Here is a 72,089-nt window from a genome sequence, read left to right as displayed (position 1 = left end):
ATGAGAGCTTCTTAGAACTGGTGTGGGAACAATCTTCGGGTCAGCGTTCACAGCACTCTGATCGACGGGACCTCATCCAACTTACGTGAGTGCCTGTATTTCAGTCCTCATTCTAACCTGCTCTTTAGCTGATGGTCTGCCCCAGTGATTGTCCTCCTTGTTGTAAGAGAGACGGCTTATTGTCATCACACAATCCATTCTTCCCTTCTTCTGCGGTTTGGAAGTGAGGGAAGTTGAGAATCCAGGGACCCAGCTGAGGATCACATTTCACAGCCTCCTTTGCAGCAGTGTGTGGCCACGTGACTGGACCATCGTCAGTTGGAGGTGAGCCAAAGCCATGACCTTACAAAGAGTGGAACACGCCCTCCTCCCACCTTGTTCTACCCATTACTGCCTGGAACGTTGATGTGGCATTGAGAGCTGCGGCAGTCATCTTGTCCACAGGAGGGAACTCAGGGAAGGAAATGCAGAGCAACTGCGGTAGGAACCTGGTCCTCTGAAGATGGGAGGGCTACCATATATGTTCCTCGCGGTTTCTTCTCCCGCCCCGTATCCTACCGTTGCTCGACCCTCGTCCAGTGCCAGAGGGAATCTCAGCATGCAAACGCTACACAAACAGGGCAGACTCTCCACACTTTACTTGGCAAAGATGAACTTCTGTGGGCATGAAAATCACCAAGGGGTAGTCCGTTTCCATAGGTCTGGGCTGGGGCCTGAAATTTAGCGTTTCTAGCAAGCTGTGACGCCGATGGTCCCCTCACACTCAGAAGCGGGGACCCGGAGCCCTGAACGTGGCTTGTAAGAGGTCCCCACCATCACTCCACTTTTAGCGGGCAGGTCCCTCGGGCTCCTCGAACCCAGTGCGTCTTCCCGTCTTTCCCTCCGCCTGACAATGGTCCTTTCGGTGTGGTTCCAGGTCTCCTCAGCTCAGCTTCTGCAGGACCCTGCTGACTTCGTGTCTGTCCTGGTCTAAGGCCAGGCTCTCCGGCAGAGCAAAAGGTGTGTCCAGATGTGTGGCCCCGGACAGTCCGAGAACTGAGCAGGTGGTATTGGATAAGTTACCCCCGGGCTACAGTCTTTATCCACACCCTCCCCCCCCACCCTTCTCAGAGAAACCCTTCCAGGCCATTTTCTCTAAATGCTAATCCCTGTTGTGCTATTTCCCTGCTTTATTCTCTCACCCCCTGCCCGTTAAAGAACTTAGTACCGTTTGACATATGCATTTTATGGGTTTACTTAATTTATTGTCTGTCTTCTCCCACTACAGTGCAAGCTACCATTTGTATTTATTGAGAGGAGGCCTGACAGGCAACTGATGCTCAGCAAACACAGATATGGGGGCTCTAAGAGGATGCCCCCAGGGACAGGACAAGGAAACGCTGTCTTTGCAGGGTACAAGCCAGCTTACCAAAGCAGGTGCTCAGACCCCTCAGGTAACTCCGTGATCTTGTACGTGAGACCAGATCTCAAAAAAAAAAAAAAAAAAAAAAAAAAAAAAAAAAAAATCCTGTCATTATCCTCTTAACCCTGTCCCTAACCCTCACTTGTGGAAATCTTACTCGTGACCCTCCCCCAAAGTCTGGAGGGTAGGTATTACGACCCTTGTTTGATAGATGAAGATACTGAGGCTTAGAGAATGTAAATAGCTATCCAAGAAGCAGAGTTGGGATCTAAATCCTATTCTATTTAACTGCAAAGATACAAGGGTTTTTGCGGGGTGGGGTATGGATTACTTATTTATTTGATGTTTATTTATTTTTGAGAGAGAGAGACAGAGGGCGAGCAGGGGAGAGGCAGAGAGAGAGGGAGACACAGAATCTGAAGCAGATTCCAGGCTCCAAGCTGTTAGCACAGAGCCCGATGCAGGGCTCGAACCCATGAACCTTGACATCATGACCTGGGCTGAAGTCAGACACTCAGGTGCCTCTATTTATTTCTTTTTTTCAAGAGAGAGCGTCAGCGGGGCAGGGGCAGAGAGAGAGGGAGAGAGAGGATCCAAAGCAGGCTCTGTGCTGACAGCAGCAGGAGCCCCATGTGGAGCCCGAACTTATCAACTGTGAGATCATGACCTGAGCCAGTGTCTGCGGCTCAACAGACTGAGCCCCCCAGGCGCCCAAGACACAGGGTTTTGATGCGAGAGTCTCAGAGCGGAACCGGGTCTGCAGGTGGAGGCCTCCCGGCCCCAGTTTTTAGGAAACAAGGCCAAGGGCTTGCAGACCAGGCAATGAGTATCTCTTCCTGGGTTCTGCACCTCGGGGATCCTTTTCTTCTCACCTTTTCTCTGACCGCTGGCCTTAGGCCTCTCTCTGCCAAGCAATGCCTCCAGCACAGGGCTGGCTGCTCTCTTCCTTGTGGGAACCAGATTTCTAATGACGCTGCCCCCCCATCCCCCCCCACCCTGGAGCTCTACACAGCTGTCTCCTGGCAACGTGAGGCCGCTGGGCCCACCTTGGACAGCCTGGCCCCGGGGGGGGGGGGCATCCAAGAAGGGAAGGCTGAGGGGGCTCACACCCCACCGCCCCTCACACTTCCCAGTGCAGTAGGAGACGCCCCTCAATCCTTCACCGCTTCGAGTGCCAGGCCACCTTCGACACAGGCAAAAGCTACTGCTTTTCTGAGGAAGATCATTTCATTACTAGTCCCTTCCATTCAATGCCTGCAGGGGAGCCCTTGAGGATGCCCACCTCCTGGGGGTGGGCAGATTGGGGGAGGGGAGTCTTTAAAGCCCAGAGAGAAGGATTGCTGGCTTCCGCTTTGCTCCCTGCCCCCAGGCTGTTATGAAAGCTCTGAACGGTCCTCAAACAGAGCTCGCACCTGTGACCCACACCTTCTGACCGGGGAGAGCTCTGCCTCCATTATGAAAGCGTCTCTGCAATTACAGTGACAGGGAAGAGTGCCTGGGAGATGTGCCCTGGGCTCCTGGACAACCTCGCTCTGGCTTCCTATGAGTGACACATAATCATGCCCTGGAGTTAGAGAGCACCCTTCTCTGAGGAACTCAAGTGGCCTTCTAGACATAATCTCATCCACTCTCCCAACGGCTTCATGCGGCCCACCAGAAGCAGGTGTCCTTTGTCGGCCCCGCCTGCCACCCACCCCCGCACCGCCCCATTTCCAGAGTTTCCAGAGGAGAGAACTGAGCCCCTCCCTCCTCTCCCCACTCCTCCCCTCCTCCACCAATTAAGGCCAACGCGAGTCCACGAGGGGCTGGTAACCAAACCCGCCTGCCGACCCCCATCCGCTGAGCTGCCCGTTCTTTCCTTCCTGACGGGCCTGCGCGCGGGAGAGTTACCCGGCTTACCCACAAGGACTTCGGAAAAGGTTAGTTTCGCGAATCTGCGCTCCTTCTCAGAGTGGAACCCCTGAGCCAGCCTAAAGAAAACGACAGAAAGCGAACCCGGGGCTTACGCTCAACGAGGAGCAGGGAGAAGGGTGAGTGTGAGCCGCTGGTGGCGGAGGCTGGGCCCCAGAGCTCTGAGCTGTTGAGACGGTCACACCCGAAAGAGGCGCGTTCTCTCCGACGGGCGTGAGGCGCAAGGAGCGAGGGTCCCCGACGACTTGGATGCAAGGATCGCTGCCTTGTTTACTTCTCAGGGTTCATTGGGTTTTGTTTTGTTTTTTTAATATTCAAAACACGGGCAGATGGCTGTGGTGCAAGGCTCTGCTTCCTCAGATATGGCTGCTCAGATGCCCAGGGGGCTGAAAAATGAGGAGGGCGTGGCGGTTCCTGGATGAATGGTAATGACAATGGCCAACGTGTGTTGGTCTCCTACTCCAAGCTTTTTAAGCAGCTGGTCCAAACAGCATTTTAGTTAGTTTGTTTTTTTTAATTGGGTTTTATTTTTGTTTTTGAGAGAGCGAGAGCACGCGTGCGCCGTGAGTTGGGGAGGGACAGAGTGAGGGATTAGGGGACTCTAATTTTTGTACATCCCAGGATAGGCATTCACCTTTCCCTGGCTCTGTACCTGGAAGGGCTTATGACCTTTTGATATAGCAGCAAAGGTCTACCAGGCAGGCAACTTGAGAGAGTAGGCAGACCTTTGGAGTAGGAGCCCAGAGACCTTGGACAAGTCACTTTGCTTCTGTGGGCCTCAGTTTCTTCACCTGTGAAATGGGGATTCTGACTGTTATTCCGTGACTCCAAGAGCCTGCTGTGGTGCTCGGGAAATGATTGCTGCCTTAGCTAAACATCAAGGAAAGGATCAATGCCTTGTTTTTATACCAGCCCTCTTCTATTCCATGCGTGTCGAGGGTCCCTCTGCTGCCTTACTGTCAATAGGGCCAGAGACCAAGAAAACAGATTTGCTCAATGTCACCTTTTTTGATCTAAAGCTTCATGAGGACAGAAATTCTGTTTTGCTCACCAATGCATCTCCAGTGTTTAGCACACAGCAACTATTCAATAAATATTTGTAAAGAAAGAATGAATGAAATAGTTTTGAAAGAAAAAATGAATGCAGGAACATCTATGGGAAGTCAAGAGGCGAGATTGCTTACAAAGAATTCAAGGCTTTTCTTGAAGACAGTCTAGTCTAGAGATCTTAACAACCATTTTTTTTTTTTAAACTTAGAAATAAATGGGGCAATGTAGATGAGATTCTGAAGGAATACAAATGACCAACGGGAATATGAAAAAATTTTAACCTCCAGTAACCAGAGGACTACAAATTAAAATAACAAAAAACCATTTTTGTCTCTATCAAATTAGAAAAAAAAAAGAATTTATTGTTGGAGGAAATGCTATTAACGGATACATAAATTGGTAAAGATTATGGAAGACAGTTTGATGTTTCTCTTAAAATTGAATGTAAAAGTTTTCACTTGGCCATCTGCTACAGTCTGATGTTTGTGTCTCCAGACTTCATATGTGGAAATCGAACCCCCCAAGGTGATGGTTTGGGGAGGTGGGGCTTTTGTGAGGTGATTAGATTATTAGGGTGGAGCCCTTATGAATGGGATTAGTGCTCGTATAAAAGAGACCCTGGAGAGCCAACTAGTCTCTTCCACCGTGTGAGGTTATAGCAAAAAGAGCTTTCTATGAGGAAGTCAGCCTTCATCAGACACCAGATTTGGTGGCACCATGATGGACTTGAAGCCTCCAGAACCACGAGAGAGAAAGAAATGGGTTTTGTTATTATAAGCCATCCAGCTTATGGTATTTTTGTTATAGCTTCCCAAATGGACTAAAACTCTATCAGTTCCTCTTCTGGGTGCCTATTGCATAGAAATTCCCACCCTCTTCTCAGATACGTACATAGAAGATGTTTTCATTGCAGCATTTTATTTAATAGTGAAAAATCAGAAGCAACCTAAGGGCTCAGGAGGGGAGTGCATTCGTCAGAATATTAGGTTATGTTGCAGTTAAAAAAAAAAGGGGGGCTTTCCTAGCAAAGGGTAAGTTCTCACTACAAGGTTTGCTCTGGATCCAGGCAACCCCTAAGGCACCTTTCCTTCTTGTTGAGAATCAGCAATCCAGGCAGGCCTGACCTTGGACTCTACCATCTCATCATCAGGCCTTCCCCCCTGCGGCAGGGCGCAGAGTGTTGGAGGGTCTCACCTCTGCAATTCCACACTTGAGGCCAGAAGTGATGCGGGGCACTTTTGCCCCCCACCCTTTGGCCAGAAGCTAGTCACGTGGCTCCAAAACACTGCAATGGAGCAGAAAGTATGATCCTCTCTCGTGTGTCCAGAAGAGAAAAGAAGTGTATATGGGTAAGCGTCAAAGTCTCAACCCCAAGGAGATGCTAAATGGTGTAGCCACACTGTGGGATATGAAAGCATTAGCTAGGTCTACATTGAATGATAAAAAAAAAGATTGAAGCCTCAAGACTTTAATAAGTAAACGCGTTAAACAATTTGATTTCATTTAGACTTAAAAACGAATTACGTTTCTATTCGTGTTCATGTTTGCAAATGCATCGTACCATGAGGTCTGTCTAGAAGGATACACCCAAGCACTGGTTAATTCTGAGGGAAAGAGCTGCATTGGAAAAACGACCAGATTGAAAATCTTTCAAATTTCACTATGTATTTTTCTGTATTCTTCCACCTCTTTAGAAATTTTTTTTTTTCAACGTTTATTTATTTTTGGGACAGAGAGAGACAGAGCATGAACGGGGGAGGGGCAGAGAGAGAGGGAGACACAGAATCGGAAACAGGCTCCAGGCTCTGAGCCATCAGCCCAGAGCCCAACGCAGGGCTCGAACTCACGGACCGTGAGATCGTGATCTGGCTGAAGTCGGCCGCTTAACCGACTGCACCACCCAGGCGCCCCTCTTCAACCTCTTTAAAAATGAGATTGTATCCGTATATTATTATGGACGAAATTGTTTTTATACCTTAAAAAAGGTAAGTAAACCTATCTGAGAACCTCTCTTCTCTAGGAGCTCTTGAAAAGCCCTCAAGAAAAATGTTTGTTTTTTTTTTTCCAAAAATGCAAATATAGCAGTTTGAGCCAATGAGTTACCCGTAGTTGTTGGCCTAGCCAAAGGTTCTTGGATGTAGAGGGGACTCAAAAAAAAATCATTGTCTTAGGTCTATTTCCTAGGAACGGATTCTGACCCTCTGGGATTTCTTGGCAAGTGTTTGAGGGGGAGTGTGCTCAGCCAGGAACAATATCTGTGAGGGGTGACAGAAGCAAGACTGGCAGAGGGTCACCTGCGGTTCTGTCACCAAGAGGCTATTCCAGCGCTGGCCTCAGTCACTCATAGTGGTAACTCTGGCCCTGCACATTGGCTCTGTGTGGAGGAAAGCGTACCCTTTCCATCGTCCAGACATCAGCTGGGGCTGTCTAGGGTAGGGGTGTGACATTGGCCAAGGACATCCCAGAGAAGGGCTGAGCTGAGGACTCTCGGCCACCAATATTTTCAGCAGCTGGGACGCTGAGGGGCCCTTTACCAGGTATTCCACGACCATCACGTGCCAGATTTCACCCAGGATGACAGTTTAACCAATGGCATAGCAGAAGCTTGATCGGGAGCAGGAATCTGGGTCTGTCTTTCATGGCGCCTAGCACGTAATTGACATTCAGTGACTATTTGTGGAATGAATGAATGGATGAATGAATGAATGGTGTCAGCCTTGGGCCAGCCTCGTGGAATCTAAGGAGCTCATAAAGTGGTTTAGGGTCCAGGATGCCTAAGGCTGAATCTCTACGTAATCAAACCAGGTTGATTCTGGGCTTCAGACTTTGGGTCTTGCCCTCTTGGCTCCCATTAATCTCCTAGGGGTGCAATGAGTACTCAGAAGCTTCAGGAAGGTTGATGGCCAGACTTAGACAAGCTGGGTTTCTAGCTTCCCCTTCTCCCTCCTTTCCGTCTGCCCCACCTGGTCATTTTTCTGCTCCTTAGCACGTTTTTCGAAGGGCATTCAGAGAAAGGGGGAGGGAATAAAACTCTAGAGAGACGCTTTCCTGCTCAAGGATGGCCCTGGAGAAAATGCAGCCATTGAAAGGGGAGTTGAGGTACTGAATGCACCTTGAAATACAAGCTCTCTAACTGACTTAGAAGACATTAGCAGATTATTAGTTACAAAGGGTTGAAGCCCATAGAATTTCTGGACCAATGCTTCTCCAACTTCAATGTGCATACAAATAGCTGGGTGTCTTGTTAAAATGCAAATTTTAGGGGCGCCTGGGTGGCGCAGTCGGTTGGGCGTCCGACTTCAGCCAGGTCACGATCTCGCGGTCCGTGAGTTCGAGCCCCGCATCAGGCTCTGGGCTGATGGCTCAGAGCCTGGGGCCTGTTTCCGATTCTGTGTCTCCCTCTCTCTCTGCCCCTCCCCCGTTCATGCTCTGTCTCTTTCTGTCCCAAAAATAAATAAACGTTGAAAAAAAAATTTTTTTTTAAATGCAAATTTTAGTTCAGAAGGTCTGGAATGAGGCCCAAGATTGTTCTTCTATAAGATTTTATTTTTAAGTGATCTCTACACCCCACATGGGGCTCGAACTCACAATCCCTCACGCTTTACCGATGGAGCCAGAGAGTCACCCCCAAGATTCTGTTTCTAATGAGCTCCCAGATGATATCCGTGTTGGTAGCCCATGGATCACACTTTGAGTAGCTGGGCCTTTAGAGAAAGACATTATAGACGTATGTCACTGATTTTGAGTCAACATTATATAGCGCCATCATCATGTGACCGCTTAGAGGCTGCTGGCACTGTGCTAAAAGCTTTGGACACTTTTTCTCGCTTAATTTTCTTTCTTTCTTTTTAAAATGTTTGTTTATTCATTTTCGAGAGACAGAGAGAGCAGAGGAGGGGCAGAGAGAGAGTGTCAAGCAGGCTCTTCCCTGTCAGTGCAGAGCCCCGCTGGGGGCTTGATCTCCCAAACCATGAGTTCATGAGCTGAGTCGACATCAAGAGTCGGAACCTTAACCGACTGAGCCACCCAGGAGCCCTCACTTGATTTGCAAAGAGCCTTCCACGTAGCTATTACTGAAGACAATTCCCATTTTACAGCAGGAGGGACTGAGGCTCAGAGAGATTAAGTAACCGATTAGCCTGTGGTGAAGCCTGCCCTCCAACCCTGTCCCGAGTTCTTAGCCACTCCGTAGAAAAAGCACAACTTTGGGGCACCCTTTCCTGTGACTATGCTTTCTGGAAGGCCTCTGCCTCAATGCTAGCTAGCCTGTGAGAAGGGAAAGACAGTGGAGTGGAGTCTCGAACAGAAGCACGAAGACTTTGTTGAGCATCCAGGGTGGGAGAAGACATTGGCTCGGTAAGACGCTCCCCTCCCCTCCGGTGCTTAGCTGCCCCCCTCGGGCATCGGGCATCGAGCAGCATCTTGGAGCCCAGGGCAGAGGCCTGCGTGGAGCCACCCCGCTGTCACCTGGCTACTGAGCCGTGTCAACAGTGGCACAGCGCCCCGGCCTAGGGGCACCACCTCCGTGGCGGCCACGCCCCCCCGCTTGGCTGTGCGCTCATTTCACACATGGCCACTGCTCCGGCCTTCCAGGAGCTCAGCTGAAATATCACTTAGTTCAGCCTTGAAATGCAACCTAAATTCACCCCTTGGGCCAGCAGGCGCTTCCTTGGCAGATGCTTTTCCCCAACCAGAGTGAGGGTAATGGGAAGTGACAAGCTGAGCGCAGGGACCTGGGTGAGAGGTTGAGTGGCTACGGGCAGAGCACCCTTTTCCCGGAAAGGTCTGGATCATGAAGGTGTGGAGCTGAGTTCTCGCACTTCTGGAGGGGGGACAGTCGCAGCACGGGGGACCACAGACGCAGCCCTAGGGGGAGCAGGGATTTTACTTAGGTTTAGACCTGCATGCTTCACTCTCTTCAGATTTAAAGCATTTCTTTTGCCGTGGGTAACTCTGACTCCCTGTGGGAGTCCCAGCCTCACTGTCAGAGTCCACTGTGGCAAATCTTGAACAAAGTTATGGGAATTTTCTAGGAGTTCAACAAATTGAGTTGCCAAAAAATACACATTTCCTAGACAACATGTTTTCCTAGTCAGCCCCCAGACTTGGCACCTTGGTGAGAACAAGAAAAACGTCCTCTTCTGGAGCAGGGCAGCAAGTGAGGGCAAGACAAGCAAGTGGAAGGACACAGCGAGACATAGAGGTTTTGCCTGGCGAGCAGAGCATGGCCTGGCTTCCAGCACCCATTTGCCCTATTCAGTTGGTGCTCCTTGTGCAGTGAACAACAGATACAACCATACCAGGTAACCACCCTTTTTCACTCCTTCCTTTTTTTCTTAATCTATTATTTATTGAATAGTTCTTCTATGTTCCTTGCTTCCTGGTCCTTCTGGCTACCCTTCTCACTCTGTAGGTAATGGAAATCTAAAGATAAATAAGATACTGTCCCTGACTGAAGAGGCTTACAATCTAGTAGATGAGACAGCAATATGACAAATAAACCTCAGATTTTGCTACTTAGGACTAGATAGTTTATACATGTTTAAAGTCAGAGAATTAGGTTGATTCATAGCAGGAATAAGAGCCTAGGAACCTACCTCCTCAAAAACAGAAGCACGCATGCATAGTCATGGAAGGTCTTAGAAGTATAACTGAGAAGTATTTGGTGTCTAGATTCCTGACTTCTCTCTAAGAAACATGCACAGTGTTAACAGAGAAGAGACCTTTGCTCCATGAGCACCTTGATGGGTTCACCGCTGTACCTTTGGGAGAAGGCTGAATTGCTCTGCTATTGAGAGAGGGAAGTTTGAAATGGGTTGGGGATGCGAAGGAGTCGGGGAGGAGACAGAATGATAGAACTCTCTGTGGAAGAAAGACCAAATAAAAACCCCCACGGAGAATGAAATTTTAAGTTATATCTGCTGCGAGGGATGCTATTAAAATCTTTATAATGTACTTCCCTCCCCCCAAAAAAAATCATTACAGTCCACTCATAAGCCTGGACTGCCTGGGGTAAGGAGAGGAGACCAAGGAAGAATCTAGATCCTTTTTAAGTTGTCATGAGTCAAAACCATAGATGCTAGAGGCAAAGCAGACCATGAGACTATTAAGCTCTGAGCATTCACACAGTTTCTGGGAAAGTCTTAGATTTCTCAGGCTGGGGCATCGGCGATTCAAGGCAATTTCTGACAGCTCTTGAGCAGGGAGGCCCCAGCTGATATCCGGGTTGGAGCAATAGTGTCTATAAAGTTTGTCATGTGTTCAACTCAGGGTCATGTTCAAATGCATACAGCAGCCCGGCAGGGAAAGGAGTGAAGCAGACTGGATGTGAGACAGCAGGGGGTGGTGGGGACTGTGGCAAGCCACAGAGCACACGTCCCACCGAAGGGGACCACTGCCACCCAGCTCCAGCTGAGCGTTGTCTTGCAAGAATACAAGCCCAGTGTTGTCAGAGAATCCACATTTTAAGAGGAAGATGTTTGAGAAAACCCTCCAGTAAAAAAAAAAAAAAAAAAAAAAAAAGTTAACTAATTGAGAAAATGTTCTTAAACTTCAGGGGTCAGACCACAGATGCCTCATGTTGTATATGGTTTCTAATCTGGAAGACAGAGAAACACAGAGCCAAGATCCATTTTTAGAGCAAGTAATGAAAACAATGGCATTAGTAAAGTGAGAAGTAAAGTGAGAAAGGTTCTGACCCGCAAGTCCGAAATTCAGGGCTCTAGGCTCTGATTTGCTACTAATTGCCCTTGTGGCCCCAGAGAAGTAATTGACAATCTCTTTATCTGTAGTCTCTTTATCTGTAGAATAAAGGCATTAAATCCGACATTCTTTTGGAGCTGGAGTTCCCATTATTGAGAGGCAGAAAGGAAGTTTAAGCAGTGGAAAAAACAAGGCCTGGATATGTTTCAAAAAGTATTGAATTCATTGACATTTATTGTGTGCCTGCAAGGTGCATTGCATTGATCACGGAATTCTTGCTTACTCTGAAAAAGCAAACATGCACTCAGGACGCACCTTAATTATTTTGCCTGCCTGAGAACAATGCTTTCAAAAAAGAGGGAGAAGAGACCCACAACAGGGAGCCGTGTTACTGACACTATCAGCAGGTGAGTTACAGAGTCTGTCAGCGATGATAAGAGTGCTGGCACATTTCCTATTCAGACTGACACTGCGCTGAGACAGAAACCTAACTGATGTTCGTTCAATAATACCAAGATATGTACGGAATCTGGGGTGTGTGTGGGGGGGTGTCCGGTATCTTTTGTCAGCTTAGAGTAAAACCCTGGGGAAAATATGTAGCAGACTGTTGCAGATGTTCTGAGATTAAATGATGTTTCCCTGAAAATGGAGGAAGCATGGTCCGCTAGTCTGCCTGTTGGCAAACGGCCTTTTGCTTCATCAAGACCCCTCCACCCCATCCCCCTCCCTAGGCCACTTGGAATAAGCAGAGTCGTATTCAGGCCGTTGAACTTCACCCGGGACCCCAGGTGTCCAGAGGCATTTGAAGGTGGGAGTAGTCTGGTCTGAGAACCCCAAGACGATGGGATAGGGGAGAGGTGGGGGGGGGGGTGGGGGGGAGGATGAGAAGCAGCAGCAAAGATTAAGGGGCAAGAGAAGATTCAGAGCTCTGAGACTGAGTAATTTTAGGAGGCAGTACTGTTTATGGAACATTTCATTCTTGATAGCTACTGCCACATTCTAGTCATTAGACTGCATTTACTCGTGGCTTGTAGAAATTACTTCCCATGGGAAAAGAAAGCAATTCCTTTTTCAAAGGACGCTTTGTTTTCCAGGAGAAGAAAGTAAAACGTATGGTGGTGCAGCCGACTATCGCCGACGTTCCCTGCTAAGTCAGTCCTGGTTCAAGTTCTCTACTTAGCGTGATCGTGTGAGCAAGTAACCAAGTAGTCACGATGGCGATAATAATAAAGCTACCACGTGTTGAGTACCGTCTACCTGTCAGCCCTTAGCAGAATATTTGCCTATGTGTTTCAATCAATCCCTGAAGATACCTGGGGCGCTCTCATCGGCCCCATTTTACCCATGAGGAAACCGAGGCTCAGAGAAGCTAACTGTATTTACTTAAGGTAACGCAGCTAGGGACTCAGACCGGACGTGTGGGGCTCTGAAGCCCATCCTTTTCATTGCCAACCCCTGGATATACTACATTGGGCTGAGGAGTCCTTTGTCATTCTGAAATTAGAACTCTGCAGCGCATATTGTAAGGATAAGGATGAATGAAACAAACAGGAGGGCCCAAAACAGACAGCGGGGTTTCTAAAACGGGAGCAATCATGTCGATTTCGGCTTTAATCTATTACACCCATTAGAAGGCACCTGCGTCCCTTCTGCTCTCCAGGTGCTGGCATCCGGAGCTTTCCACATCTGCAAATTAAAGTGCTGTCCGAGGAAATGAGCTGCGGCTCCTGGTCTCCTGCCTCGGCCACCAAAATCCCATTCTTGCCTTGTTAGCATTTATATAAGGCCCCTAGCTGCAGCCCCAATGTACTCTACCTCACTGCCCTGCGTATTCTCATTTTGATTAGTTACAGGGAGGCCGGAATAACTGCCTTCGCTTCTCCTCTTCACACCTGATAGAACACCCCCAGCTCCCTGGGCCCTTCCTGCGGTCTGGCATTAAGCCACGATCAATCCCACCTGAGTGATGATGATTAATTAAATCCTTCCGTTCTTCATAACCGTTTTCCAGTTTGTGAAGAGCTTTCAAACCCATGATCCTGTTCGCAGTGACCCCGTTAGTCGATGGGAGAGCCGTAGAAAGTCTGCTGTGCCCCTGCCCATGGTTTACCGAACGGTCCTCTGGTTTCTCTGGAGAGCAGGCCACGTGGGCTGGACTCCAGAAGGCTTTGGATTTGGGTTGTGATGCCAGAAGGAGGGAGGAACCTCCTCCCCCACTCATTTGGTGTTGGGAGAGGTTATCAAAGAACAGAAGGCAAGAGTCACCGTGCCTTCTTGAGCTGGGGTGCCTCTACTCAGGTGGTTAAGGATTTAAGTAGTTGAGGATTAAGTTCATTCTTGGAGGGAGCCAGAATCCTGGCGGTGGGGGGGTCACAGAGCAGGGACCTCCTGGACCGCTAGGTCCTGCCTCTCCCCTCCCTGCACCGGACCCCTCTCTGCTGTCCCAGCAGCTCCAAGAGACACGTTTGCCATTGGCCAGCAGTCCCTCCCTGGGCTCAGCACGTGGGGCTCTCCCCACCCACAGATCCTGACCCAATCCCTAAACTGCATGTTGCTTCCTCCTTCCGTAAAAGAAGAGAAATTTTTTTTTAATTCAACCCCCCCTCCCCACCAAAGAGTGTGATGCACGGTTTATGCAAGCGTATGAATGGGGCTTTGGAGAAATCAGGAGAAGCCAAAGCAGGGTTTGGAAATGGGGACTGCAGGGACTGAATTGCTCTACAGAATGATTCCTGAAAAATTGTCCAGTGCTGCTGAGAGCTGAGAAGAGGGAGGGGGCATGAGGCATGAATTACAGCAAGAGGCGGTTGCCCAAGTTTGCAGAACGGCCGGGTGGTTCCCAGACACGAAAGAAAGTCCGATATTTAACTCTGAGTCCTTTGCCGTGAAAAGGAGCTCTGGTTTCCATTTCCCCCAAGTCGGTGAAGTCTGACTTAGTAACATATGCACGAAGTGAGTGGTTTTGTGCAAAAATTATTTGCAACCATAAGCAGAGGAGGACAACCCCAGGAGGGAGATGTAAGGGGGGCAGAGTTTTTAAATTTTATTTTTTAATGTTTATTTCTGAGACAGAGCACAAGTGGGTTAGGGGCAGAGAGAGAGGGAGACACAGAATCCGAAGCCGGCTCCAGGCTCCGAGCTGTCAGCACAGAGCCCAACGTGGGGCTCGAACCCACGAGCTGTGAGATCATGACCTGAGCCAAGGTCGGACGCTCAACCAACTGAGCCACCCAAGCACCCCGGGGGGCAGAGTTTTAATGAAGCCAAAGTTTTCATGAAAACATAGTCCCAAAGGAGTTGCAGGACTCTCTCCAGTGTGGGGTGGGGGCAGGATGTGAGTTAGCAGAGTGATGGTGACACTTGGGGGCTATTTGTCAGCCCCTCGAGGAAAGCACAGCACATAGCAATATGCCCCCATTTGACAGATGAGAAAAGCAAGATCCAGATAGAATGTTCTTGCCCAATACCACCCACCCAGCAAGGAGGGAAGTGCACTCAGAATGCAAAACCACGTTCTGTTCCTAACCATGATCTGACAGTTACCAACAAGTAGTTGCCAGCTAAGAGGTGACCAGGAAAAAAAAAAAAAAAGATAAATGAGCACCTTCTGTTTACTTCCATAACTCGTTACATCACCAGCCTTCTCACTGTGTCACTCTGGTGTAAACTTTACCATCTGTGAGGCTTGGAGCAGAAGGAAGGGAAGGGGAATTTTTTTTTTTTTTTTTACATTTATTTGTTTTTTGAGAGACGTAGAGAGACAGAGCACAACAAGTTGGGGAGAGGCAGAGAGAGAAGGAGACACAGAATCCGAAGCAGGCTCCAGGCTCCAAGCTGTTAGCACAGAGCCTGACGCGGGGCTCGAACTCACAAACTGTGAGATCATGTCTTGAGCCAAAGTCGGATGCTTAACCGACTGAGCCACCCAGGCGGGGGAGGGGCATTCTGATGCAAGGAACAGAAAAACTAGGTAGGGCATCACAGCAGCAAACACTGGGTAGGTAGGGGAAGGATGGGAAACTTCGTGAAGTCATTGGGTAATCGGCCTCAACCAGGCTTGAGCTAAGCCCGTTGGGATCGGGAGTCCTTACGGAGGATCGTGTGCTGTGAATGTGCTTGGAGGGGGTGGGCAGAGAGGTCTCCACCCTCTGCACTTGCTTCCTCTGTGGAAATCCTACTAGGACTCTCCAAGTTCAGCACAATACTCCATCTGACAACCTGCCTGGGGAATGGAACATTCTTTCTGCCTTGTGACCTCTTCCTCCGTTGACCATTTCCTCCACTGAAGACCCGTGATTGGGGCTTGTTTACATAATTTTTCACCACCAGTATTGTCTCCTAGGCTGAGTTCTTTGTGGGCACGTGCTCACTGGGTAATTGCTGGTTGATTCATTGATGTTTTCACCATGAAGCTTGTGATTCTCATATGATTCTGAGCAGGACCCAGGCAGAACCCCTGCCGTCTGTCATTTGCAGGTGGCCTTGTGCAGTTTTTCTATCTGCGTGCTCCAGTAATTAAGTATGGTGCTGTCTCCTGATGGCTTCTGTCCCTGGAACTTGTTTCTGATGGCCGCTGTCCCCGAGGCTGTCGCCTAATGACTTCATTCTCTGAGGCTGCCCCTGATGGCTTCTGTCCCTTGGGTCATTCCCAGAACTCCGCCTGATGCGGAGAAAGAGAACAGTCAAGCCTAGAATTATAGGATAGAGAAGCAAAGGCCCTCTGAGCTGGAATAGGACTCAGTGGTTGGGTGATCATACATCTCCATTGGTCTGGGATGTCCCCCACTTAAATCTGTTGCCCCAGTATAATTATTACGAACGTCTCCTTTCCAGTCTTGAAATGTCCCGGTGTGGATGATGATAAATTAGGTATGATCATCCAGCTTTAGTGATCAGTTAAGGTAGTTGAGAACTACTTTAGCTTGGAAGACCTTTTCTTCAGATACTTACTCCCTGTTCCTGATGTGTCAAATAGAAAAAAAAAAAAAAAAAAAGGGAAGCTGTTCTGGCTAAAGGAAGCAGAGGACGCTGAACCCCCACCCCCCCAACATCACCGCCTTCACCATTCCTCCTGCTGTGGCAGCCCTCCCCCAAAAGAGCTCCGTGCATCACCTGTGATACCCACACTTACAGATGAGGGAATGGGGGCCTGTGGAGAAGTAAAGGATTATGTAAGGTCATACCACTGGTTAATGGAAGAGCCATTAGTTCTAGAAATCCATAGTGATATCTCTACCACACCAGATTCCCTGCCAGTTTGCCCAACAGTCTTAAAACTAAGTAGCTATATGGCCAGTTTTACGCTAGCCTTGCAGTCTATCTAACTGTCTATCGAGGTATCGCCTATAAAACTTATGTGAAATTTCCATCATGGGGAAAATGGTCATGAGTCAACAATCATCCAGTTCACACTTGGAAAGTCCACAGAACACAACAGGGGAATTGCTCTGGGCTGAGGTAACTTGGTGTGAATTGTGTATGCATTGTTAAAGTCAACAGTGCTTGGGGACAGATGCCCTTTCTGGAGACTGTATCCTTGAAAATATTTGGATGGAGTTCATTAATCCCAACAAGCGGCCCTCAAAAAGTCAAACAGGAAGTGAACCTCATGCTGTTGTGTAAAATAAACACTTGTCCTTCACAGGGACTCCTGAGCACAGAACTCTCCCTTTGTCTTAGCTCTTCGTTGGGAACAACAGTTGGCAAGTCTAAACTGAAACAAAGCCCTAACTTGGAAGCAGACAGCTTCTCTAAGCCCCTTGCCATTTATTTTATTTTTTTTAATTTATTTTTAATGGTTAGTTATTTTTGAGAGAGACAGAGAGAGAGAGAGAGAGAGAGAAAGAAAGGGAGCACAAGCAGGGGAGGGGCAGAGAGGGAGACACAGAATCCAAAGCAGGCTCCAGGCTCTGAACTGTCAACACAGAGCGGGGCTTGAACTCACAAACCTCGAGTGTGTGACCTGAGCCACCCAGGTGCCCCGCCCCTCGCTATTTAAATAGTTGTCCACCTTCCCCTCTACCTCCTGCTTGCACCTGCCCTCACCTGGCACCCAGGCAGTTTGAACTTGAGCGCTGTGTGGGAAAAGCAGACACTACATGCAAATCAGAAAGCGATGCAACCATTTTATGTCCTGAGAAAGGCCAACAGGAGGCAAAGTCATGTGGAAGGCAGCCTACTTCTAGCAGCTTCCAGGGCATGGGGCAGGGTTTGGGGTTTTTTTGTATGTGTTTTTTCTTTTAGCCTTGTTTTCATTTGATCCAAGCACTGTGTTTCTCAGGGGAGTCAGAGCCCACAACTCTGGCCCACGCAAACCAATTTGTCCACAATCAGAAAGCAATTATTCCCCTCTCCTTGTGTAGAAGAGAAACAGCCCGACAAGGCGGGGCTAAGTACAGACTTGCCCTTGCCCTTCTCACCTGTTGACTCAGAGTATTTGCATAGCTGGGATTCTGAGGAAACACCCAAGTCCATCAGTGCAAAAGTTCTGGGTAATCTATGCAAAGTAGCTTCCCCTGTTTTGAGGCAGAGAGAACCAAGGGCCTACATGAGAAACAATACAGTAGAAATAACTCCAGCATTGATGGCGCCCTTACTCCGGGCTTCTCTAATTCCAGCCTGACTAGAAGAACACTTTCGGGTGGAAAGTATGACTATCCCACTTCAGAAATGAGGAAACAGGGCTTGGTAAAGATGACACGACTTCCCCAGGCACTTGGCAAGGAAGTGGTGGAATGAGAATTCGAACCCTTTGTCGTCCAGCTCTAGAACCCGCCCATTAACAAACAAACCCAGGAGACCGCTAGGCCTGGGCTGGGGCTCTCCAAACTTCTGTGTTTGCCAGTCGCCGGGGCTCATGTCAAAATGCATGTTCTGATTCAGGAGCTCTGGGGTGCACCAGAGAGCCTGCATTCCTGAGAAGCTTCCCAGCAATGCCAGTTCTGTGAAGGATCCAGGGCAGGCGTCCCCCAACTTTTTTTGTCAAGGGCCGGAGAGCCAATATTTTAGGCTTTGTGCAGCGGACAGTTTTGGTGACAGATCAGAGGGAGGCTGACCTACCCCGGAAGGGATCCACCGGGATGATGAAGGGCCCCAGGCATGCGACAGAGGGGTGGAGGAATAGAGGTCTGCAGGAGTGGGGAATGGAGGGAGGTGGGATTGCCACACGCGCTGCTGAGCTCTTTGCCTCAAGTGGCTCTAGCGATGGGCGGGAGGGCAACCCCAAGACCCCATTCGACTCTAAGTTTGAGGTCCTGTGATGCTAACGTATAGAGCTGATACTAATTTTGTCATGAGATAATCTGCACACACATGATCTGGTCCTCTTGGGGTTTATGAGCAGCCACATCTCAGAGTGGCTGCTGAGATGGCCCCTTTATCTCTCGGCCCAGCTGGGGTACAGGCGGCTGACGTTCACTCCAGGAAGGTGAGCCCCCACTGTGCTGGGGGACCAGGGAAACAGCGCCAAGCTCCAGGCCAGGAGTGATAGGTGAGGGTGCTCTGCTCACGGGCCTTCTCCAGCCCCTGGGGAACCGTGTTGCTCCCCCGTCTTTCCCATAAGTGAACAATGAATTGAAATCAGCTTACTTCCAGGAGCTCATTCTATACAAATAATCATGAATATGAACAAAGCTTTTCCCCCTCTGGTGCAAAGGCCCGAGCAATTCCTATATCTTTGTGCCTGAGTAGTCCTTCAAGGCTTCTCCCTGGGTTTATTTTTCTTCTGTTCCCTCTCCTTTCTGCCATTCCCCTTCCTTTGACATAGGCCAACACACTAGTGTATCTGAAGTGCACGCTTTTGTGTTTTTTTGCACGGGCTTTTGCCAAATGCCTATTGCCTTGTACGCACATATATTTCAATCTACTTAACCATATTCCGTAAGTACAGAACGTATCCCCTTTCATGCTTTTTGACCCACCGCCATGTTTTTCACATCCAGCCAGTGGCTATGTGTACCAATGTGGGTCTTCTAAGTGCTGCATAGACTCCACAATGCAACACATTTTGCCTTTCCATTCTCCAGTGATGGAAGCTCACCCAGGTTAACCTCCAATTTCTTGTCCTCAAATAGAATGCTGTAATGAAAACCTCACACACGTTCCTTTACGGACATGGGTAAGCAAGTCCTTGTGATATGTCTCCAGGGGCAAAACTGCCGGGCTTTAGAGTATGTGCACATTTAATTTGGCCTGATCTTGCCGGAAGACTCTCGAGGAAAACCGTGTCAGTCCGTGCTCTCAACCGCAGTAAAGCGGGGTCTCACCCCTGCATCTTTCCCAACCCTTGATACTAAGCACCTTCTAATGTCTCTAGTCTTTATTTATTTATTTAAAAAAATTTTTTTTAACATTTGTTTATTTATTTTTGAGACAGAGAACATGAACGGGGGAGGGTCAGAGAGAGGGGGAGACACAGAATCCGAAACAGGCTCCAGGCTCTGAGCTGTCAGCACAGAGCCTGACACGGGGCTCGAACCCACGAACCATGAGATCATGACCTGAGCCGAATCAGTGCTTAACTGACTGAGCCACCCAGGTGCCCCTAATGTCTCTAGTCTAATGCGAGTGAAGAGATACCCTTTTGCTGTTACAGTTTGTGTTTCCCTGATGACTCAGGAGTGTGAGTATTTCTTCATTCGTTTATTAGCCCTTTGGGTTTTCTTTTTTTTGTTGTTAACTGCCTGTTGCTACCCTTTGTCTATTTTCCCAATGGCGTTGCTGATTTCTATCTTGACTTGCAGGAGCTTCCAAAATACTCTGGAATCTAAATATTGGTCACTTGTGAGCTTTAGGCATTGCCAGTATGTTCTCCTTGTTGATTTGTGCCTTGTTCATGGTATCTTTTGTGGAACAGAAATCCTCGAAATAGATCTAATCAAATATATCATTTTTTTACCTCACGGTTTATATTCTTTCCAGTTTTGCACACAAAATCCATCTACAATCTCAAGGGAAAGATATTCTGCTACATTTTATCTTATTGTGTGATTTTATGTGTCATATTTAGGCCATCACATCATCATCTGGAGTTTATCCTTGAGTGTAGTCATATGAGAGGTTCTAGTATTATTTTTTTCCATTTTCTCAGTGCCACCTACCTAACAAGCCTGCCTTTTCTTATTGATTTGTGGTGCCACGTCATGATGTATTAAGTTCCCATACTTGCATAGGTCTGTTGCTGAGCCGGTAGCAAAGATTTAGTGTCAGTGATATTCATTGTCACATAATGACATTCTTAATGAAAATGAAAACAACTCTGACGTGCAATAGTTGAGAGCTGATTAAATCAGCCATAGTCCATTTACACAAGTAGACCGCCATGCGGGGATTAAAACTGATTTAATAGAAGGATGCACAATGTCATGAATAGTTGTGTTTTGTTGCTAAGTGAAAGTAGCAGATTCCAGAATAGCATATAGTGAATGTGAATGATCTCAAGTTTGTAATAAACCGTGCGTGTGTGTGTGTGTGTATCTCAACTGGTAGAGTAAACACTCAGATCATATTGATGGCTCTTTATGGACAATAAGATTCTACTGATGGTCAATCAAGGAGGGGACAGTGAGAGAATGTTAGGAAAACCTGGCTAACATTATGGAAAGAGCCCAAGTGTCCATCAACTGATGAATGGAAAAAGAAGATGTGGTATATATGTATATATGCAATGAAATACTACCCAGCGATGAAAAAGAACAAAATCTTGCTATTGCAAAAACGTGGATGAAACTGGAGGGTCTAATGCTAAGTGAAAGAAGCCAGTCAGAAAAGGACAGATATCGTGTGTTTTCACTCATAGGTGGAATTTGAGAAGCTTCACAGATGACCATAGGAGAAGGGAAGGAAAAATAAGTTTCAAATAGAGAGGGAGGCAAACCATAAGAGACTCTTAAATATGAGAACAAACTGAGGGTTGAGGAGGTGGGAGGTTGGGGGGCAGAGAAAATGGGTGATGGGCACTGAGAAGGGCACTTGTTAGGATGAGCACTGAGTGTTGTATGTAAGTGATGAATCATGGGAATCTACTCCTAAAGCCAAGACTACACTATATACACTATATATTAGCTAATGTAACAATAAGTTATTTTTTTTTAATGTTTATTTATTTTTGACAGAGAGAGAGAGACAGACAGACAGAGCATGAGTGGGGGAGGGGCAGAGAGAGAGGGAGACACAGAATCTGAAGCAGGCTCCAGGCTCTGAGCTGTCAGCATAGAGCCCGACCTGGGGCTCGAACTCACGGACCGCGAGCCTATGACCTGAGCCGAAGTCGGTCGCTCAACCGACTGAGCCACCCAGGCGCCCCAACAATAAGTTATTTTTTTAAAAAAGGAGTGGGGCCAACATGCTCAAGTGCCAAGTCCTACGATGGTCTACATCATCAGTGGTAGAGTCAGCAGGACAGGGAGCCCAGAACTTCTCAAACCTGAAGGTGCCTACCAGCTACCTGGATTGCAGGTGGGAGTCAGTGGGTGGGAGGGGACCTGAGATACTGCGTTTCCAACAAGCTCCCGAGGGATGCTGATGCTCCCGGGCCGGGACCTCACTTTGGGTAGCAAGACCCCATAGATGATTCAGCCCTGCTTCTGCTTACCTCACGGGAGAAGGTGCTGAGGAAAGGAGCCAGCAGCCTTTAAAGTTTACTTCGACCAGATGATCAAATGTGTGTATTATGTTATCTCAAGGCTACAAGGGGCAGAGCATGGAAGTGTGTATGTAAGAACCGCAATATCAGTAGTAAATAAGGACCGGCAGACATCCTCCTGCTTTTCTTCCCCTTCTCCTCCCGACGCTGGATTCGGCCACCCGGTCTCCCCCCAGCAGCGAGGTCTGAGGTTTCAAATAGGAAAGAGGGTAACAGCCATCTGGCCCCGGGCAACACAGCTGGCCTTGTGGACGGGGCTCACCTGGGTAAGGTGAGGGACACCGACAAGCCTCCTCGGGAATCCCTTCCCTGACAGCAAGTTCGACTCACACCAGCTTCAAGGGCAGGGTCCCCGTTGTCACTGAGAAAGATTCAGTGACCTCTCCCCACCCCAGATGACTAGAAAGCTTCTCTCTTTTCTTTGCCCACTGGCACTTGTCAGCCCCAACTCTGCTCTGCTGCCACCCTCCAGCCTTGATGACCTGTTTTAAATAAATGCAAGCACAATTATTACCTCCCTTACCAAACTGCCCAAAAATGCCGGTACAAGCAGATTCTTTTTTTTTTTTTTTTAATTTTTTTTTTTTAATGTTTATTTATTAGCGAGAGACAGAGAGACACAGAGCGTGAGCAGGGGAGGCGTAGAGAGAGGGGGAGACACAGAATCCGAAGCAGGCTCCAGGCCCTGAGCTGTCAGCACAGAGCCCGACGTGGGGCTCGAACCCACGGACCAGGAGATCATGACCTGAGCCGAAGGCGGACACTTAACCGACTGAGCCACCCAGGCACCCCAAGCAGATTCTTCTTAACAGGCCTGGAGGTTTTCTCTGGCATCATGGGCAAAGAGAACTCACACAGTAAGAGTCTGTTGGCTGATTGTCAGCTCACTGTGCAGACTCTCTAAGGCCCCCTACAGCGTTTCCATTGTGTTCTCACACGTGGGCGTTTAAAGCCTGGCCACCAGCATGTACAAACCCTTGTTATCATTACTGTGTAAGCAACATGTATTTCACATTTCATATGTTCCAGATACTAGGCTAGGCATTTTTTACATCTGTTCCATCACTTCATCCCGAAAGCAATCCTGGAAGCTAGATATTGCGTGAAAACATCAAGGTTCAGAGAGGTTAACTAACTTGCCTAAAGTAACACAGGTTGTAAGTGAGAAACCTCCAATAGAAGGGAAGAGAAGAAGGTGACAAGTGGACCGTGAGGATACACCGGAGAGTTTGTTGTGAGTGGAGTTCTTGGCTGAGAGTGAAGGAAAAACCCTAAGAAGTGATGTGTGTTTGTGTTCCTAACCAGAATAGACCTTCAGTAATGTTTCCTAAGCTGTGAGAGACATTGTTGGCTCCCCACGTTATTGCCCGCCTCTTCCTTGCTAACAGAACTCTGGTTCTGTACAAGTGGCAATGCATATAGCTAGCTGATCGTCAGCATTGATCTAAGTGAGTTGTGGCAATCTTCTCCCTTTTTGGTCCCGATTGATTGACTTAATTGTGGGCATCTGACCACACATGAGATGCAAAAGAAGATCTAAGAGGACTTTTGAGAAAGCCTTCCTCCCTGATAAGAAAGAGCTCCATAGGTCCTTTCCCCAAACCAACCTTCCACCCTGCCTGCCTAGGCTGATGCAGTACGGACATGATGCTTTGCACTTAGGCAGCCATCTTCTCACCATGAGGAGAAGCATAGCCTAGCACGCCGAGGATAGCAGAGCCAAAGATGGAAAGAGCCTCGGATCCTTGACAGTCTTTGGAACAACCAAACATCCCTGGAACCTCCACCTCTAGCCTTCTTGAAATGTGAGATAATTAAGCATCTTCATAATTTAGCCTACTGTTGGTTGGACATTTTGTTATTTGCAGGCAAAAGCAAGGAGGATTGAATCAACTGCCCTTTTGGCAAGAGGCTAAGCATTCCCACACAAATCCCTCTATTTTAGATTGATGTCTTGGTCTAGAATTGTTCTTCATCTGGTCTTTCCAGTATTTTCTTCCTTGGGCTCCTTTGCATCCACAATCGGGTCAGTCCACAAGAGGCTCGGTCTGGCTATAAGTCAAGGAAGAGTCCTCTTTATTCTGCAACAGACAGTCTACTCCTCTATATTGTTTTCATCTTTGTAAAACTCAGCTCACCCCCTCATGGAAGCCCTCTCTGATATGACAGGACTTGGCTGTGGTGGGCAGAATAGTAGCTTCCCAAAGATGTCCCTATCCTGATCACTAGGTAAAACGTTACCTTACATGGCAGGAGGGATTTTGCAGGTGTGAGTAAGGTTAAAGACTCGGAAATAGAGCATGCTGGGTTATCTAGGTGGGCCCGGTCAAACCACATGGACCCTTAAAAGTGGAAAACCTTTTCATATGGTGTCATTCAGAGAGAGAGAGAGAGAGATGTGAGAATAGAAGAAGGCCAAAGACATGTGACAACATTGCTGGCTTTGAAGATGGAATGTGGGCCCCTTCTGAAGCCTAGAAAAGGCAAAGAAACAGATTCTCCCCCAGAGCCTTCGGAAAGGAACTAGCAACCGTGTTTCTGGCATATTAAGGCCTATATTAGATTGCTAACGTAAGAAGTGTAAGATAATAAATTTTCAGCGTGGAAGCCATTCAATGTGTGGCAATTCGTCATAGCTGCAATAGAAAACTAATACCTTGGCCATGAAAGCATCTATTTTCCTCCACGTTAACGCTTACCATACTATGATATGTGGTGTAGTAGGGGAAAGTCTGGGTAGTGGGGTCAGAAAGATTTGTGGGAAAACTGTGGCTCTATTTCCAAGTGGTCTTGGGCAGGTCACTTAAATCTCCGAGTCTAGATAATATCATCTAGAAAACAGAGATTAATTAAAGTGTCCCTCTCTTACAGGTTTCTTGTGATTTTTTTTTTTTCAACGTTTTTATTTTATTTTTGGGACAGAGAGAGACAGAGCATGAACGGGGGAGGGGTAGAGAGAGAGGGAGACACAGAATCGGAAACAGGCTCCGGGCTCTGAGCCATCAGCCCAGAGCCCGACGTGGGGCTCCAACTCACAGGCCGCGAGATCGTGACCTGGCTGAAGTCGGACGCTTAACCGACTGCGCCACCCAGGCGCCCCTTGTTGTGATTTTTAAATGAGGCTATGCAGATAACACACTCAATACAAGGCTGAGCAAGAAATGGTAGCCATTAGAATATTTCTCGGAGGCAGATCAGGGCCTGGGACATTCCTCTGTGGCGAGCAATGCTTTTATTTTTTTTCCAGCTTTATGGAGACGTAAGTGACACATAAAATTGTGTTGTTTAAGATGTGCAGTGTGATGATTTGACACACGTATATATCGCAAAATGTTTACCACAATAATATTAGTTACACAGCCTTCACCTCACAGATGACCATTTCATCGTTGTTGTTATTGTTATGGCGAGAACGTTTAAAATCTACTCTCTTAGCAAACTTTCAAGTGTACAATAGAGTATTGTTAACTGTAGTCACCATGATATGCACGACATCCCCAGAACACACCGCTCTTATAACTAGAAGTTTGTACCCTTCTGTCTACAGCTCCACATTTCACCCACCCCCTAGTCCCTGGCAACCATCATTCTACTCTCTGCATCTATGAGTTTGGCTTTTTCAGATTCCACGTTTATGTGAGATCTCACAGCATTTGCTTTCTCTGACTTATTTCACTTAGCTTAACGCCCTCAAGGTCCATCCGTGATGTCCCACAAAATAAGCTGGATTTCCTTTCTTTTTATTGGCTAAATAATCTTCCCTTGTATGTATATACCACATTGTCTTTATCTGGTCATCCCTTGATGGGCACTAAGGTTGTTTCCATATTTGGGTTACTGTGAATATGGGAGCTCATGCAATGAACATGGGAGTACAGATATCTCTTGGAGATAGGGATTTCATTTCCTCTGGACATATGCCTAGAGATGGGGCTGCTGTGTCTAATTTTTTGAGGAACCTCTATACTGTTTTCCACAATGTCTGCACCAGTTTGCATTCCCCCCAACAGTGCACAAGGCTTCCCTTTTCTCCACACCCCTGCCAACATGTTTGCTATCTCTTGTCTTTTTGATAACCGCCTTCTAAACAGATTTGAAGTGACATATCATTGTGGCTCTGATCTGCATTTGCCTTATAACTAGTGATGTTGAACATCTTTTCACGTACTTGTTGACCATTTGTACGTCTCTGGAAAAAAATTCTACTCAGGTCCTTTGTCCGGTTTTAAATTGGATTGTTTTTGGCTATTGAGTTGTGTGAGTTCCTTAACCCTTTATCAGATAAGTGGTTTACAGATATTCTCCCCCATTCCACAGATTGCATTTTCATTTTGTTGATTGTTTCTTTTGCTGTGTAGAAGCTTTTTAGCTTGATACTGATTTTTGCTTTTGTTTCTTATGCTTTTAGCGTCCTATCTAAAAAATCCTTGTTGGGGCGCCTGGGTGGCACAGTCGGTTAAGCGTCCGACTTCAGCCAGGTCACGATCTCGCGGTCTGTGAGTTCGAGCCCCGCGTCAGGCTCTGGGCAGATGGCTCGGAGCCTGGAGCCTGTTTCCGATTCTGTGTCTCCCTCTCTCTCTGCCCCTCCCCCGTTCATGCTCTGTCTCTCTCTGTCCCAAAAATAAATAAGAAACGTTGAAAAAAAAAATTTAAAAAATCCTTGTTGAGACCAATATCAAGGAGCTTTTTAGCTATGTTTTCCTCTTAGGAGTTTTCTGGTTTCAGGTCTTACGTTTAAGTCTTTAATCCATTTGGAGTGAGTTTTTATGAGTAGTGTGAGATAAGGGTCCAATTTTATTCTTTTGCATGTGGAAATCCAGTTTTCCCAGCACCATTTAATTGAAAAGACTATCCTTTCCCCATTGTATAGTCCTGGCATGTCTGTTAAAGATTAGTTGACCATATATGTGTAGGTTTATCTCTGGGCTCTTTATTCCATTCTATTGATCTGTGTCTGTTTTATGCCAAAAATATGGTTTGATTTCTATAGCTTTGTAATGTAGTTTGAAATCAGGAAGTGTGATGCCTCTAGCTCTGTTCTTTCTCAAGATTGCCTTGTCTGTTCAGGATCTTTTCTGGTCTCATAGGAGTTTTAGGATTGTTTTTTCTTTTTTAAAAATTTTTTTAAATGTTTATTTCTTTTTGAGAGAGAAAGAGACAGAGTACGAGCAGGGGAGGGGCATGAGAGAGGGAAACAGAGAATCCGAAGCAGGCTCCAAGCTCTGAGCTGTCAGCACAGAGACCGACATGGGGCTCTAAATCACGAACCCTGGGATCATGACCTGAGCTGAAGTCAGACATTTAACTGACTGAGCCACCCAGACGCCCCTAGGATTGTTTTTTCTATTTCTTTGAAAGATGCCATTGGAATTTTGATAGGGATTGCGTTGAATCACTACATGGCTTTGGGTGGTGTGGAAATTTTATCAATATTAACTTTTCCAATCCATGAACACAGGGTATCTTTCCATTTATTCATTCTTCTTTAATTTTTTTCATCAGTGTTTTATAGCTTTTGGTGTCTAGATCTTTCATTTCCTTGGTTAACATTTATTCTTGTTGATGGCTTTGTAAAGAAGATTTTTTTTTATTCTTATTTTCAGATAGTTCGTTGTTAGTGTATAGAAATGCAAGTGATTTTTGTATGTTGATTTTGTGTCCTGCAACCTTGCTGAATTTGTTTATTAGTTCTAACCATTTTTGTTTTTGTTTTTGTTTTTGTGGAGTCCTCAGGGTTTTCTCTAAGATCATGCCATCTGCAGAGACACTTTTATGTCTTCCTTTCCAATTTGGATGACTTCCTTCTTTCTGTTGTTTTTCCTCCCTCCCTCCCTCCCTCCCTCCCTCCCTCCCTCCCTTCCTCCCTCCCTCCCTTCCTTCCTTCTCTTCTTCCCTTCTTTCTCAACTACTCTGGCTAGCACTCCCAGTACTGTGTTGAATAAGAGTGGTAAGAGTGGGAATCCTTGTCTTGTTCCGGACTTTAGAGGCAAAGCTTTAAGCTTTTCACCACTTGAGTATGATGTTAGTGGTAGGCTTGTCATAACTGACCTTTATTATGTTGAGGTATGTTCCTTCTATACCCACGTTGTTGAGTGTTTTTATCATGGAAGAATGTTGGATTTTGTCAAATGCTTTTGCTGCATCATTCTGTTAATGTGATGTATCCATTTACTGATTTATGTATATTGAAACATCCTTGCATCCCAGGGACAAATCCTTGTTTATGGTTTATGATCCTTTTAATGTGCTATTGAATTCAGTTTGCTAGTCTTTTTTTGAGAATTTTGACAACTATATTCATGAGGGATATTGGCCTGTAGTTTTCTTTTTTATAGTGTCCTTAGCTAGCTTTGGCCTCCCTCCTCTTCAATTTTTGGAAATGTGTGACAAGGACTGGCATTAAGTCTTCTTTTAATGTTTGGTAGAATTCACCCACTAAGCTATCTTGTCCTGGACTTTTCTTTGTTGGAGGTTTTTGATTACCAATTCAATATCCTTACTCATTATTGGTTTTTTTTCAGATTTTTTATTTCTTCGTGATTTAGTCTTGTTAGCTTGTTTCTAGTAATTTATTAATTTCTTCAAGGTTGTTTAATTTGTTGGTGTATGATTGTTCATAGTAGTCTTTTATAATCCTTTGTATTTCTGTGGTGTCAATTATAATGACTTTCATTTACAATTTTATTTATTTGACTCTTCTCTTTTTTTTCCCCCCTTGGTAAGTTGAGCTAAAGGTTTATCAATTTTGTTTATCTTTTCAAAAAACTAAAAACCTCCTTTATCTTTTCCTGTGTGTGTGTGTGTGTGTGTGTGTGTGTGTGTGTGTTTTAATTCTCTCTTTCATTTACTTTTGCCCTGATCTTTACTGTTTCCTTCCTTTGGGCAACCTTGGGCTTAGCTTGTTTTTCTTTTTCTAGGTGTTTTTTTTTTTTTTTTAATGTAGATGTTTATTATCATAAACTTCCCTCTTAGAATTGCTTTTTGCAACATCCCATAAGTTGGTATGTGTGTTTCAATTTTCATTTGTTTCAAGATCTTTTTTTTTTTTAATTTCCCTTGTGTTTTCTTTTTTGACCAACCCAATGGCTCCTCAAAAGTGATGTTGTTTAATTACCAGTTTTCTTCCTGCTATTGACTTCTAGTTTCATACTACTGTGGTCAGAAAAGATAGTTGATTTGACTTCAGTCTTTTAAAATTTGCTAAGACTTGTTTGTGACCTTGCATATAATCTATCCTGGAGAACGTTCTGTATGCTTAAGAAGAAAGTGTATTCTTGCTGCTGTCGGGTGGAATGTTCTGTATAGGTTAGGTCCATTTGGTCTAAAGTAAAGTCCAATGTGTCCCTCCGATTTTCTCTTTCGATGGTCTGTCTATCCATTGTTAAAAGTGGGGTACTGAAGTGCCCGGCACAGCTAAAGGGACTGGCCCTGAAAGTGCACACAATAGTGGGGGGCCAGCTGTAAGGGTCTGGGCTAACGTCTTGCACTCACATAGCCTTAAAGGCCAAGGCTGGCTCCCAGTGTGAATCTTGGGCGCCAGCGGTGAGGAAGAGGAAGAGGTGTTGAGAGACTCAGGGGGCTGGCATCTCAGAGTGTGAAAACCTACAGTGGGCGAACCTCAGTGGTGGCATCTGAGAGGGGTCCACTGTGGCTGTGCTGGCCACTGGGTTCTTCAGTAACAAAAGCTGCAGGGGTCCTCTGCAGAGCAGGCTACCCAGAACTCTGGTCGCTCCCACTGCGTGGCTGATACTCATGAACACTGATCTTCTTCCTTGTTCCCAGGACTCTCTGTACATCTCAACCCTGAGCTTTTGGGTGGGATGAAACTGAACTGGGTCCTTGTGCAGGGTCCCAGAAAGGTGGGAAGCTGGCCACTCACCCTGCTATGCCTTTCCCGATGAGGGGAGCTCTTTCTAGCTGGGAAATTCATTCTTGCTGCTGAGCAGAGCCGGCCTGAGGGATGGGATGATGGAGGCAAGATGCAGCTCTTTCTCTCAGATGTTTTGTTCCGCTGGGTTGCTGACACTTTGTAAGCAGACTCCTGAGCTCTCTCAAAGGTATTTTTGTTCAAAGATATCTGTCTCATCGTTGCTCTTCGTTGGCGGACAGAGGCCGGGGCCTGTTATGCCACCATTTTGGTCAGAAATGGCTCTAAATGGGTGCGCGTTGCCTTCCGTTGGAAGCTGAGAGGCCATGTGATGTAGTGGGACAGATCACAGACTCCAAGGCAGACTCCCTGGGCCTGGATGCAGGCAGTCAGGTGACCTTGGATGCGTGCCCTGGCACCTCAGTTTCGTTCCCCAGACGCCGACCCTAGAACAGCCAGCCATTTGAGTGCAAGTAGTTTATCTGGAGGGGATTCCCAGAACTGTGCATCGGGGAGGGAGAAAGTGAGACAGGGAAGGGAAGGAGGCCAATGTGTGTATGTGGACAGCTGGAGCGTCAGCCCCCAGAGAAATCTGGAGACACACGTAGAACATGTGCTTCTGCGTTATGACACTCAAGGGGTGAGGGGACACTCAGAGGATTACATACCAACTCCCATCAGTCATTGGCTGGGGGCTGCCGTCAGGGGACAGTAATTCCCCGGCGAGTTTGGCCTGCCACATGTGGGCAGAGAAAGCTCTCAGCATAGAGATGGTGACAGTTGGACCTTGGGCTGCATTGGTGAAGGTCCAAGGGATATGGGGAGGATCCCCCAGTGTCTGCTATTTAGTTTCCTTATCTTTAAAATGGGACAAGGGCAGTATCTACCTCATAGGTAGATCATTGGGAAGTCTATGTACATTAACACAGTGAAGTACTCGCATCGGAGCCTGGCACAGAGCAGGTGCCATCTCAGCGCTGGTCGTTATCATTTGAAGTTGCTTTTCTGTCTTATAAAAGCATCTTTTTGCCTGCTATACCCATCAGCAAATGTTCAGCGAAATTGTTTAAGCTCTTGGATGCGTTCCTTGGTGGCACAAGAGGAAGGGGCTGACATTCCTCCCTGATCCACGCTGCGCAGACAGAGGTAGTGCCCGTGCAGGCAGGGGTCACAGGGAGAGGAAGCCGAGGACGTAAACCCTCAGCTGGTGCTTTGAATACGTTCTGGACGGCTTTGGGCTCCTGCGGAACATGGATTTGGGAACGGGAACCCAGCTTTTCTATAATTCACAGGACACGAGGCCTCAACTGCCCTCTGGGCTACGTGCTAGACTGTAAGCTTCCTGAAGGCGGGAACTCTGTGTTCGTTGCTGGGCTCTCCCCGCTTCTTTACTGGCTCTGGGTAGCCTGGTGATAACTGGGTGTCTAAGAGATGACCGTGCAAAAGGAGAAGGGCTTGTTCTCATCCAAAAGCTCAGGCGACTGAGCTCATGTGTGGCCCCCCAGCCAGTAGCTCTCATGTCTCCCCTGCCTCCCGGCCACCAGGACCCAGGAAGTGACCTGGGCCTGAACCCACGCTGGTATTGGCAGCCCCAGGGAGCTCTCCGCCCCCAACAGTGTCATTGAAAGTACAGAGGACAGGCTGTAAGTATTTATACCAACACATGCGTTTTCAATGGGCCCTCGCTTCTTCCTGAAAGGAATCCAAAGGCTCTGTTGGAACTGAAAACATTGTCTATTTATGTCTGGCCAGTTATTGAGGGAAGGCAAGGTGCTCCTCAAATATGATCTCGGTCCTCATGACAGCCCCAAGGGAAGCTGTTGGAAGGAATTCTTGTCCTCCTTGGGCAGGTAATAGTTTGGAGGCTCAGGAGGCCAGGTGACATTTGCCAGCCGTCCTAAGGGGTTTCCCAGGGAGCCAGGATAATGGCGACAGAATGGGAGGTTCAAGGGAGAAAATACAAGGCCTCCTGCCTGTCACCGTGGACCAACAGGTATCCTAAAGTTGTGGCCTCCGTGTTCACTGTAGCGTTGTAGGGACAAGCAAAAACCCAAAAATAGCCTGAATGCTCTTCAGCTGTTTCAAAGGATCTGTGCGCTCTGACATGGAAAGACATCCAAGACATTTAAGTGAAAAACGCAAGTTGCAAAAGAATACAAACAATATCATCTCTGCCTATGATAAAATAGATGTATCTCCTATTAAGGAAAATGTCCAAAAGACTGTATACCATGTTGTATGTGAAATATAATTACAAAGACCTTATGTGTCTTTGTGTGTTAGTATTTTCTTTTTTTTTTTTTTTATTTTTGAGACAGAGAGAGACAGAGCATGAACGGGGGAGGGGCAGAGAGAGAGGGAGACACAGAATGGGAAGCAGGCTCCAGGCTCTGAGCCATCAGCCCAGAGCCCGACGCGGGGCTCGAACCCACAGAACGCGAGATCGTGACCTGAGCTGAAGTCGGACGCTTAACCGACTGAGCCACTCAGGCGCCCCTTGTGTTAGTATTTTCAAGGAAGGTCTAGAAGAATGTGAAACGGTGGCTATCACTAGAGGTTGGGTTAAAGTTTCTTTTCTTTTCTTTTTAATGTTTATTTATTTCGAGAGAGAGTGGGGGAGGGGCAGGGAGAGAGAGGGAGACAGAGAATCCCAAGCAGGCTCCACACTGTCAGCACGGAGCCCGACACAGAGCTCACACTCATGAACCGTAAGATCATGACCTGAGTGAAAATCAAGAGTTGGACGCTACGTCGACTGAGCCACCCGGGTGCCCATTACTTTTATTTTCTTAATCATACATTAGTTAAATGTTGAAATTTTTTGCAACATGCATCTTTTTCTCTAGTAATCAGATTGAAATTTTCTAAATACTGGAAAAAGGGAAACCCTATGAAAACCAGAAAATAGAGCTATTAAAATATGCTCACACTGTTTTCTTTCATTTAAAAAAAATACTAGGAGGGGCGCCTGGGTGGCTCAGTTGGTTGAGCGTCCAACTTCGGCTCAGGTCACGATCTCACGGTTTGTGAGTTCGAGCCCCGCATCAGGCTCTGTGCTGACAGCTCAAAGCCTGGAGCCTGCTTCTGCTTCTGTGTCTCCCTCTCTCTCTGCCCCTAACCCACTCGCATTCTGTCTCTGTCTCTGTCAAAAATAAATAAACATTAAAAAAAAAAAAATTAAAAAAAAAATACTAGGAGTGTTTTCCTTAATGAGAAGAATTTGGAAAAATTCCACTGGAGTTTCTATTCAGTTTCCACTGTGCAGTGAAATCTGGATCAGATGTTATATTTTGTAAACATATGGTCCTGGGTCTGCAAAACCAAAATACAGAATCAAATCTTTCTGCTTTTTCCTTGATGTTTTTAAACACAAGACAAACCTGACTGTTTTGCACACTGGGTAATAAACTTGAGTAGAAGAGCAAACGTCACCCCAACAAGTGGTGATCCAAATGTCAACAACTAGACATTTTCATGATTTGTTGGACAATAGACATAAGTTGTTTTATGCCATTAAACTTTAAAAACTCAGATCAGGGATGCCTGGGTGGCTCAGTCAACTAAGCGTCCGACTCTTGATTTTGGCTCAGGTCATGATCTCACAGCTAGTGAGATTGAGCCGCGCGTCGGGCTCTGCACTGACAGCGTGGAGCCTGCTTAGGATTCTCTCTCTCCCTCTCACTCTGCCCCTCGTCTGCTCACAGTCTCTCTCTCTCTCTCTCTCCCCAAAATAAATAAATAAAAGCTTAAAAAATAAAAGCTCAGATCATTGTTTCACAGCGATATGAATGCATTCAACACTACTGAACAGTATGCTTAGAAATGACCAAGAGGGGGACCCTGGGCGGCTCGGTTGGTTAAACGTCCGACTTTGACTCAGGTCATGATCTCACAAGTTTGTGAGATCAAGCCCCGTGTCGGGCTCTGTGCTGACAGCTCAGAGCCTGGAGCCTGCTTCCGATTCTGTGTCTCCCCCCTCTCTCTGTTCTTCCCCCACTCATGCTCTGTCTCTCTCTCTTTCAAAAATAAATAAACACTAAAATTAAAAAAAAAAAAAAAAGAAATGACTAAGAAGGTGAAGTTTATGCTATGTGTTTCTTACTACAATAAGGATGCAACCCCCTCCCTACTTCCCCCACCCCAAAACACCCAACACTCAGATCACTGAAGTCTGAGATACAGTGTAGTGTAAAGAAAGGAGATGGTGGGACCAGATAGAGCTGGGCTCAAGTTTCAAGTCTTAAAATGTGACTCTACTGGGCCTTAGGCAGGTGGTATTCTTCTCCACATCTCTGAGTAGCTATCACATGCCAGGCACAGGGATGGCACTGGGCTACAGTAACGAACAGAACAAGGGGAGTCCCCGCCCTGGTGAAGTGACCTCACCTCTCTTTTTTTTTTTTTTTTTAAGTTTATTTATTTTTGAGACAGAGAGAGACAGAACATGAACGGGGAGGGGCAGAGAGAGAGGGAGACACAGAATCGGAAACAGGCTCCAGGCTCTGAGCCATCAGCCCAGAGCCCGACGCGGGGCTCGAACTCACGGACCGCGAGATCGTGACCTGAGCCGAAGTCGGACGCTTAACCGACTGAGCCACCCAGGCACCCCGACCTCACCTCTCTTAACCACGAATGCCCACCTGAACGTAGAGAAAAAGAAGACATGGGTCCCCTGTGCTTCATGAGAGGGTAGGAATGGAATTCTGAGGCCAGAACTTGTCTGTGGCTCCAGAGACTCTCAACTTCACCCAGACAGACAAATGGGTCAATATCCAGATCATCTATCTCCTCAGGACAGGATCTACCCACCATCAACTGCCCTTTGAGCATCTCAGCCCCTTGTCAGGGAACAAGAACAAGAAAGGAAAGGTTGAGTGTTCTTGTCTTCCCGTAGGAGTGGGGTTGGATGAGGTGCTAGTTTAGAGTGAAAACAATGAAGGTCACATGGAATCTTCTGGTGAATTCACAGGGGAGGGACCCTGGGTGATTACAGCCAGAACGAAGCAGGTGGGAGGGAGTTACCATGTGTCAGACCCTGTGCTGAACGTGCTTATTACCTCCACCAATCCTCACGGCTGCCCTTTGTTTTTATTTTTGTTTTTTTTTTTAATTTTTTAAATGTTTTTATTTATTTTTGAGACAGAGAGAGACAGAGCATGAGCGGGGGGTGGGGGGGGTGGGCAGAGAGAGGGGGAGACACAGAATCCGAAGCAGGCTCCAGGCTCCGAGCTGTCAGCACAGAGCCCAACGCAGGGCTCGAACTCACAGAGTGTGAGATCATGACCTGAGCCGAAGTCAGACGCTTAACCGACTGAAGCCACCCAGGCACCCCGATCACGGCTGCCCTTTGAAGGAGTGGGGGTGATACTGAGGTGGACAAGGTCTGCTAGGGCCCTGCTCTAAGTGCTTTGTGTGTATGGACTCACCTAATGCCCGCAAGGGCCCCATGAAAGAAGTGCTTTTATGAGTCCCTTCTTATAAATGAGGAAACTGAGGGGCAGAGAGAATTCGCTAGCTAGTAAGTGGTGGAGATGAGATTCAAAAGCAGGCAATTAAAATACATATAAAATATATAAAATATAAAATAAGCCTAGGATCTTAATCACGATACCCTACTATGCATCCCATTTTAGGGATAAGGAAACCACCGCTCCGTGAGGTTAAATGTTCTGCGTAAGGGCCCGACTTCCAAGCCCGTACCCTGAAAAACATGGCACTCCCCTGCAGTACCCCAGGCAGTGAAAGTCTCCAGGGTAAGGAGAGCCAAACCTCAGGCCTGTGACTGATGGGCAGAGCCACGTAACCAGCCCCACTCTGCATCTGGCTCCCTTGGATACAGACACTGGAGGGTAAAGCCTACTTGGCTTTCTGCCCATGGCAGATGGGGCGACTTCACCACCATCTGTGAGTGCCCTCACTTCTGGTCCCCGAGCCTTAGTACTTCTCTGGATATTCACTCATTCGTTCATTCAACAAATATTTGTTGAACCATTTGCCTGGTCCTGTTCTAGATGCTGGGAATTAAGTTGTGAGCCAGAGCATCAAAAATGATTTTGTAAGTGGATCCCAGGGCCTGGGTTCTCGCCTTCTTCCTTCTTCTGTCTTCTTTCTTCCTTATCTGCACCTCATTCCTTTCTAGAAACGACTTCCTTTTTGTTCTGCAAGTCCCTGACCCAGTCCTACTGCAGGACTTTGCTAGCCCGTAGGGTACCTTTGTGCACATTGGAGAAAGGTGCCGCACCCCCCACCGGGTACATGCACCCTCTGGAGCCCCAGCAGGGAGAGCGGAGAATGGGCTGAAGGTCACCCCATGAACCCCACAGGCCAGGTGCCTTCTGGCGGGGCACGGTCCACATCACAGCACATAGCACCCCATTTCCTAGGCCTTCCAAGGTTTGGTGCTCAAACCCAAGGTCTTCAAGTCCTTTCTACCCCTCCTCCACCTGCTTAGGCCGGTCCCCCATCCACTCCAACCCATGTAAGGTGGGCCTGAAGGCCTCCAGCTCTTTATCCCTGGCCCAGTGTTGGACCAGGCAGACATACCCTGTCACCTCCCTGGATCCCTTCCTCCTCTTCCTCGTCCTCCTCCTCCCCCACCTCATCCTCTTCTGTCAGTTACTGGAACGCCCCTCCCAGTGAGCTGTGCCCTCCCCCAGGGCTAGGGTCCAGCCATCCTGGATGTGGGTATCAGACTCTCATCCAAGAGCCCTTCTGACAATGGGGCCATTGTAAGAGTGTGACAACCCCTCACTGTTGTTCACCAAAATGCACTACAAACCTGCTCAGCAGCGGGAGAGTAGAAACACATAACTATCAGGACGTCCTCATTCCTGACTCCAGTCTGATTATTAGATGGAGATGCCATTTCTGTACCAGGAAGTTGTTTAGTGGCAGCACTCGAAATATAGAACAGATGTGCTCTTTCTCAAACATGAGAAGTTGTGGTTTTAAAAACATAAGTTTTGGAGCGCCTGGGTGGCTCAGTCAGTTAAGCGTCCGACTTCGGCTCACGGCATGATCTCACAGCTCGTGCGTTTGAGCCCCACGTCCGGCTCTGTGCTGACGGCTCGGAGCCTGGAGCCTCCTTCAGATTCTGTGTCTCCGTCTCTCTCTGCCCCTCCCCTGCTTGTGCTCTATCTCTCGCTCTCAAAAATAAAGACACATAAAACGAGTTTTGTAAAAACACGGTTTTTAAATTTAACTCCTGATTGGACAAATCTCCTAAGGCCACTTCTTCCAGGAGACTTTCTCAGATTGTCTTCTCTCCACCAGCCCTGCCTCTGGTTGGGTGCCCTCCTCTGTGCACCTCTCAGAGCACTGCAACCTGTCCATCACAAAACTCTTCCTACTGACGGTAATTACTGGTTTGCTTCTGACCATCCCAAGTATACTGGAAGTTCTGTGCAATCAGGGACTAAGCCTTGTTCACCTGTATGTCCTCAGCACCTAACACGGAACCCAGAAGGAGCTCAGTAAATGTTTGTGAAACAAATAAAAGGCATTTATTTGTATGGGAGAAATTGGCTCAATACCAGGAGTTTTCCTCGATAACAGAAATCCTGCCTTCTGCTGCGAGGAGTAGGGAAAATGAGAAGGTGCAGCTACTCTCAGGTGCCCCAGACAAATCCCTATAAACCAGAACTTAGTGGGGCGCCTGGGTGGCCCCAGTTGGCCAAGCTCTGACTCTTGATTTCAGCTCAAGTCATGATCTCACGGTTTGTGAGTTCGAGCCCCGCGTCGGGCTCTGTGCTGACAGCTCGGAGCCTGGAGCTTGCTTCCGACTCTGTGTCTCCTTCTCTCTCTGCCCCTCCCCTGCTTGTGCTCTCTCTCTCTCTCTCTCTCTCCCCAAAATAAACATTGAAAAATAAATAAATAAATAGATAAAAATTATTAAAAAAAAAAAAGGAATTCGTATCCTATGTAGCAATTCCCTTCATTCATTCATTCACTCATTCATTCATTGTAGGCATTGATTGAGCACTGCTATGTGGATTCTATGGTATAAAAGATAGTCGAAGTCTCTGCCCTCCCCGGGCTTATCTTCCAGAGGAAGTGGGAGGGCTTGGGATGGGGTGGGGTGGGGAGGGAGGGGAGGCAGACAACCATACCTTTCCTAATTGGTAACTAGGCATTAGTTACTACTAATAGGGGCCCTAGTAACTTGAATGACTTTCATTTGCCCCAGCTGCTTCTCAGAATAGTACAACGGTTAACTTGTCAAGCAGTGGAGTCGGACATCTTGGAAACAAGTTCGTAATCTATGACTTCATCTGTAAATAGCCGCTTGACCTCTCCGAGTCTCAGTTTCCTCCTGGGGTGATGACAGCAACAGCACCTACTTCCCACTTCCTGCATGTCTGGCTGAGAAGAGGGCCAGGAAAGGTTAGCGATAACCATTTCTCACCACGGAAGTGGTCTGGGAGAGGGTTCCGTGTTCCCTGGGCATCGATTCATAGGCACCATACTGATATGGAAGCATTGCTTTCATTTCTTTCATTTGCTCACGCTAAGTTTTGCTAGGGGGTAACCGGCTTAGTTTAGTCCTCTGGGTTGTGCTATATTTGCATATGATCTCTGAGTCTGGGCTCAATTCCCAGAGGCCCCTGCAGCAGGTAAGATGCTGTCCTTAAGCTTCCAGTAGGAACACAGAGCAGGCAACAGTGCAGATACAGCATGAAAGACTCTGCTTGGGTTCCGGCCATTAAAGTTATAGCCCAAATGACTATCGTGGAAGTCCTCGGGCTAATTTCCCCTTATTATTGAACTTGAAACAGCTAGGATAAATAAAGCAGATCTTAATCAGCTGCATTATAAACAAAAGGCACAGATGGCAGGGAAAGATTGACTGACAACGGCAAAGTGCCCTAGGCACTCTTAAACACCCTTGGGGCGGGGGTGCTAAAGACTATGGCCCCCTGTTTTGTTTTACTTTTGCATTTATGAATTCCAGGAACTCCTTTCCTTGAAGCATATAGCTGCCATCAACAGGATATTAGTGGGTGAATGTTCTTTGAAGCCACTGAGGAAAAAACCCTCAATTAAGGTCTGAACAGGTCAGGGGCGGGGGGCAATTGGCTGTCCAAAGGGTATGCAACAGATCCTCATCCTGCCGGGAAGACGGATCAGTGTTTAAATGAACCCAGAGAATATAAGCATCCTTGTTGTGGAGCCTAGAAAAAAGGAGTAATTTCAGGGGCAATAGGAAGGAGAGAGTGATGAGGGAAGCTTAATAAATCTTTTACCAGGACATTCTAGATTGTTCTCACTTCTCATCATCCTTCTCTCATACAAAGCACACATTTTACACACATACACACTTGCCTTATGACTTAAATTTCAAGCGACTTCTACATACTCCATATTGAATCATGATTCTGTGTCACCATAACATACTGGCCACGGCCGTTTGGTCCAGAAAGGGTCATCTGAAGAGGTCATCCAACAAGGCCAATCATATTCCTGAATCCTGACCCTCATCTTTAACCAGAGTGGAACGACCTGAGATAAAGGAATGAGAGATTTTTTCCCAGGAGTTTAGAAGCAGAACTAAGACGGCAAGTTATTTGTGTATTGTGAGGTCTGAGCACATGAGGGCATAAGTCAGATATTGCAAAGTTGGGAAGGTGGACCTTGGTAGAAATAAGTTTGAGATGCAAAGACCTAAATGGAATGCTAGGGCCTGAAAAAATTGGATCCTCTAGGCTATCCAGAAATGGACGGATCAATAAAATCAAATGTTCCCAAGAGCTCGTTTCCTGCAACTCGTGTGTGTTAGAGAAACACAGTAGAGCAGTGGTTCTCAAAGTACGGTCCCGGGACCCTGGGTGGGGGGTTGCCAAGATCTTTTCAGGGGATTTAGAAAGTCAAAGCTATTTTCATCATAATATTAAAGTCTCATTTGCCCTTTTCACTCTCAAATTCTTATGAGCATGCAGTGGAGTTTTCTCGAGGCTGCCTGACACATGACATGGGATATCACAACCGACTGAATGTAAAAGCAAATATACGAGCCCAGTTGTCTTCCACCAAGCCAGATATTAGAGATTTGCAAACACTGTAGAGTAACAGGACTCTTTTCCTTGCATTTTTTAGGTTTTGAAAAGAGTGATTTTCATAAAAATCGCATTTATGTTAACACACAACATGTTTATTATTGTTATTCCTAAATAGATTCATGAACTATTTAAAAATCTCTCATTTTAAATGCCTAAAATAGCAAATACTCATAGACATCCTAACACAAATCAACAAAAGCCCTTTCACGTCCCCAATTATTTTTAAGAGTATGAAGGGCTCCTGAGAGAGTGGCTTCAGAACCACTGCATTAGAGGATTTGAAAAATGTGACAACAGCTTTCTTTCCAGCATTAGAAACAGCGTATAATAAACCCAAATGTGGGCCACCTACGTGGCCCAGTTGGTTGAGCGTCCGACTCTTGGTTTCGGCTCAGGTCATGATCTCATGGTTTGTGAGTTTGAGCCCCACATGGGGCTTTGTGCTGACAGTGCAGAGCCTGCTTGGGATTTTCTCTCCGATCCTCTCTCTGCCCCTCCCCTGCTCGTGCTGTCTCTGTCCCTCTCAAAATAAATAAATAAAACTTAAAAAAAACCCAAACAAACAAGCAACCCAAATGCTTGCCTTTAATCTGAATCAGCCAGACATGGCAAAGAAGGACATTTAAAAGGGAAGCAGACGGGGCGCCTGGGTGGCGCAGTCGGTTAGGCGTCCGACTTCAGCCAGGTCACGATCTCACGGTCTGTGAGGTCGAGCCCCGCGTCGGGCTCTGGGCTGATGGCTCAGAGCCTGGAGCCTGTTTCCGATTCTGTGTCTCCCTCTCTCTCTGCCCCTCCCCCGTTCATGCTCTGTCTCTTTCTGTCCCAAAAATAAATAAACGTTGAAAAAAAAAAATTTAAAAAAATAAATAAGTAAAATAAAAGGGAAGCAGAAAAAGACCACAGAGAAAGGGCCCAGATATCAGAGCCATGATGCAAGCCCAGATCATATCACCTTCACTCAGGTAAAAGACATGACCTTGAACCACAAGTGATGGTCTTGGAGAAAGGCTGATTTCTAATGGTTTCTCGTGGAGCTGGGGATGATGCTGCATCAGAAAGCAGGCTAATGGCCCCCTTCTGCCTGGTCCAGTCGTTTCCTGCTGGGCATCACTGCCAATCAGACCTGAACCTACTTGGTATTTCAAAAAGAAACAGTAATAATGCTCTGTCTGCTGGGGAGCCCTCCCACCTGCAGAGAGGTACAACATAGTTGATTCATAGGGCGAGGAAAAACCGTGGGCCTCCATCATATAGAGACAGGTTGAGCTCCCGGCTGACACTTCAGGCCCTGGTCTGGGGCCAGCTGGGTGGCTCTGCCCTTTTTGCACAGAAGGATGGGCTGTGGACCAGCCAGGGCTCTCTGCTTCCAGCTCAGTAGGTTGGAGGCTCCCAATTTCTGAGGTCCTCTGACCACGGGTCCTGTCCCTGGCTCTTCTGAGGCAGATCTCTATTGGAGAAATGAAACCAGCATCCAATTCAGATCTCAGAAAAACCCTCAAGGTACGTAAAAGGGACCAACAGCCTAAATTTTATTGGGCTCTTTTTTTTTTTTTTTCCCATTGGGCTTTTTATATTTCACATACGGTAACAAATTATTCATGTTGGCGAGTCGGAAAAACAAAATGAAGGTGTTTTTTAGGTACTGTGCACCACCTGCTTGTGCATTAGCCAATCCAGGAAACAATTGAGGGGGCTGGGAAATGGACACAGGGTGAGTCATTTTGTTAATGAAGTAATTAATTGCTATATTTATATTTCACCTTCTCAAAAGAATTTAAGGTAGCTTGTAAAAATACACAACAGAATAATTGAAATGGAGGAAGTTAAGCTGATTACATTTCAAATATCCCGAACTCTCAGGTTTAATGAAAAGAAAGGAAAAGGAAACCCGGGGGGTTTCCAATGGAGGAAGGCATTTAGCTCCAACAACAATCACCAACATTTCCGTGGAATCATAAACTTGGACCCAGGAACTTTTGTGAAACTGGAAAAGAGACTTAACCTATAATAAGGGAACATATTCACACATGGGACTGGCTAGATTTCTGCTGGAATCTTTGTAGTGCAAATAAAAATGGCATAAAGAAAGGTATAAAATGGTATTTAAAAAAAGTATAAAAATACCTTCATATCCTTGAAACCTTAATTTTATATTAGAAGAAAAGGACTTATCTCAAATAAATGAATATACAGTTTCACCTTGGGCTTTCTAGCATCCAGCTCAAGGAAAAGAATGTGATAAACCAAATATTTCTTGAGGTTCATTAGATAAAAGCAGACCGTCCTCAAGGCAAGGAGGCAGATAGGTTCAGCTGCTTAATATGAAGACTTTTTTTTTTTTTTTTTTTTTTTTTTGCCTGAATTAATTGAAGAGCCTTTGCGAGGTGACTTAAACAACTTAGCAAATTTAGTAAAGTCTGAAAGTCGTTATCCAGCCAACTAGTGGTCATCAGATTTGAGTCTCTGGTTTCCCCCTACCTTCTCCCTGGTAATTTTAGTAACATTAGTTGTCCACATCTAAGTGGAATCTGGTGAAAAAGAAAAGCTCTGAGAAAAGGAAAATACACTAGTCGAATGAAAGGCATTATTAGGGCTGAAATTGAAAACTTCAGAACCAGGAATATTTGGCACTGACTTATTGACTATGCCATCCTGGGAATGTCACTTAACCTCTGAGTTTTTGCTTCATCATCTATAAAATGAAAAAAAACTACAATAGCACCTACGTGAGAGGGCTGCTGTGAGGGTTAAAAAAAAATAATGCATGTAAAACATTTAGCAGAGTGCCTATAATAAGCACTCAACAAACATCCAAAGAATTTCTGCTACACAGACTCATTGAATCCTCGCCATAACCCCGTTGAATTCAGAGGGCATTTGTTGTTACCTTACTCTGTGGCCCGAGATAGAGCTGTAGTTTGACTAACACAGAACCATTTGGAGAAAAGAAGAGTTACTTACATGATCTAAATAAATGATTTACTCTGGAGGCCCTGTGATTCCATTATTAGAGATTTCTTCCTTTGCATTCATCTCTGGTTTTCTTTTTTTTTTTAATTTTTTTTTTTCAACGTTTATTTATTTTTGGGACAGAGAGAGACAGAGCATGAACGGGGGAGGGGCAGAGAGAGAGGGAGACACAGAATCGGAAGCAGGCTCCAGGCTCTGAGCCATCAGCCCAGAGCCCGACACGGGGCTCGAACTCACGGACCGCGAGATCGTGACCTGGCTGAAGTCGGACGCTTAACCGACTGCGCCACCCAGGTGCCCCTCATCTCTGGTTTTCAATGTGACTAATAATTTGTGAGCAGTAGCATATTAAGAGTTTACGGTTTATGGGGCACCTGGGTGGCTCAGTAGGTTAAACATTTGACTCTTGGTTTCAGCTCAGGTCACGCTCTCACAGTTTGTGGGATTGAGCCCCACATCAGGCTCCACGCTGACAGCACGACGCCTGCTTGGGATTCTCTTTCCCTTCCACTCTGCCCCTCCCGTGCTTGCGCTCTCTTCCATTTTCTCAAAATAAACGAATAACCTTAAAAACATAGAGCTTATGGTTTTACCGGGGAGGGCAGTGATGTGGGATGCTCACCACAATCCATAGTCCATAACTAGATTATAGTCACCTTGCTTTGCTTCCACTGTATTCATTTTTTATAGTTAATTTCGACTAACGACAAGGATACCGGTTGTTTATTCACAGTGATAACACACCATCTCTTTTAAAATAAAGATACTTGAGTTTTAAGAATTGATTGGCTTAAAGAAGGGCATTACGTTTAAAAAAATGCAGTTGGTGAATGGATATGGCAAAAATCATGGTGGTCATGTCCGAATGGCTGCAGGTTGGAAATTGCTACGTGACAGGGTAAAACGCATACTTGTGGAACTGTCTCATGAGGCCTTCTCTGCTGTGGCCTCTGCCTCAGTTTCCAGTGTCTTTCCTTAACACTCCCTGTCCTCTAGGCACATGGAAGTACTTGTTCTTTCCTCTTTGGGGGCTTTATATATTTATCTATCTCTATAGAAGTTCATTTCATGCATTGGAATTCTCTTCCCTTTTCACTTCCTTGAAAACTGAATTTCCTCAAATCCACTCCGGAAAACCTTTCCAGACGCCACCTGTGACCATGCCCCTGAGCCATTCTCACCATACGAAGCAGAGTGGAGATTTCATCTATTCATGCTTCTCATCCAGAGGACAACCCCAGAGTATGACACCTTCCAGGGACCCTGCTCTGTGTGTGCTTCTAAATAAGGTATAGTCTTCATTCGACAACTTCAAGTGCAGTCGTTTTAAATATTTATATCAAGCTTGAAATTGTGTTATTCAAGTATTTTGTATCTTTTCCAAATTGTGCACTCTTAATCCACTAGTATATAAAAATCTACGACTATTACGGTAAATTTGTAAATTTCTCTTTATAATGCAACCTGTTTGATTTCTATGTTTTCATAGCATGTTATTCAGTGCCTACAAATTCACAATTACGGCATCTTTTGGGTTGGTTATGACTGTGTCCTGTATTCATCAGTAGCTAGATGTTGAATCAAGGGCAGAATTTGATTCAAAGTAATACTCTAAAAGGGGTTCAGAGAGGCCTGTGGTCATAGGAGAAAGAGAATACATCTGATGGTGGCAGGACTCTTTCCCCTTTAGAAGTTATAGGTCAGAGGCAAGGGCCACCCAGCTTTCCAAAGGCTTATGGAGATGAAGAACCTGTAAAAAAAAAAAAAAAAAAAAAAAAAAAAAAGTATTGGCTTCCCAGTATATTAAGAAAAACTGTAAAACCAAAATTAATCAGTATTTATTCTTTAATAACAGTAAGATTTAATATTCCTAAATTTTATTAAAGATTGAAAACTATCTTTAACTTTTCTCACCTTTGCAAAATTCCTAAGGACAAATAATGATTTGCCATAAAATAATAGCCAATTAATTATAAATTAAAGTTTTTAAAATGAATAATATGATAAGCAAGTTATATTTTATTTATTTATTTATTAAAGTTTATTTTGTTTAAAAAAAATTTTTTTTTAACCTTTATTTATTTTTGAGACAGAGAGAGACAGAGCATGAACGGGGGAGGGTCAGAGAGAGGGAGACACAGAATCTGAAACAGGCTCCAGGCTCTGAGCTGTCAGCACAGAGCCCGACGCGGGGCTCGAACTCACGGACCGCAAGATCACGACCTGAGCCGAAGTCGGACGCTTAACCGACCGAGCCACCCAGGCGCCCCTATTAAAGTTTATTTTGAAAGAGAGAATGTGTGCATGGGCACGTGAGCAGGGGAGGGGCAGAGAGAAAGGGAGAGAGAGAGAGAGAGAGAGAGAGAGAGAGAGAGAAAATCCCAAGCAGGCTCCGCACTGTCATTACAGAGTCCATTGTGGGACTTGATCTCACGAACCATGAGATCATGACCTGAGCCAAGATCAAGAGTTGGCCGCTTAACTGACTGAGCCACCCGGGTGCCCCAAGCAAAGTTATATTTTTAAGTTTTACAGAAAAAATAATTGTGCTTAATGTGCATTTTATGATCTTTGATGTGAAAGGAAGTGGAAAGGTATGTGGGACTAGGAGAGTCTTAAAATGGCTCAAGAGGGTCTTAGAGATGTCCTGAAGGAGAGCCATTTAAGTGGGACCCTGAAGAATGAGTCTGTTTTGCACCAAAGCAGTGGAAGAGGAAGAAGGCATTTTGCACAGAGATAACAACAACAGTGCAGAGGCCAAAATGGACACACAGATTTGGAGGACGGAGAGGAGCTAGGTTGGGAAGGGGGGATGCAGGCTGAAACCCGCAAACCTTGAAAGTCCTTGAATGCCTTGGCTGGAGATTGAAAATTCACTTTTTGAAATGTGAGCCACAGAGGACAGCTCCAGAGTTTGAAAACGCCTCCCAGGGTCATTACTCACTAGAAACACGCTCTAAGGTTTCTCTTCCCGAAGTGAATTTGTTTTCATTTCGGTCTGGGCCATCTGGCTTCCGACAGGGCACACAGTAGTGAGAAATAAAAGAGGCCAGGAGGCCAGAATATGCTCCCTGCCCTCTTGCCTGCCCAGGCTGCCCCCTCCACCCTGTACATCCATCCATTAACACACAATTAATCCCCTGGCTTTTTCAAAGGTGGGACCTCCCAGCCTCTCCCGCCCCTTGGCAATTAAATCCCTGCCAGTTAGGAGGCCAGAGAGAACAGGTGTGTTTCACACTCGGGTTCACTTTCCTGGAAGGTGCCAGACGGGCAGCCCCAAAGACCACAGACCTCTTTGTTCATTTAACAGCATCAGTTGGTAGCCAGACAGTCTCCGCCTGTTGTAGCCTCAGGTATGACTAGGGAGGGCAGGGAAGCCTCGCTGCTCTTACTAATTCCTCTACTTCAAGGCTTGGCGTATTGACAGGAGCCCCTGCCTGGGAAGGTGGCATCTTGAGGGCCTTTGCTCTGCCCTAGGAACCCATCGATTCGTTCTTTCACTCATGCATTCAATTCATTCAGTCAGTCAGACAACAGCATTCGCTGAGCCAGGACGAGCCAGCCTCTGTGCTCTACCGTGTGAGAGATTCAGCGTGGGTAAGAAACAGTCTGGCCGCTTAGGAGATCACAGTCTGGTAAGGGGACGCAGACACAATTGAATACGACACAGAAAGTGTAGCGGTAAAGACATGTATGTGCAGCTTATGTATCTATTGGTTGGTATATAGATTATAAACTCAGATGTATATAGTGCTTTTTTGTGCGTTGAGTCCCGTTAAAAACCCTGGACAAATATTAACTCATTTAATCCACATAAAAACTCTAGTCGGTGACGAGGTATTACCATTATCCTGATTTTCCAAATGGGGAAATAGAGGTATTCACAGCCAGGGTAACTTGCCCAAGTTTAGCCAACCAGTAGGTCAGGGAACTGGGATTTGAAGCCAGACAGTTTATTTATTTTTTATTTTTTTTTAATGTTTTTATTTATTTTTGCTACAGAGAGAGACAGAGCATGAGCAGGGGAGGGGAAGAGAGAGAGGGAGACACAGAATCGGAAGCAGGCCACAGGCTCTGAGCTGTCAGCACACAGTCCGACGCAGGGCTCAAACCCATGAACCGTGAGATCATGACCTGAGCCGAAGTCAGACGCTTAACCAACTGAGCCACCCAGGCGCCCCTGAAGCCAGACAGGTTAGCCCCCAAGTCCATGATCCTGACCATTCTGTGCTGCGGAGACCGGGAAAAGTGACTCCAAAAGTGGAAATGGCATGCCGGTCGGTAACAACAGCAACAACAGTTAACAGCAGCTGTCAGCGCTGAACGCTTACCTGCGCCGGGTTTCGTGCGAAGGGATTGACGGAGATCATCTCACCTCATTCTCATAATTCTAGAAACTGTTGTTTCAACCCATTTTACAGATCGCGAGAGTGAGGCTTGGGCAGGGTCAGAAACCCGCCGATGGTTCAGAGCTACTAAGTGATAGCATTGAGCTTTGGGTCAGGCAACCTGACTCCAATCTCCGGTCTTAAGTGGCCTGGAGGCTGGCGAGAGACACATCGGGTAGCAGAGGCTTCTTGGAGCCCCTCACATGTAGAAAAGAGTCTGTCTCTGTTTTCCCAGTGCTTTGTACTCGGTGAGCTCTAGCCCCAGATCCCCCCTGTGTTCATTCTCCAAAGTGAAAGCACACACAGGTTCTGGGGATTTCTGGAGTTTGAACAGAAAGGGGCTCATGGACATTAATTCTGTGGAGCCCAGACCTCAGGTAGCCCCTCGTGTCCCTTAGCCCAACCCCAAATGGTCACCATTCACCAAAAGTAAACCAAAAGCCCAAGTCAGGGCTGTCTTGGCTGTAGGAGTAAGTGGGGGCTGAGATCCAACTTGGCTCTCATGGAGGCTCAGTGCATCAGCTTATGGGAGGAGAAGCCTCCTCGTAATCTTCTGTCCTTGAAGGGGTATGGTTTTCTAACCCACGCAAAGACACCATGCGGCCTGTAGGACCAGGATTTGACCAAAAGCTGCTCTAGGGAGTTGAGATACTAAGCCAAAGTTTCCTGACAACTTCTCTGGCCTTGGTTGACCTCCTCCGTCGAGCCAGCTAATCCCGGCTTCATTACTGGTTTGGATTTCCTTGTTCATCTGCCAGGAGGGCAATGGCCTGAACAAAGAGGAGTGGCTGAGCTCTGAGAAAGGAGACTTTGTCGGGAGTCATCCTTGGTAGACATCCGCGGAGTGAGCACAGCACCCCCGAGGAAGGATAAATTAGGGGGGCCACAATAAAGCGGGGAGGATTCCTTGGAAAAGGTGAAGGGGACAAAGATCTAGGGGGTGGCAATCAAGTCTCCCCATGGTTCCCTGAGGTTGTGAGCAGAAAAAGAAAAAGATTGTAAAAGCAGCAGAGTATTGTAGAGTAATGACAGCTCTCAACCCTCTCAGAACCCGTCTTAGGATGCAGGGATACGAGAGGCTGGGGGCTTCTAAACCACATTTATTTCACCCAGTCTGGAGGCTGGGAAGTCCAAGATCAAGGCACTGGCAGATTCGGTGTCTGGTGGGAGGCTGATTCATGGCTAATAAAGAGCTATCCTCTCTCTGTATCCTCACGTGGCAGAAGGGAACAAGAGAGACCTCCCTAGAGCCCCTTTGGTAAAAGCACTAATCCCATCCATGCAAGAAGGCTTGACCTAATCACCCCCATGACCTAATCACCTCCAAAGGGCGCCATCTCCTAATACCGTCATGTTGGAGATTAGGCTCTAACGTACGAATTTCTGTGGAATCGGGGCACACACGTATTCAGTCTATAGCAGACCCAAAGTCTGCGTTAACACAGATATCATAGAACTCCTCCTTTATGATCTTGAAGTGAAATGTATGGCTCATATAACCACCTGAACACATATTTTTTAAAAAATCAATATAATACCCTGACTTTAATGTAAAAGAGAGGAATAAAAGGAAAGTAATTTATAATAAAGGAACATATGCTTCAGTCCACACATGCTTAGGCACAACCACACTAAGACGTAATGAAATCAGCAGGTGCTTTTATCTTGACACAGAAGTGCTATGAATGCAGGATCAAAAATGCTGACGAATTGAGCTGAGTTGTGTTTTGGCAACTGGTATACCATTGGTGACATCGCTTTTGTTTTTTTTTGTTTGTTTGTTTTTTTTTAATTTTTTTTTTTTCAACGTTTATTTATTTTTGGGACAGAGAGAGACAGAGCATGAACGGGGGAGGGGCAGAGAGAGAGGGAGACACAGAATCGGAAACAGGCTCCAGGCTCTGAGCCATCAGCCCAGAGCCCGACGCGGGGCTCGAACTCACGGACCGCGAGATCGTGACCTGGCTGAAGTCGGACGCTTAACCGACTGCGCCACCCAGGCGCCCCGTGGTGACATCGCTTTTGAAAACGGTGAGCAATTTGTGTCAAAGTTCCTCATCACTCAAAATACAGTCACCCCTCGGGGCGCCTGGGTGGCTCAGTTGGTTAAGCTTCTGACTTCGGCTCAGGTCATGATCTCATGGTTCATGGGTTGGAGCCCCACATCGGGCTCTGTGCTGACAGCTCGGAGCCTGGAGCCTGCTTTGGATTCTGTGTCTCGCTCTCTCTCTGCTCCTCCCCTGCTTGCACTCTGTCTCTCTCTCTCTCTCTCAAAAATAAATAAAGATTAAAAAAAAACCTAAAATATACAATCACCCCTTGCCTCACATGATCTTTACATTCCTGGAACAATGAACATAGATTCAAATGATACCCAAATCTCTCTGTGTTTCCAGGTGCAACCAAGTTCGTTTGGGGATTCAGAAGTAGAAAGATGTTTGCCACCTTCTCCTTGTCCGGAGTGAGATAGTGTGGAACTGTCCTATGCATCCATCGCCTCCCTCCATCATTAAGACAGCTAAAGGTACTTCACATGTGTCCAAATCTTTCCTAGGGCTGGTACTACCCTTGCACTAAAACAACACTCCAGAGTTTACTTGGAGATGGAACAAAACTTCCAGGAGACCAATCTCCATGTACTCACTTACTCATTCAACAAACATTTACAAAATGTTTGTTTTGAGTAACAAAGCTATCCACTTATTTATCAAATATTTACTGAGTGTATGCTAAGAGCTAGGGGATGTCTCAATATGTAGAAGGCTTGTTCCTTCTTCTCAAGGGCCTTGTAGTCTACTATGCAAGATAAGTTCAAATATAACAATAACATTAGTACATAGTAAGAAATATGATCTTTGGTCATGACTCACACTTCCCCCTTCCCCTTCTGGCACAGTTCCTAAAAATCCTTGGAATCTCTGAAGTGATAGTGTCTTTTTGTATGCTAACGATTGACAGGTGGCTGGGGGAGCCCAGACAGCCTTAGGGTACAGGCTGGTCTCTGGGAGAAGGCACAGCTGGTGAGAAGGTTGGGACTTTCAGACCCACCCTCAACCTCTGCGGAGGGGAAAAGGGCTGGAGATTGAGTTCCATCACCAAAGGCCAGTGATTTGATCAATCGGGTCTATGTAAAGGAACCTCCATAAAAACCGCGAACAATGGGATTCAGAGAGCTTCTGGGTTGGTGACCACGTGGAGGTGCTCTGTGGGTGGTGCACCCAGAGAAGGCACGGAGGTTCTGTGGCCCTCCCCCACACCTTGCCATAGGTATCCCTCCCATCTGGTTGTTCCCGAGTCATAGGAGACACGGGTAATCTAGTAAGTAAATTGGTCCTCTCGAGCTCTGTGAGCTATTTTAGCAAATTATCAAACCGAAGGAGGAGGTCATGGGAACCCTGGATTTACAGCCAGTCCGTCAGAAGCATAGGTGACAACCTGGACTTGAAGTTGACGTTTGGAGTCTTGTGGGACTGAGTCCTCGGCCTGTGGGATCTGCACTCTCCGGGCAGTTAGTACCGGTTAATCCTAGGACATCCATTCAGCGTCCTCCAAGAACTGGAGAAAAAAACCCACACATCTGGCATCTGAAGTGGTGTGAGGAGGGATGTGGAGGGGAAATAGTAGTTTAATTGAACATTAAAATAATAAATTACCATAGGGACGCCTGGGTGGCTCAGTGGGTTAAGCGTCCGACTTCTGCTCAGGTCTCACGATCTCTTGGTTCATGAGTTGGAGCCCCGCTTTGGGCTCTGTGCTGACAGCCCGGAGCCTGGAGCCTGCTTTGGATTCTGTCTCCCTCTCTCTTTGTCCCTCCCCTGCTTGTGCTCTGTGTCTCTATCTCTCAAAGATGAATAAACATTAAAAAAAAAATTACAAATAAATAAGTTACTGTAAAAACTTAAAAAATGAAAAAGCACCCGATAAATTGACAAAGATGTGCTTGATAGATACTTGCTGTTGTACCGCATTAAAAAAACAAAAACAAAAACATCGAGGCCCTGGCTTCCAAATGCCAGGGCTCCCCAAGTCTCCCAGCATGTCACAAGGAACGAGACTTCCGGTACTTTATCACACAGGCAACACACCCATGCATACACTCACATATCTTTCATAGGCTGGAAGGTTTCCACAGCTTCATGTCTGAGGAAGTTAAAACCAAAACTTCTTGGGGCGCTTGGGTGGCTCAGTCGGTTGAGCTTCCGACTTCGGCTCAGGTCATGATCTCACGGTCCGTGAGTTCCAGCCCCGCGTCGGGCTGTGTGCTGACAGCTCGGAGCCTGGAGCGTGTTTCAGATTCTGTGTCTCCCTCTCTCTCGGACCCTCCCCGACTCATGCTCTGTCTCTCTCTGTCTCAAAAATAAATAAACATTAAAAAATTAAAAAAAATTAAAAAATAAAAAAAAACAAAACTTCTGGGGTCAAGAGGAGGAAAACTGTTCCGCCTTACATCTTGGGAAGCCTGGGATGGGAAGATGGTATGGAAGGAATGTGGATTAATAGCAGAATAGAAGCTTCATCCCCCCCCCCCCCCGAAGAAAGCCCTCCCAGGCGTCCTGTCCACTCCCAGCTAGAGCTGACCACTCTTCCTTCTGGACACAGTTCTCAGAGCGGTGCCTACATACTTTGTTACACTTGTTTTTTCAAACGTCTGGCTCCTCCTACCAAATCATGAGGCGTTTGGAAGCTCTGTTTGGGTGGGGTTTTTTTCTCAATGCTTATTTATTTATTTTTGAGAGAGAGAGAGAGTGTGTGTGTGCGCACACAGGGGAGGGGCAGAGAGAGGGTGAGAGAGAGAGAACATCCAGCAGGCTCCACGATGTCAGCACAGAAACTGATACAGGATTTGATCTCATGAATGATGAGATCATGACCTGAGCCGAAATCAAGAGTCAGACGCTTAAACGACTGAGCCACCCAGGCGTCCTTATTTACTATCATTATTATTATTATCTTAACAACTCAACCTGGTTGGGGACTTTCAAGGGTGCAGCAGGCATTCGACAAGTTTTTGTTCGATGAATGGAAGGAAGGAATGGAGAGAGGGAAGGCAGGAAGGGAGGAGAGAGACAGATCGAATACTTTTCTCCATAGCTTCTCTGCCCCATTCCCCTTAGATAGCGTAACATGGCAAAAAGAGGGGTCCTACCAGCAGCAGCCTGACTAATGAGCTCAGAGGCAAGAGGAAGGAGGAAAGGAGATAGGTGGATGATAGATAGATGATCGCTAGCTAGATAGCTAGCTGGCTAGCTAGCTAGATGATAGATAGCCATTCACTAGCTCCTATTGTTTGAGTTCTCTCAACAGTCAACAAAACCTCTCATTCCACAATTAGAAGAGTTTAAAATGCAAATATCTGAACAAAAAAACCCACACGCTGACTTCAGAATTTTAGGCAAAGTATAAATGATGATAGTACATTTTTTTTTTTTTTTGGAAGATTTATGGAACAGTCTATCTGGTGGGAGAGGATGCTTCAGAAGAAACAAGTATCGTTCAAAAAGGGACCCAAGCCCCCTGAGCCGAACCCCACCACGAGCGTCTCCTCTGTGCGCACGGGTGCCGGCGGCCAGCACGGCTGGTCACGCCGCGCCACCCGAAGGGCCCCTGCGCCGTGCCCACCCCTGCAAGCTTCTGCTCCCTGCAGATAATAAACTGTTCGTGAGACATTTTTAAGCAGTTGCTTAAAAAGACAGCGTCGCGTGACCCTGGGAAGGCTGCATAAACCCCAGCATGGAGGAATCTTGAGATAAGCTTTCCATTTTACTGGGCACTGCTCAAGCGATTCCTAGAATACTGTGTTTGGGCCCTGTAATTAAAGAGGGAAGAGGAGGACTGGGAGAGGTCCCGAGAAGAATTGTGAGAGGATATTAAAGGGTTGGAAACAATCCAGTTTAGGACAAAAAGGTAGAAAGAACTGGGATTATTTCAACTGAGGGACAGGAGGTCAGGGAGCAGAATAACAACAACCCTGAAATGCACGCATTCTGATGTCAGGGGACGGGGCTAATTCCTCTCTGACATAACAACCACTGGGGCCTGGCTGCTCCCTCTGCAAGGACTTGTTAGCACATGAGACAGAATTCGGCCAAACAAAAGAGCTGAGTGGTCAGGCCGCCCTGACATCCCCGGCTGGCCCGGGTCTTGGTCCTGTCCCCATTGTAGGGCTGTAGGGATCCAGGGTAAGCATGAAACCTGGGAGGGGGTACGATTCTTTCCAGACAGTGGAAACGCTCAGTAATATTACTGAAACCCTTAGTGTGAGGCTAGCCAGTGTCCCCCACCAGGTTTATTTACCCATTTAACAAAAATTTATTATTTTTCCCGTTGTAAAAGTAATGCACACTCTTGAAGGAAACAGGCTGCTTCCTAAATAAGCAGACCTTCAGAGTTGCCAGTGGATGGAGAACTCGTGTGTGTGTGTGTGTGTGTGTGTGTGTGTGTGACGGTAATGAGGACATCAAAATGAGGCTTTACCAAGATCTTGGGATAATCAGGAAACTTGACTGTGAAACAACACAGTCCAGGTTTACAAGGCATAGTTTCTTGCTCTTCAGCCTGGGGACCCCCTTGCCTGGGTCCCACCACAACTATCCGGAGTAAGGAAGTCTGGAAGCCCCTGTAATAACATGGAACCTCCATCCTATTGGGTGGCGTTGAACGGTGAATCTCAGGATGGGAGTCAGTCACCCAGTTCTGTTCACTGAAACTCCCACCGTTTCCAACTGCAGAGAACCTGGAACCAATTCTATTTGGAAAGTGGGCACATATCAAAACCACTGAGGAATAAGTGTAGGAAGCGGGGAACCCCCTCTAGTCTATCACACAGAGCCATTCAAAATAGCATATTTCTTTATGGTATTTTTTCTAGATTTCGACTCTGTTTTACAGTACTTAATTTGATGACATACAACTTTTGTCACCTGTGTTAGTTAAGTGACTCAAAATGGTATGTAGAGTATGAAACCTCTTTTTATAAATATGTATGTATATGCATACTTACTTTAAAAAGACTAGGGGAACTTGGGGCACCTGGGTGGCTCAGTCAGTTAAGTGACTCTTGGTTTCGGCTCAGATCATGATCTCACAGTTCGTAGGTTTGAGCCCACATTGGGCTCCACGCTGCAGAGCCTGCTTGGGATTCTCTGTCTCCATCTCTCTCTGCCCCTCCTCTGCACTCTCTCTCTCTTTCTCTCTCTCTCGTTCTCAAAATAAACCAATAAAATAAAAAAAAAATTTTTTTAAAGACTAAGGAAATTCAGCCAAAATATAACTATGATCATCTATAGATGTGGGATTATAAACTTTTACTATTGATATTATTATGGGCATCCTCCACAATTAATGGGGTTCGCTTTTATCAAAAGAAGAAATACATTATGGCATAATTATAAGAAAAAAATTTCTACTATTATGAACTCTGTGACCACACCGTTTCTAATGGCCATTTGTCAAGGATGTGGTTGATATTTCATTTAATTATTCCTCCCCACGTTGCTGAAGTGAGGTCATCTCAAATAAAAGGAAATATTCTCCATAGGACCATTTCCTTAAGGTAGATTCCCAGAGGTGAAGCTCCCAGTTTAAATGGTATGAATGTAGCTACATTCCTGGCAAATTTTTGACAGCCCGCTCTCTCTGGTGACAAGCAGACTCTGGTCCTCATGTGTCCGTCTTTAGCTCTCCTATTTCTATCTCTCTCTCTCTCTCTGTCTCTTTTTTTTTTTATTTCCTGCTGGATTTCGGACTCACATGCTTCCATTGTCCCCGTCCTCCTGCAGTATTGATCACTGTGGCCTTCCCTGTCCCATTTCTCTTCCTATTTCCCCTGCAGATGCCTGAAGGCACCCGGTGTTAGGATTTTTCCACAGGCATGCTGCCTTCCAGCTCCTGCCAATGAGATGACACTATTATTAGCTTTTAGACCTCCATTTCTGTCTTCTTGAAATTTAGGACACAAGAAAGCAGTAACAAGCATGCTAAGTGTCAGGACCGTGGCATCTGCCCTGAGGGGCTGTCACAAACAATAAATGCTCACTCTGCCAACACCATGACTAGCCTTAAAAAAATTAATAAACCTAAGGTCATTTACACACTTTTGATGATAGTTCTTTGATGCTGTGAATACAGCATATTGTTTTCCATCCCTATCCAGACAGGCAGCCATAAAAGATGGTGGGTTATTTTTAAGTTTCTCCCTTGCATGTGATTTACGGACTCCTTACACACTATTATAGATGTAAGGACTCTACTTCTTGCCTTCACTGATTGCCTGAAAACATTAGCCAAACCGTTCCGATATGAATGTGCGCATTAGGGCCCTGACTCCAACACATTTCTCACTCCTGAAAGTTCCTGATCTAGGCCAGGGGGGTCTCTGGCCTTTTTAGAGTTGTGCTATTGTTCATTTCATGTAATAACCCCGACGCTTTGCATTTCCCATCTTTATCTCACAAGCTGTGCGTGGCTTTACTACCTTCCTCATATTCATGGAATCTAAGAACTCTAAAAGGCTTTTTCGAAATTAAGGCGAGAGGCACCTGGGTAGCTCAATCTGTCTGACTCTTGATTTCGGCTCAGGTCATGATCTCGTGGTTTATGAGATCGAGCCCCACGTTGGGCTCTTTACTGACCGTGCAGAGCCTGCTGGGGATTCTCTCTCTCAAAATAAATAAATAAATAAATAAATAAATAAATCTAAAAAAATAAAAATAAAAATTGAGGTGACATGACATGAGGTGTTAATTTCACATAACATGAAATTGACCATCTTAATTTTTTTTTAATGTTAATTTTTGAGAAAGAGAGTGCAAGTGGGGGAGGGGCAGAGAAAGGGAGACAGAATCAGAAGCAGGCTCCAGGCTCGGAGCTGTCAGCACAGAGCCCGACGGGGGGGGCTCATACTCACAGACCATGAGATCATGACCTGAGCTGAAGTTGGGCACCTAACTGACTGAGCCACCCAGGCACCCTGAAATTAGCATCTTTAAAATGGACAATTCAGTGGCATTTAGTACATTCATAACCTGCTACCCCATCACCCCAAAAGGAAATCCCATACTCATTACACAGTTATTCTGCCTCCTCCCCCAAGCTCCTGGCAACTACCAGTCTGTTTTCTGTCACCGTGAATGTGCCTATTCTGGGCATTTTATACAAATGGAATCACATAGTATGTGGCCTTTTGTGCCATGTTTCTTTCACTTGACATAATGTTTCCAAGGCTTATCCATGTCGTAGAATCTATCAGTACTTCGTTCCTTTTTACAGCTGAATAATATTCCGTTGTGTACGTATACCGTAGTTTGTTTATCCATTATGTTCCACTGTATGCACTTACCCTTGTTTGTGGTTATGGGATGGCTATCCCTTGAGAGACATCTGGGTTGCTCCCATGTTTTGGCTGTTGCGAATAATGGTTTATGAACATACCTGTGCACGTAGACGTGAGTACCTGTTTTCCATTCCTTTGGCTGTATACCTAGGAGTGGAGTTGCTATATCATCTGATAAGTCTGTACCTTTCCGAGGAACTGCCAGTTCACGTTCCTACCAGCAAATGGTCAAGGGTTCCCATTTCTCCACATTCTCACTAACTCTTGCTTTTTTTATTATTACGGCCATCCTCGTAGGCGCGAAATGGTATCTCAGTGCGGTTTTGATTTGCGTTTTCTCGATGACGAACCATATTGAGCATTTTTTGGTGTGCTGCTTGGCCAATGTGTACCTTCTTTAGAGAAGTGGCTGGCTGAGTCTTTTGCCCGTTCTGGAATTGGATTGTGTGTTTATTTGTTGTTGACTTCTAATCATTTTTTACATATTCTGGATGCTCAACTTTTATCACATATGTGATCGGTAAATACTGTCTCCCATTCTGTGTCCTTCTGCTCGCTTGGTAATGCCCTTTGATGAACAGAAGTTTAATGAAGTCCAATTTATTCTGTTGTTGCTTATGCTTTCGGCGACAGACCTTAAAAACCATTGCCAAATCCAAGGTCATGAACACTTATTATGTTTTACCTCTCATGTTTAGATGGTTGATCCATGTTGAGTAAACTTTGTTTTTAAGGGTTTGTTTTTAAATAATCTTGGGGCGCCTGGGTGGCTCAGTCGGTTAAGCCTCCGACTTCGGCTCAGGTCGTGATCTCGCGGTCCGTGAGTTCAAGCCCCGCGTCGGGCTCTGTGCTGACAGCTCAGAGCCTGGAGCCTGTTTCGGATTCTGTGTCTCCCTCTCTCTGACCCTCCCCCATTCGTGCTCTGTCTCTCTCTATCTCAAAAATAAATAAACGTTAAAAAAAAAATTTAAATAATCTCTACACCAACATGGGGCCCACAACCCCAAGATCAAGAGTCACGTGTTCTACTGACTGAGCCGACCAGGGTGCCACAGTTTGAGTAAATTTTTATATGTGATCTCACACAGAGGCCCCAACTTCATTCTTTTGCATATCAAGAATCTTTTAAGGCATTTGATCCAAATACTGCATTTCACAAACAAGGCTTGGGGGGATGAAGGAACAAAACAAGTTTGTGATAGAAACAAGACCAGGGCTCCCAAAGCCTGACCCCAGCCTACCACATCACACTTACTCTTTGACTGCTTTTACTCTTCACGTTTGTTTCAGGAGTCTTAACCTCCATGGATTCTTAACCTCAATACCGGGGGTTCGTTGTCTCGCCCCTTCGAAGAATTGAAGAGGTAGACACAAAATAAAATGAGCAGCAGGCAAAAGTTTATTCGAATGTAAGATAGAAGGTAGCAATAGTATGGACCTCTCTTTATACAGAGAGGGGGCATTTGAAGGTGAATGGCCCCCGGACTCTAGGCAAGGGACTTTGTGCTGTAGGGTTTTGGTCGCCTGTGGGTCATGCGTTTTAGGGTCTGTTACTTGTTTTTAGTCAGGTCTTTTGTCAACTTCCTGAGGGAAACCTGAGGGGGAGTTGGAGGGGTCTGTTACATTTTTAAGACCTAACTTAGACCCAAGGGAGTTGGCTGTGGTCAGACACTCCCGGCATTGTCCCAAAATATGTGTTTTTCCCCATTCAGGAACCTCGGGGCCTAACCTGTCCCTCTCTGCCTATTTTATCCTGTCTTTTCCTGGACCAGAGGCCCTTGCCGTGTTCACAGAGCAAAGTGTAGTGACCATGGGATCTTGGGAGCAATCTCTCCAGTTGGATTTCCTGAGCATGAAAATGTGAAACACTTCTAAAGGTAATTTTTTAAATTTTTTTAAGTTTACTTATTGAGAGAGAGAGAGAGAGAGAGCAAGAGAGAGATGGCACAACTGTGGTAAGGGCAGAGAGAGAGGGAGCGAGAATTCCAAGCAGGCTCCACACTGTCGGCACGGAGTCCGGCAGAGATCGAAGCTACAAACTGTGAGATCGTGACCGGAGCCAAAATCGAGAGTCGGAGGCTTAACTGACTGAGCCACCCAGGTGCCTCTAAAGGTAATTTTATAGAGGGAATGTTCAGATAAGCATATCCACTTTGTGGTATCTGAGTCTAAATATTAATATTTGGAGGTGTCCTATGTGAACCAACTTTTAATGTTGTATAGTCCTGATCAGACGGCAAAGAGCTTATCGTTTCTGTAATTCGTCTTGAGCAAAGGCGAATTAGATTGTCCCTGAGAAAGCTCTCGTGGAGACTTGGACACGTGCAGCTAAAGAAAAGATATTGGAGAAAATGCAGATTCTTTTGACAAGGAAAGACCCACGGGACCTTTACAGCAGCCATGTCTTGGGCCCCAGTTACAATCCTCTTGGCCCATATTTTATTCCGGCCGTTGTTGAGCTAAACTGCTTCCCACAGGGGTAAGCTGGCAACGCTTTGCCTCAACTGTGCTAGGTACACCTGCTTTCTGCCCTGAGACATTGCCAGTACTGGTACGGGAGGTCTGCAAGCATCTACTCGGCATTCTAGATGCACAAATCTGCAAGTGCAAGAAAATTAATACCCCAAGGGGCGATCACTGCCCAAAGGAGTTGTTGGGGAGGGATGCAGAGCCGAGAGATAGATGCTCCCCTTTCTATCCCTACAAACCTGAGGTACATTGTACGTGGCTCTTTAGAGGGTCTCGGCGGGACTCAGGTCCGGCCCCCCACGGTAATGTCCAGCTCAGTAACACATCTTTGTGCTGTCTTTCCTCTCGCTGTGATACTATTTCCAGCCCCCCACTCCTATTTCCGAGATCATTTCCCAAAACAAACTCTCTGCAGGAGAGCCCTCGTCTCGGGCTTTGCTTTCTGAGGGGAATCCAGGATAAGACACGCCGCAGGATAGGCCTTGTCATTATCCCCATTTTACAGATGAGAAACGAGTTCAGAGAGTTTAGAAAACTTCTCTCGGGCACATAGCTGGTAAATGACAAAGCAAAGAATTATGTCCACCCGATTTCAGAGCCCGAGCGACGAACATCACACTCTAATCTCTCCAGTTACGATGGAGCTAAGTTTCTGCACACCCGTCTCAAGTTCAAAGCCTTCTCTTGTGCCCAGCTCCCCCAGCCTCCTCTACCTTCCGCTGGGTGTAATTCCCAAACTTCAGAAGGATCAAACTCAAATGCCGCCTGTGGCTGCCTGTAACATTGATAATGGCCGACATATATCAAGCACTTCCTGTGGGCCAAGCCACTGCTCTAAGTATCTTAGTTGCTCCAGCTCACAGAATTCTCGCTAGAACCCCCTGAAGTAGGCACTGCTGTTTTCCCAGCTTACCAGCGAGGAAATTTAGACACATGGTAGGTACCTTTGCAAAGACACAGGCTTTAAAGAAATGGAGCCAGTCTTAAGAGGTAGGCAGTATGACTCTAGAGCTAGTCCTCTTGGCTCTCGCCTCCAGGAAAATGCAAATGAGCGAAGCAGGCAGACTGAACTACAACAGGGCATGGCGGGTACTGTGGCGAACTGGGGAGCGCGTACAACGAAGAAGAACAAGAACAGGAATGAGAAGAACAGGAATGAGGAGGGGTGAGGGGACAATGAGTGACTTGGCTGCAGGAGAAGGTTGCCTAGGGGCTAATTCAGTCTTCTGCTTTTGCAAGGAATCCCCACAGTTAGCTTTTATATAAAGTCTGCTAATTTAAGACTGTTGACTAATTCATATTTAAATTACTCCGTGCAAATTAAACCAAACAGGTATATTCATCAGATTGAGCCCTCTGGCTACTGGGATGGGAACTCTGCTTAGCTATTTGGGTTTTTTGTTTTGTTTTCGTTTTTGTGGTTTTGTTTTGTTGTTGTTTGTTTTGAAAGAGGCAGAGCAGGTTCCGCACTGTGGTCTCAGAGCCCGATGAGGGGCTCAAACCCACGAATTCCTGAGACCGTAACCTGGGCTGAAACCAAGAGTCAAATGCTTAACCTACCGAACCACCCGGGTGCCCCTCTACTTAGCTATTTGGAATGTAGTACTCTCAGTTTCATCTTTTCACAAAATATAATATCATTGTCACAAAGGACTGGCATCGGAGCTTCTAACTTTTGGAAAAGATGAGATTAGTCGAGAAGAGTGATCTAGTGGGATCACTTTAATTGTCATAAGCCACCTGGAGCAATCACTTCTAATATAAGCAGCCAACCGGATATCGTATTTTGATGGAATATTTGGTCACAGAGATTGATACTGGCTTATGAACCCGTAACCTCTTAGTAATAATGGAATAAAGATGAAGTATTCTACACTAGTTATAAATCTAGTCTTTACATTGTGCAACTGGACCAAACATTGTGTATTTTATAATATGATATTTCATTCTGATTGAAAACAGTGATACATAATGTTCATTTTAGAAAAGGTGAAAAATGCTGGGCCACCTGGATGGCTCAGTCAGTCGACTGTGCGACTCTTCATCTTGAGGTTGTGAGTTCAAACCCCACGTTTGGTGTAAAGCTTACTTTAAAAAAGTAAATTAAAAAAAGGGGCAGTACCTGGGCGGCTGAGTCCATTGAGTGTCCAGTTCTTGGTTTCCACTCAGGTCATGATCTCACAGTACGTGGGTTCGAGCCTGCGTTGGGCTCTATGCTGACAGAGCCAGAAAGGAGCCTGCTTGAAATTCTCTATCTCTCTCTCTCTCTCTTTCTCTACCGCTCCACCCCAGTTTCTCTCAAAATACATAAATAAGCTTAAAAGCAAAGAAAAAAATGTGAAAAATCCAAAAATACCAAGAAAAGTTAAGAACATAATAATCATTCATAAACTTCCTGCTCAGAGATAATATCAACATTTGAATGTGTTTTCTCCCAGTCTTTTTTTTCTAGACATGGAATAGTATTTATAGATAGGTCTCAAAGGAATTTAAGGTCTTTAAAGAATTTGATTATAGTGTGATATAGATTCAAATGGCAGAGGTTCAATTCTGCCTGGCTCAAAGCCATTTAAAGCGATTTTCATGTTTTCACATTAGTACTGCATAAGCATTTTCAGATGTTTGATTGAAGTGGCATTTCCTGCCCCCCGGCCCCATCTCTCCCCTTGCTTTCAGTTTTCTGACTTTGCTTTTTTAAGCATTACCTTAATTTCTTCATACGTATTTTTAAATTAAGGGGCGCCTGGGTGGCTCAGTCGGTTGGGCATCCGACTTCAGCTCAGGTCATGATCTCACGGTTCGTGGGTTCGAACCCCACATCGGGCTCTGGGCTGACAGCTCGGAGCCTGCAGCCTGCTTCCGATTCTGTGTCTCCCTCTCTCTCTGCCCCTCCCCCATTCGCGCTTGGTCTCTCTATCAAAAATAAATGAACGTTAAAAAAAATTTTAGTTAAAATAAATTTTGTGAGCTTCTCTTGAGAACTTCTTGACAACTGTAAGTTATACTTGTGGTTATGCACGGTAAAAGTAATCCAGAAAGGATCCAAGGTTGAGAATCCCTCCTGTGGGACATAATAAAAGTTTTTCAGTGAAGACTTTTTTTCCAGAGCATGAAAGCACTTCCAGAGAGTTAACCATTTTGGGGAGCTCTGCTAATCCTCTCAGGCCACCTGAATATTGTAAGTATTAACGAGGCAATAACTAACTTACCAAATAAGACCTCGGCAGCCTCAAGGTGCACACAGCCCTGTAGTCAATGCTGATTTTGTTACGCTCCAATCCAGTTCCCTCTTTGTCCTCTCTAACAGGACTCTAATTTCTGATCAGCTCTCTGCCCCGATCCTATTTATTCTGAGCCAATGTCTGTTGACTGGGTCCAGGGTGTGAGTCCTATAGTGCCCGATCAGATGCAAGAGAAGGCTTCTTCGACTTTCACCCTTGGTGCACCCAAACAAGGGGACAAGTACTCCAGATTGTTACCAGCAATGAAATGGCAACCAGGAGTGAAATTGCCTTAGGCTAAAGCTAAAGCTGTAGACAGCAGAGTGAAAGCATGAACGTATGGAGTCCAGTGTCTTGAGATTCCACTGAGCCTCAGAATATACTGCGTCTGAGGCCTGTGCAACTATGGACTCATTCCTGCGAGATGAGTCCCTTTCTTATTGTTTTAGTCAGTTTCACATCAATACTTCCTGTTACTTGCAGTCAAAAGCAGCCTAATTGGTACACACGCTACAGAGTTCAGCTTCTTTCCGAACTTCAAGATGCTGAAACTGGGGGCTCCTGGCTGGCTCAGTCAGTTAAGCTTCCAACTCTTAATTTCAGCTCAGGGCACGATCTCATGGTTTGTGGGATCGAGCCCCGCATCGGGACACTGATAGTACAAAGCCTGCTTGGGAATCTCTCCTCTCACTCTGCCCTCCCCCACTCATTCTCTCTCTCTCTCTCTCAAAATAAATAAATAAACGTTTAAAAAATGCCAAAACTGGTTTTATATTCTACAGAATGTAAAGGGGCTGAAACTGTCCTATAGCTTTGCTATTGGCATAAAAAAAAAAAAAAAAGCAATTTATGATAAACAGCATAGTAGCCATTTTTTCGTTTTGAGAAATTCACCACCAATAAATAGGGGGAGTTTTACCTATGTAAATCATAGCTCGATAAACCCGGCTTTGAAAAATGAAATAAATTTTAAATATTACCACCACCAACAAAAAATGTCTGCGAAGCAGTTAGGATTGTGTTTAACTACTCAATAGCATCAGGCCCTTCCTCTTTCACTTCTGCCCTCCTTAATATGCTTGATTCAGCCTCTGGGGCCTTTACTCCCCAAGGCAAGGGAAATTAAGCAAATGAGGAGAAGGATGGCTTTCCTGTAGGCAAGAGGGGTGTCAACCTCAGTCAGTCTTGAGTTGGTTGGGCATTCATTCCAGTTTCTTACATTTTCCATGTGTACATCTCCAGTAACATTGCATATACTATGACTGTTATTGCCATCATGCAAAAAACTCAGAACACATTAGAGAAATTAAGGAAACCAAGGGCATTTGGGTGGTTCAGTCGGTTGAGTGTGCGACTTTGGCTCAGGTCATGACCTTGCAGTTCGTGAGTTCGAGCCCCACATTGGGCTCGCTGCTGTCAGCCTGTCAGGGTAGAGCCCACTTCAGATCCCCTGTCTCCCTCTCTCTGCCCCTCCCCCGTTTGTACGTTCCCCCAAAATAAGTAAATATTAAAAAAAAAAAAAAAAAAAAAAAAACAGAAATTAAGGGACGCCTGGGTGGCTCAGTCAGTTAAGCGTTCGACTTCAGCTCAGGTCATGATCTCGTGGTTCGTGAGTTTGAGCCCCGCATGAGGCACTGTGCTGATGCTCAGAGCCTGGAGCCTGTTTCAGATTCTGTGTCTCCCTCTCTCTGACCCTCCCCTGTTTCTGCTCTGTCTCTCTCTGTCTCAAAAATACATAAACGTTAAAAAAATAAAAAAAACCAAGATCCTGGTGGCTCAGTCGGTTAAGTGGTTAACTTCGGCTCAGGTCATGATCTCACAGTTTGTGAGTTTGAGCCCCGCATCGGGCTTTGCACTGACAACTCAGAGCCTGGAGCCTGCTTCAGATTCTGTGTCTCCCTCTCTCCTTGCCTCTCCCCTGCTTATGCTCTGTGTCTGTCTCTCATAAATGAATAAACGTTAAACAATTTAAAAAAAAATTCAGGAAGTAAAGCACTTAAAAGGGGAATGGTTTAAAATCATGGAATCTCAGAAAACCTCATCAGCTTCTTTGTTCCATATTGAAGAATTGACACACACCAAGCTTAGAGTCACCTAATATCCTGGGATCTTCTAAAATGAAAATTGCTATTAATTCACGATTCCCTTCAAGTCTTTGCTTAACCATTTCAAAGTTTCAACCCATCCTTTGATAAGATTCATTAGTAAATGAGTTAATTAGCATTTGTAACCCCCCAAATTCCCAGAGCACAAACAAAATATTTATTTAGACTAGTTATATAAATTAAGAATAAACCTGCAAGCAACATGGGCAAAAATCAAAAATATGATGCTGAGTGCAAGAAGTCTAACACAGAGGGGTGCTTGGGTGGCTCTGTCGGTTAAGCGTCCAGCTCTTGGTTTTGGACCAGGTCACGATCTCACGGTTCGTGGGTTCAAGCCCCACACTGGGCTCTGTACTGGCGGCACAGACCCTGTTTGGAATTCTGTCTCCCTCTCTCTCTGCCCCTCCCCTGCTCACTCTCTCTCTCTCTCTCACACACACACACACACACACACACAAATAAATAAATAAATAAATATTAATTTTTTTTTTAAAAAAAGGAAGTCTAACACAGTGTACCCTGTGTGGATTCCAATCTTTGACATCTAAGAATGGACAAACATCGGTCATTTATGATGATAGTCATCAGAACAGGTGTGGGGTAGAAGAGACTGAGTGCAAAGGAACAAAGCACTGTCTGGGGAGATGGAAATATTCTGTTTTTCATTTTGGGTGGTGTAGACAGCCATCAAAAGTCATTGAACTGAACACTTGATATTTTTCCATCTTAACTGAGTTCCCTATACTTCAGTGAAGACCATTAAAAATAAAGATTAAATTTGCACACTGAGAAACTACCTAAACGGTCATCAAGAGGTGATTGGTACAAAGAAACGGCACAAATGATGGTAGGACCCACGCACTGAAATACGATGCAGCTGTAAAGAAGAACGAGGCAGGCCTATCTCTACTGAAACAAGACGCTCTCAAAGACAATTCTTTTTTTTAAAGTTTATTTATTTATTTTGAGAGAGAGAGAGAGAAAAGGGGAGGGGAAGAGAAATAAGGAGAGAGAATTCCAAGCAGGCTCTGTGCTGTTAGGGCGGAGCCCAGCATAGGACTCGAACTCACAAACCATGAGGTCGTGACCTGCGCTGAAATCAAGAGTCGATCTTTTAACCAACTGAGCCACTCAGACGCCCCTCCAAGATAAGTCTTTAAGTTAAAAAAGTAAGGTCTAGGCAAGTATGTAGAATCCGCTGTCACTCGTGGATGTTTGTATCTGTATAGAACTACTCTGGATGGACACACAAAGCGCTGGGTGAGTGTGGTTATCTCTGGGGATAGAAGCGACAGAAGTGATGGAATGAAAGAGGGTGGAGGAAGACTAAATTTTCGCTGTATTTCAACATGAGTTTATTATTTTGCGGTACAGTCCAGTTCTAATTATAAGAGCTTAAATTATTAATACGGATGATTGTTAGATGTTACTGTAACCGCGGCAACCAGCTACAAAGCAGATATACTGGAATTGTCTCTCAGGTTGAGTTCGTGTCAGCTCTGCCATTGAAAGTTTGATTACTACTATGTCCAGAGCTGGAGGAAGTTTTTCTTCCCCGTTCGATATGTGGTATAATTACAATTTCATGTAAAAGTTCCACGAAGGGTCTCTTGATAAACCCTCCTGGTATATTTTCTGGGGTGAACAGCTGACCTTCACTGTTGCTATTGGATCAAGATACGTCTTCACAAGGACTTATTTCACTGTATATTTCTGAACCATTACAATACGTTACCATGTGCGTATGATCTACTTAAATAAATTAAATTAAAAAGAGTAAAGATACAGAGGAAGGGCTAAGAAGAGGCAAAAATGATTTGCAGTAATTAAGGTAATCCAGACACTAACATGGAGTGAATTTATCTGCCTTGCCTGTCAATCAATCTTCCCTAAGATGGGCATATCACGGATCTGGCTTCGCCTCTCAGTTGGCACTTACTGTATCGTCCTTGAGATCTTGACTAACCTTCTCTGTACATATGGTTTATCATCATGGCTAGATTGTAAGTGACCTAGTCTTTTTTTTTTTTTTAATGTTTATTTATTTTTGAAGGAGAGAGAGACAGAGAATGAGTGGGGGAGGGGCAGAGAGGGAGGGAGACAGAGAATCAGAAACAGGTTCCAGGCTCTGAGCTGTCAGCACAGAGCCTGACGTGGGGCTCGAACTCACGGACCGAGAGATCATGACCTGAGCCAAAGTCGGATGCTTAACCGACTGAGCCACCCAGGCATCCCATAAGTGACCTAGTCTTATACTTTGGTGGGGGGGGGGGGATACCTACACATTCTCCACAAACTAGAAAAAAATAATTTATCTAGCTAGTTGGAAGCTAGATAAATGTTCCATCACTAAAGTCAGTAAGTAATAGTGTGAAGGTTCTGTGTATCTTAATACCTAAGATCATTGTTAATTATCACATGAGACGATGGTTAACCCCAAAGAGGTTCTGACCACTTGAGACTATTTTTGTAGCTTTTGCTTTCATATTTCAATAGTAGACTGATACAATATCCAAGATTTGTAAGTAAAATATGCATAAATCAAATCCTCCTTTAAGTGTTCCAAGGGCTCATTATTTAAAATGTTGTACCTCGCTGCCTTTTGTTATGGATATAATAGTCCCACCAGTACAATTGCAATAGCTTTGTGATATGAATAATGGTAGTATGATTAATCTGTTTCCTAAATTCAAAAGTCCAGATCATACAGTTCCTAAAGCAAGCCTCGGCTATGCTTGGATTAACACCAAAATGCCTTTTTTTTTTTTTTTTGTGGGTCATACACTTAAACCCTAACTTACTGTCCCTTTTTATTTTTATTATTGGATGAGTGTGAATGCAATTACTAAAGGGGAAAGGAGACGGGATTATAAAAGACAAAGGCATAATCCTAGAATATTGGAAAAATGGAGACCCAGGAGCTGTGCCTAACAATGAGGAGCAAGGCAGTCCCTGGGAGAACAGAAGTCACTTACCCGGGAAGGGGGGGAGGCAAGGGCTCCAGGTGCTCCCCGCCTCTGGGGAGGGGAGGCCAAGGAAAGAACAAAACTAAACAAGCTCTTGAATCTAAAGCAGGTTGAAATCCGAGAAAACGGTGAGGAGACGTTTAAGAGCTGGGCTAGGTCAGGGCTGAGCTGATTGTTCATCCCTGATTTTGGTTTTGATTTTTTTTTCTTAGGGCAGGATTCTTTGCTTGTTTCTTGTTTGTTCACTGCACGTGTACATTGGAGAATTGGTCTGAAGCACCGGGACAAGCCATTACCTCGACCCCTGTCACTGCTTATGAGAAAGTAGCTTCCTCAGGATGTCTCCCATCTCCACCTTGCAAAGCTAGCTCTCCGGCACTAACACAGGACCAGGAGGTGGGAGAGGGACAGCAACCACTACTATTTGCCTGGTTCATTGTCTCCATCCGCCTGTCCGGAATGTGAGCTCCGGGTAGGGCAGCATAGTCATCTCTTTTGGACACTACATATATCGCCAGCACCTAGGACAGCGCCTGGTACATTGTGGACACTCGATAAGTCTTTGTTGAATAAATGAACAAATTGGTTGTGAGCCTACTGTCTTGCTTTCTGATCAGAATGGCAGGATTCGGGGCGCCTGGGTGGCTCGGTCTGTTAAGCGTCCGACATCGGCTCAGGTCATGATCTCATAGTTCGTGAGTTCGAGCCCCGCGTCGGGCTCTGGGCTGACAGCTCAGAGCCTGGAGCCTGCTTTGGATTTTGTATCTCCCTCTCTCTCTCTGCCCCTCCCCTGCTCACGTTCTGTCTCTCTTTCTCCTTCTCCCTCTCTCAAAAATAAATAAACATTAAAATTTTTTGAAAGAATGGCAGGATTCAGAGGACAGAGACAGGAGAGTGTCAAGCACTGTGCTGTGCTCTTTTCATGAGGTAACTAATTGGTGGGAATCGACCTACGCCAATTTGGTCATTCAACAGTTGCTGGTTATTCTGGTAAGCATTAGTCACTCTTGGCCATTGAGATGGATGAAAGTCGTCAATCTCCTCTTTTCCAATCTCCCCCAACCCACCACATAGCAAGATGGTGTATTACAGGGCAAGCCTACCTGGACCAGACCGGCGCCTTATAAAAGTGTTGGCATTACCAGCAGACAGGCACAAAACGGTCACACAGCCTGTTCGTGTCGGCGCGGGGAAGCCACTTCTTGTCCTCAGGCCTTCTGACTTCACTTTGCCTGAGCAGCAACCTGGGAGACTTTCTGTGACATTCAGATGGGTGGCTGATCCACCCAGCAGGCACCCAGCAGGGGGCCTGTTGAAAGCTTTTAGTCAAGCTCCTATCCTAAATGACAATCCTGTCACCAGTGGGGGGAAAAATCGTGTTACATCCTAAACACCAGTTCATGAACCTTCTGGTGTAGATTTTGTTAACGATACTTGAAATGCTTTAAACAACCACCCCAGAGGTGAGAATTCCCGATTAGGTTCTTTAAATACCGCATAACTGCCTCTTCCTTCCCTTGGGGGCCCCCTTCACCCATTGCAGGGAAAAGTTAATTTACGCAGACACGTAGGTTCATTCCAAGGTACCGCTGGCTGACCCCAAACTATCCAACTGTCTCTGCCTTTCTGGAGTAAAAGAAGGAAAAGCAGAGCCTCATAAAACACGACATGCTCGGCCTTGTTCAAGGAGCTGTACGCTCCCGGACCCTTTACAGCGATGCCACTATGATTATGATGATTGTAAAAGCCGAGGAAGCTAAGGCCCAGGGAAGTGAAATAACAAAACATCCAAGGTCATGCTGCTGCTAAGTGGTCAGGGCCGAGATGCAAACCCACTGTTGAGTTTCAGAGCCCACACTGTGAACCACGGTGTTCTGCCACATTTCCTTCTGAAAATAAGAATTATTGCAACAGGGGGACCTGCATGACTCAGTCGATGAAGCCTCCGACTCTTGGTTTCGGCTCAGGTCGAGATTTCGTGGTTCATGGGATTGAGCCCCATTTCCTGCTTTGAGCTGATGGCTCAGAGTCTGCCTGGGATTCTCTCCCTCTCCCTCCCTCTCTGCCCCTCCCCTGCTCGCCTTCTCTCTCTCTCTCTCTCTCTCTCACACACACTCTCACAAAATAAACATTAAAAAATGTTTAATAGGGGCGCCTGGGTGGCTCAGTCGGTTAAGTGTCCGACTTCAGCTCAGGTCACGATCTCAGCTCAGGTCATGATCTCACGGTCCGGGAGTTCGAGCCCTGCATCGGGCTCTGGGCTGATGGCTCAGAGCCTGGAGCCTGCTTCCGATTCTGTGTCTCCCTCTCTCTCTGTCCCTTCCCCGTTCATGCTGTGTCTCTCTCTGTCTCAAAAATAAACGTTAAAAAAAATTTTTTTAAATGTTTAATAAAAAAAGAATTATTGGAACATTACAAGTCCTCAGAGTCCCCAAGATTTCTTTACCCCTTTTTTGCTTTGAAGGCAAACGCGTTAACCGACAACTGCCATGGAAGTTGCCGGAGCACAGGGGCAGTTTGAACAAATTCGTGCAGGGGCGCCGGCTCAGGAATTATACCAATATCCTATAGTTCCCAGTATCTTTTCCAGCCCCAGTGGGAATTTGATTTTTGAGGAGCCGAAGAAGACATAATATTCTGACCACTCCTTTACCACGTTTGAAGGTAGAAAATTATTGATTAAAAGCTCAGGTCTGCTAAATGTAGTGGTAAAATGTGAATGTTTGGCGTGTTTGGAAAGTAACAGCTCTGAGGCAGGATTCTACTCTTTCACGCCGAAAGGAGCTAGCAGGAGACATCACTGAGATGCTTCCAGTGACTCATTATTGCGAAGGAGATAAGAATGTGGTCTTTGGACTCAGCAAGACGGGGTTGGAAGCCCAGCACGGCTGCCACACGTACATCCGTGTGGGCTACGTTACCTCTCTCAGCCTCCATGCTTCACTTACGAAACGAGAATGTGTGCCTAGCCCGCCACAGACCGTGATGTGCCGTAGCAATTACTAGAATGTTAATTATCCCCAGGCCGTTTGCGTTTATTTCAGGCTCTTGAGGACACGCTGTCTCCAAATCACAAAAGGAAAAAGGATTTCCCTGACTTTGCACATTGCCCTCCCCAGAAAGCCGCTCAGCACCTTGCTTCCAGTGTGCATATTTTGAGAACTCTGGTTAGTGGTGTATAATCAGCCTGCCTGGGTTGGAAGCGGGTTTATGCCCCAGGCAAGTTCTATGTAGCCTGCTCTCTGTGATCAGGCAGGACAAGCCAAACTCAGGTTGTTCTCTTTGGCTGACCTTTCCCTCTCATGGGAAGATGTCATTTTCAATAGCTAAAGGGCTGCTTTGTGAATGTAAGAGGTAGATTTCCTGTGCGGGAGGCAGAACTAGAACCAGAAGGTGGAAATTTTCCAGGAGTAGATGTAGATTCAGTGGAATAGGGAGCAATGATTCTCCACATCGCTGGGAGTATTCAAGGAAGCTTGGCGATTATAGGCCAAGACTGGTGGAGAGGATACTCTTGCTGTAGATGGAACATGGGACTAGAAAAATCCAAGTGATGGTGAGAAGAGTAATAAAAACTGTAGTTTCCATTTGTTGAAGTCGTGTGCCCAAAGTACACTAAGTGCTTCCCATATTTTGGTTCCCTTCATCCTCACAGGAAGCTTTCCATTACTAAGCCAAAGTTCAGAGAGGTTGAACTGCTTACTGAATCTCATACAACTGGAATAATTAACACTGAGATTTGAATCCAGACCCACGCTATTATTTTATAATTTCAGTTGTGGAATATCTGCTTGTTATAAAGTCATCCATGAGAACAGTGAGGCTGTTTATTGGAGATAAAAAAAAAATCGACATCCGAAGCTATGAATGACAGAATCATGTGATATCAGCCTCAGCATCCAAATTATATTTTTATGTTGTTTTTGGTGCACAGTATTGTAAACGGTGCAGTGTCTTTCTGTCCTCTTTGATATCTCTGGATACCCTTCAGTTGGACTAATCCAGGAGTTGAAGAGAAGATCAGGACGTTTTGTGTGAAGTCTGAATCATTAACACTATCTAACAACCACACGCCTGCCTTATCGTAACACAGAAGTCAGACGAGAAGTTCCCAAAGCCTGAAGAAACTGCTAAAACAATCTATGATATGATCGGACCATCACATGGCAGTTACTCAACATACTCTTCTTCTGAGGGGTGGCGGAACACAGTCGTTAAGAACGTCAACTTTGACACGAAGTAGCTCAGCTCCACCGATAACTAATTCATTCACCCTGAGTAAGGGGTTTACACGCTTTGAAGCCTCAGCTTTATAAGCGAGGACTGTCATGAACTGGCCAAGCCAATCTGCTCGTTTACAACTCTGACATTCTTTTGGGAAGATAGACGTAACCTCTACTAGGTCTCTCCTGTGGGATTCTGGACACAGGAATTATGTTGCAGTCACCAAGTTCTGCTAAATGTGCAAGCGCTTATTAAATAGTCATTCAATCTTATTTTAGGTAAGCTCAGGAAATGCCAATTCTCTGCCCTTTTAAATACTTTGAAAGCACCCTACATGAAAGCTTCCGTTCAGGCAAGTGCAGCCATATTCTTGCAGCAGGACTCGGCTAACCTTCTAGTCGGTCAATCCTCCATTAAATGGCTATATCCAGAAGAAAGTTGAGTATAGGAATGGCTATATCCAGAAGAAAGTTGAGTATAGGAAACCTAAGTATAGGTTACCATTCAAAGGTTATGGGCTATGTGGCTAGCTGGGTTCCTATTTCCTATACATTCAAGGGTAGTAGTGCCTATTCAGTGTTTCTAGTCGAATCACTCGTTCTTGAACACTATTCAATTCTCCAATGAAATATCACTTCTAACATCCATTATGCTCATTAGAAAGCCTTCTGGTATCGATCAGAAATAATGAGAGTGGGGCTTGAGTTTTGAATTAGAGTCTTTAGAATGCTAACTAACCCCCCCCCCCGGATTGTATATTTTCATTTAAGAACTAAAAATGTTAAC

This window comes from Puma concolor, chromosome B1 (genome assembly GCF_028749965.1).
Source record: "Puma concolor isolate L17-30 chromosome B1, mPumCon1.1.hap2, whole genome shotgun sequence".
Classification (NCBI taxonomy): domain Eukaryota; kingdom Metazoa; phylum Chordata; class Mammalia; order Carnivora; family Felidae; genus Puma; species Puma concolor.
This window is presented reverse-complemented; position numbering follows the sequence as displayed.